This window comes from Martes martes (assembly GCF_963455335.1).
Source record: "Martes martes genome assembly, chromosome: 5".
Classification (NCBI taxonomy): Eukaryota; Metazoa; Chordata; class Mammalia; order Carnivora; family Mustelidae; genus Martes; species Martes martes.
Window position 1 is genome coordinate 133,845,087 of NC_137892.1, and position 72,089 is coordinate 133,917,175.

Sequence of the window (72,089 nt, forward strand, 5' to 3'; positions counted from 1 at the left end):
TCTGTATTAGTTACAAAAGGAGGGTTGGTTGTTCATAAGTAGTAGACATTTAACTCCTTACTAGCTTAAGACAAGAGGAGAAATTATTGGAAGGATACTAATCTCATCCTCCCAAAGAAATTATTTGTTCAGCTCTGTTTTGGGATCTGCCTCTTGGGCCTGGCATTTTCAAATCTATCCCCCTACCTAGGGTAGAAATTAACTCCCTAATAACCTCTAACAAGTGCTGTTGGCCTCAATTAAACATTTCTGGACATTATTGTTTTCAATCTATATAAACCTGCCTCCTTGTATTTATTTTATTTTACTTATTGATTTGTGTGTGAGAGCGAGCGAGAATGAGAGAAAAAACACAAGCAGGGAAAGGGAGAAACAAACCCTGAGCCAAAGACAGACACTTAACCAACTGAGCCACCCAGGCATCCCTAAAACTGTATCCTTGTAATTCAATATATTCTCTGAATCTTCACTCAAGGGACAATATGGTAAATGAATCTGGACGTGAATCAGACCTGGGTTTCAGGTAAGAACACACTGGCACAGCCACTGTGGAAAATAGTATGGCAGTTCCTCAAAAAACTATAAATAAAATTACCATATGATCCAGTAATTCCATTTCTAGCAAATATCCAAAGGAACTGAATTCAGGATCCTGAAGAGGTATTCATCACACCCAAGATAGAGAAACAATCTCAGTGTTCATCCATGGACGGATAAATGAAGAAAATGTGGTATACACATACAGCGAAAAATTACCCAGCCTTAGAGAAAAGAAGGAAATTCTGCCATTTGTGACAATATGGATGGATCCAGTGGACACTATGCTAAATTAAATAAAGCAAACAATGAAAGAATACTATAATAATCTCACTTAGGTGTATAACCTAAAATAGTCAAATTCATAAAAAAGAGAGGGAGGACTTGGGAATGTGATGCTCAAAGAGTAACAAAGTTTAGTTATGCAAGATGAGCGAGTTCTGAAGATCCACTCTACAGCATTGCTGTAGCTACATGTTAGCTAAAATGCCTAGAGCTAACAATACTGTGATATATAGTTATAATTTTCTAAGAAGGGGGGGGAGTACCTGCATGGCTTAGTCCGCTGAGTACCTCACTATTGGTTTTGGCTCAAGTCATCATCCTCGGGGCTGGGATGGACCCCCATATCACGCTCTCCACTCAGGCAGTACTCAGCATGAAAAGTCTCCTGGAGGTTACCTCCTCTCCCTTCCCCTCTGCTCCTCTCCCTGTTCCCATGGGGGCTTGCTCTCTCTTTAAAACAAATAAATTCTTGGGGTGCCTGGGTGGCTCAGTGGGTTAAGCTTCTGCCTTCGGCTTAGGTCATGATCTCAGGGTCCTGGGATCAAGCCCCACATCTGCATCTGGCTCCCTTCTCAGCGGGGAGCCTGCTCCCACCTACCCCTCAATCTCCCTCTTTGCCTACTTGTGATCTCTGCCTGTCAAATAAATAAGTAAATAAATTCTTTTAAAAATTTTTTCTAAGAAGGAAGATCTTATGTTGTGTTCTTACCACAAAAATAAATAAATAAATAAGAACAACAACGATAACAAAAGAGGTGGGGAAAAACTCTAGGAGATGATGGATATGTTTATGGTCTTGATTGATGTATAGTTATCCCCAAACTCATTGGAGTTGTATACATGAAATATGTACAGCTTTTTCTGTGTCAATCATATCTCACTAAAGTAGTTTAAAAAACAAAAATATACTTAAAAAGAACACATTATTCTTTGTGGAGTCTTTAAAATTAAACATAATAAAAAAAATTCCAAAGAACAGTATCTTTAATGAGATTTTAATCATCGTCATTTTAACTAAGGTTTTGTTGAAATGTATTTATCAGTACCAGAAAAGTACACAGATATTATTTGTATATGAAAGCATATTTTAAATTCCATTTAAGCCCACTCATTTCATCTCCCACAGCTGCTTTTTTGTTTTGATGAAAGATGAATAAGGAATAAATAGAAGGCCAGTGTCTCAAACTGATGTACCTGTATGGCCCCCTGAAAAATCCAAGCATGTATTCATATTCGAGAAAATTGTGCTGTCAAATTCACAGTCTCTCAATAGCTCAGGCATGAACTCATGCTTCCTACAAAAGAAAAAGGGGGAAAGGGGGCGAATTGCATTTCATGTGTTTGACACACACTAGAGAAAAGCCCCAGAGAGAAGAAGGGATTGTATTTATGCTCAGACAAGAAGGCAGAAGGTGTCAGTGATGATAGCACAGTGGTTCTGACATTTCAGGGGTTCCATGTCCGGGTGAGATGTAAGGATCCCTACATGTGGTGCTGGAGTCCACCAGCGGAAGCACAAGATCGCAGCTTGGGATGGAAAAGTGTATCTGTCTTCTTCCACTCAAGGTCCCCTTCTCATTCATCGTCCCAGAGGGAAGCCAACCTCTCTCATCTTACTGTTCTCCTAATCCATCTGTACAGGGTGTTTGGGCCCATAGGTGATCAGTGATCAGTCAGTCATACGTTGACGAATCCTAGAGTTGAAGGGAGTATTCGAGCTTCTCTGGTCTAAACCTCTAATTTTCAGATTGAAACAGTCAAGCTCCAGACAAGTGAGCAGTTTGTCCAAAAACACACAGCTCGTGCACAGGTTCGAGGGCGCTGCTCATCCTGTCTGACATTTTAACTAAGGAGAGGAGTGTTGTCCGGATTCGGGTTTGGCCGAACAGGGGGCTATGCTGGTGCCCGCGGCTGGGAGTTGAGGAGAGACAGTGCAGAGGCGAGAGGAGGGAGAAGGAGGTTCCTCCTTGAGCCGCCTCAAGTGCTTGGTTAAATGTGTTTGAGCTCAGTCACAGCGGCTGCAGGATTCCGGCTGAGAGGCCCGGGAGCCTACGGGGTCCCCCCAGCGCAGGGCTGCGTGCTGGTGACAGTGACGTCCTGTCCTCGGCACCTGAGCGTGCCGGCCGCGCACTCGCTCATCGTCTGCTCCACGCCATCCACTTCCACGCAGACGTGAAAGCCGCCGTCCTCGCACTCTGATGCTTCCCTGCAGACACATTTGCTGCTCTGGTCTGGAAACACAAATGACGACAGAGGCTCAGTGGCACGTGGTGGAGGGGGAAGAGTCAAGGCACAGGACCCCCAAAAGCACGATGCTCTCCAGAGAGCTCTAGAAGCTCCTGCCTCGGGGATCGCAACAACCAACCCCCCGCCCCCGCCCTGGGAAAGCAGTAGGACCCGGAAAACGAGGCATTTCGCTCCACTCAGAATAAACAGGGTTTGAGACTGGCCACCCAACTGGCCGGACCCACGTGGGCCAGCTCTCTCCAAGTCCGGGGCTCCCCAGTGCTCCACTCCTCTGCGCTGCTGTCTAGCGAAGCCAGAAATTGAGTAATCCCCCAACCCCTGACAGATAAGGAGACCTCAGTAAAGACCAAGATGCTGCAAGGCTCTAACAAGGACAAAGAAAAGAATTCAATTCACTTTGAGATGAGGGGCATAAAAGGCAAACGGCCACATATCCCATAAAAACAAGCTAGAAATGAGGAGGAATTCACTGTGTGTGCTGCAGGTGCCAGCCAGCTGGTTCCCAAAGAAGTGACAAGGTCAGCCAGCCCACTGGTGACTGACAATCCTAATGGGACCCAGTAGTTGGAGTTCAGTACTTCCTGGCTTGCGCCACAAACTACCCAGGATCCAGGGGAAAGGGGCGACGGGGAGAGCCTGAGTTGCTGGCAGAGATCACACAGTCCAGCTCCCAAATTTGCAGGTGAGGAAACTGAGGGCAATGACTTGGCTCCACGCACCCGAGCTTTCCCCATTATTAACATAGCCAGAACCATGGAAGGCCAGGCAAGGGTGTTATTCAAGTTCATCATAAGGGCTACTTGGACCTAGTGCTGGCAAATCTCAAACCACAACTTGAAAAAGTAACTCTTTTTTCTATTCTCTTCATATTCTTCTGATTACTTCTAGGAGAAAGTGTCACCTTGGCACTGATAGGCTTTTAACACTCCCCTAGCTCTTGCTAAACTCCCTTTATCCCACAGAAGCAGCAAGCCCCAAGCTGCCGGCAGCATCTGGCTAGAATCTACAGCCTTATTTTGTTTCATTATGTGTGTGTTTTTATAGTTACCTGGTATTTGTGGCAAGTGATATTTCCTTTTAAGAAAGTGATAAGAAAATTTCATTTTTTAAAAAATAGGTATTTTTATGAATCTATCTTTTAAAATAAGTACATAATATGGATAACACAAGGACAGAGCAAAAACCATGAAGGGGGTATGGGTAGCACCAGTGTTTGGGAGGACCTTCAGACCATTGAGGAAGGGGTTTTGTCCTCTTAGGTACTTGATCCCTGCCCCGACCCCCCAGGGAAGGCTGTGGGCAAGGACAGGTCACTCAGACCAGCCTGAGACTTTCACATCCTCAGGGATCCGCTTGGATTTGCTGCTAACCCAGAACCTACAGTTTTAAAAACCTCAGTCCTACCACCTTAACATTGTTATAGTTACAAATATGAAATGCCCCTTACCATCACATTTTCCCCAGAGTGGACAGGCGCCACAGGCCTTCTCAGTGGGGGCAGGCAGAGTGCAACTGTCCCCCGCAGCAAGGGTATAATTTCTACCCTGACACTGGAGAACATGCATCTTGCAAACTGTCAGAGGCAGTATCCTCTTGCTTCTCTCGTCTCGGGCACATACATCCAAGGAGGATCTGAAACAAAAATTTTTTTAATTACACGATGTAGAAGATCTTCAGTCTTCAAAATGGAGCGTAAAAGGAGAGGCTCTGAGCTCAGGGAGTCTGACTGATGCTATGAGCCACAGATGGAGCAGAAACTCAAGTCTCCTTCGTGCCTGGGGCTCACCCTCCTCAGATCTTCAAAATGAACATACTTTGCTCTTTATCTGCTCACAATTTTTACAAGCTTAGATACCTCATGTTGATCTAGTTTCTTCTAGAGCTGATCAGATAGAGCAAATTAAAAGAAAACAGGAGGTGTGCTTGGGACACTGGTGGGTCGACAAGCAGGCAGGAGGCAGAAAATCAGCAAAGATCACCTACTCCGAGACTGTAGTCCCGTGGGACCGTGGGCTGCAGGAGAAATTAGGTCCTCCCAACCCAGCAGGCCTGAGAATTCATGTCCATAATACGGCATGCCCAATACTTGATGACCAAATCCTCAAGGGAAGATGAAATCGTATTTTTCAACGGGATTTTTTTTTAAAGTATTGATGTTTACAAAGTAGTTTAGAAATATTTCTATAAAAATGTATTACTTTTTTTTCTTAAGCATGGGTGCTAAAATGGTGAGATTTGCCTTTTTAGAAATGTCACTAATAAAAACAAGCACCTTTCTGAATGCTGATGGACAAGGAAGGCATTACTGTAGTGAACCCTTTCACTTTCACTATTTTTGTATGGTAGATGGAGTTTATATTTATTCTTATACATTTCTAGCTCTAATATTTTCTTCAGTGACCAAGAGCTAAATTTACTTGGAGTTATTTACATCACAAAAACAAATCCTCGTATCTTTCTTTTATCTGCTTACTTAAGCTTTAAATCAAACTACTCAGAACTGCTCAAAAGGCAGAGACCTTGCAAAGCCATTGTTATCAGTCTCTGATGAAGGCTCACACTGTGTCTATAAACAGCAGGCTGCAGATAAACTAAATGAATCAGAGAAGTTGGAAAAAGGATGAAAGTGAATCAAAGTCAACAATGATTCACAAAAAAACAATACCACAGTCAGAACATTCCGGGCTGACGACCACTGTCATTTACACTGTTTAGCTGTATTTTTCTCTCAAGAAGTTACTTCTTGTAAGATACGGCCACAATCACCATTACCCACTATAGGTGTTCAAGAAGTTGGATATGTGTTTGGGGGACAATATAATTGAAAGCCAAGTACAGTCGACCCCCCAGGAACACTGGTTTGAACTGCACCATGGGTCCACTAATAGAGAATAGTTTTGATACAGACAATAGTATAAATGTATTTTCTCTTCCTTATGATTGTCTCATAGTATTTTCTTCTCTCTAGATTACTTTATTATAAGAATACAATATAGGCGGGCACCTGGGTGGTTCGGTCGGTTAGGCGCCTGCCTTCAGCTAGGATTATGATCCCAGGCTCCTGGGATCGAATCCAGCATTGGGCTACCTGCTCAGCAGGGAGCCTGCTTTTCCCTCTCACTCTTCCCCTCCCCCTGCTTGTGCTTTCTCTGTCTGTCTTCTCTCTCTCTCTCTCTCTCTCTCTCAAATAAATAAATAAAAATCTTTTTAAAAAATAATTTACATCACTGGTAAGGCTTCCAGTCAAAAATAATCTATCATTAGTTAAGTTTTGGGGGAGTCAAAAGTTATACGTGAATTTTTTACTGTGAGGGAGGGTCAGCACCCCAGTCCCTCATGTTGTTTAAGGGTCACCTATAAGTGGGCAGTAAAGTATGTTTTGATTCAGTCTTAAAGATGACCAATAAATCTGGGGGCCTAGATACCTCCCATTTGTCTCTCCAGATTCACTCTCCACAGCCCCACACCCCCACACTCCACCCCCCCACCCTCAACCCCACCCCCCCGACCCCTACAAGGAAGGCTGACCTCGGAACCACTTCCTTGTCCTCTAGCTTCACGTGCATTTGATCAGTGGCAAGAAATTAGAGCATGTTTAATGCCCTGGCTCACTCTAGGGTGGGGGTCTCTGAGATCCCTAAAATGAGGGACTCCGCTCTGCCTCAGCTGCCATCTGCACAGTCTACTCTGTCTCCAGCTTTGCAGAAAAGCCTGTCTGGTCACTGCTTCAGGCCCGGGCACAGATATGTACCCTGGCAACTGGCAGTGCCGCAGTACCGCCTCCTGGCATGCAGTTTCCTTCCCTTCCTTTATAAATAGTGCCACTGGGAAACCTCCTCTTGCGCTAAGGCAATCACACCTCCTGTATCCAACCAGGACCACAACACAGACATCGAGTACCTACTTCAGCTATCCACCTACAGCAGAGTGATTGCAAGATGGGTGGCATTCTCATAATGCACATCTGGAAACACAGCCATTTCCAGAATCGGAAAAGCAGCTACTTGTATCTCTGTTGGTACACTGCATAAGAGTTTATATGTCAAGGGAATTTCAACCCTCATCTCCTCAAGCTCTAAATCCTCATGTGACAGTGTTTTCATTTCTCCGCATTTCATGTATACAACAAACAGTGCCCGAGTCATTCAGCCTTTCTCTAGACAGCAGAGCACTGCTTAATGCCGCTGGGTGTCAGCCCTGGTGACCCAGGCAAGTAACAGGCAGCAGACGGGCCAGGGTCAAAGGCAAACAAAGATCCTAACCCTTGGTTCAGTAACACTTTTGATCTAACAGAGAGACTATCACCTACTGACACTTTTTTTTTTTCATCTTAAATAAAATAAAACGGAGAGAGGTGAGCGAAGACAGAGCTTACCCACATTCATAGGGCATTTTACAAACACATCTTGAATTCTTCAGTTTCTCCCAGCGCTGACATTCAGGCACTGCTGGTGGCAAGGGGGCATCTGAAAGAGAAGGATAAGGGAGAGCTAGTCATTCGAAGCGCTGCTTTGTGGTAAGCAAAATGTTATCTTAATTGTTGAACCAGATTCTGTAATAGTCTCAGCTGCCACAAATTTGCACAGTCAAAAAAGAAAGCTGTAAAGCATTTTACAGAAGGCAGAGCATTCCGAGGAGAACCCTGCAAATAATTTCATTGTTAGCATTTCTTGAGCAGTCCCTATTGTGTGAGCATTGACTATTGTGATATTTAATCTTCCTTAACAAATGTTTACTTCAGAGTTAAAGAAACTAAGGATCAGGGACACCTGGGTGGTTCAGTCGGTTAAGCCTCTGCCTTCAGCTCAGGTCATGATTCCAGGGTCCTGGGATCGAGCCCCGCATCAGGCTCCCTGCTTGGTGGGCAGTGTTCTTCTCCCTCTCCCTCTGCCTGCTGCTCCCCCTGCTTGTGCTCTCACTCTCTCTCTCTCTCTCTGTCGAATAAAAAAAAATCTTGGAAAAAAAGAAAGAAAGAAACTAAGAGTCAAAAAAGTGAAGAAACTGGTGCTAGTTCACATGTTTAACAGATTGGCCAAGCCAGGATTTAAGTTCATGTTTGTCTGAATTCAAGGCCCGTGGAGCAGGCTCCCTTTCATTAAGAAGTTGCTCTTTATAAACTGCTGTCTGGACTGCATTTTACCTACTCTGTCTATAGTGGGACAGAAAGCAACATAATGTGACCCATACATGGAGAAATTCCTGGTGCCCCAAGATGTATAATAACCTCTCACGTGTAAATGTCTAGTTGGTTTCCCTTCATGATGAGTAAATATCTCAAGGTATTTACACTTAATAAAATCTTATCCACTGCTTTGTGTTTTTTACAAACCGATCAAAAGTCAATCATCATTCCAATTTTGGCAGGAGAACACCTTGGTGCAGCTTACAAGAGCTTAATTTGCCTGCCATCTCCTCAGCTATCCCTGATTACAAGATGAATAGCCTAAGATCTGCTATTTCCACCGCCTGCTGGCTTCATGACAAGGGAATTCAGTGGCATAAACTTTCCTAGCATAAAACTAGTTCTATGTTGGGTATATCTATAAAGGTAATTTATCTGAAGAGCATATTTTTATGGATGCACAAACTGTGAAATACTCCCTCACTTTGGAAAACTTAAGAGCTTTAGACGTGATGGTAAAATCTTGTGAACAATTTGTTACTTGTAAAAAATGGGAGCAATGTGAAGCTTAGCCTTCCATGCCCACTCACGTTTGTAATGAGGATTCATTCTTTAACATTTCCTTTTAAAGGACCATTATCCTCAATGCAATGTCATATTGTGAATTGGATCCTAGAAAATTAAATGGACATAGTGAAAAAATGAAATCTGTAGTTTAGTCAATAGTATTACACTAATATTAAATGTCTTAGTTAACCAACTAAGTTATGTCAAGTTATATGAGATGTTAATATCATGAGAACATGGTAAGGGGTATATGAAAACTGTATTTGCAACTTTTCTGAAATCTAATATTATTCCAAAAAAAAAAATTTTTTTTTAAGATGGTGTTACCCAGGGGGCAACTGGGTGGCTCAGTTGGCTAAGCGTCCAACTCTTGATTTTGGTCATGATCTCAGGGTCGTGAGATCCAGCCCTGCCTGGGATCACCACACTTCGTGAATTCTGTCCCTCTTTCTCTCCCTCTCCCACTGCCCCTCCCCCCTGAACAAGAAGAAAAACAACAACAACCACCAAAAGATGGTGTTATCTAGATCAGTTCTTCTCAGCCAGCAGCAATTAGGCAATGTCTAGAGACACTTTTGGTTATCATAAGCAGGGGTGAGGCAGTGCCACAGGCATTGAGGAATGCAGCTAAATAGCTTACAAAGCACAGGACTGGCCCCCGCAACAAAGAATTACCAGGTCCAAAATTCCAATAGAGTTGGGGTTGAGAAAGTCTGATCTAATTGTACCAAAGTTCAATGATAAAGTCATGTCAATGAGCTCTGCATTACACTTAGAAGTTTATTTTCTAGACGCAGGGGAAGAGGGAAGCGGGAATGCAAAGAATGTGGTCAAAGGGTACAAAATTCCAGATATAAGGTAAATGGGTGCTGGGGATGTAATGTGCAACACAAAGACTATGGTTAACACTGCTCTATGATACACAGGTAGCTTGTTGGGAGACTGGATCCTGTGAGTTCTTATCATGAGGAGAAATTTTTTTTATTGTATTTTAATGAGATGATGGATGTTAACTAGACCTCTTGTGGTAATCATTTCACAATAGATATAAATCAAACCATCATGATCTACACCTTGAACTTCTACTGTGATGTATGTCAACTATTTCTCAACAAAACAAGAAAAAATATTTTTTAAAACTTTATTTACTAATCATTCCTAAGAATGAAATTTTAGATTTTAAATGTTTTATAGAAGTTACTATAATTTCTTTATTAAAAAAAAAAAAAACCACTGGTAGAATTAGCTAGACAGAAGACCTTTGCCTTTAAGAACATATATAGCTTTGTTATCGTCATATGTCTTTATGACAAGACTAAATATTGATGGAGGGAGGGAGAAATGAGTGGCTAGTGTTTAATGAGCACAGAGTGTCAGTGTGGGAAAATGAGAAAGCTCTGGAAATGGATGGTGTGATGGACTGGATGATGGCTCTGCAATAATGAGAATGCACTTAGTGCACTGAACCGTACATTTACAAATGGCTAAAATGGTACAAGTTACGTTATGTCTGTTTTACCACAATAAAAATAAAAAGACTAAATACCAATAGGAGGTATTTTAAAACATCAGCCTTGGAGGCTGACAAACCTGGAGTTTTCTATTTGTGATAGGCTTATTTTAAGAGAAGTCCCTGTTCTTATTCATCAGGGTCTTCCGAAAAACATGCAGGCCTTGAAAAATATCTTTAATTAAAACTTTAATAGGGGCGCCTGGGTGGCTCAGTGGGTTAAAGCCTCTGTCTTCGGCTCAGGTCATGATCCCAGGGTCCTGGGATCGAGCCCTGCATCGGGCTCTCTGCTCAGCGGGGAGCCTGCTTCCTCTTCTCTCTCTGCCTGCCTCTCTGCCTACTTGTGATCTCTGTCTGTCAAATAAATAAATAAAATCTTTAAAAAAAAAATTTAATAGAATTTGCTACTGAGAAGGAGAAAATTCACACCGAATAGTGCTACAAAATGATTGGAGCACATTTTAGAAAGACAAGTATATAATATCTCTTTTGGAATAAAAGAGAAACCTCATCAAGTGTACATTGATGAGGTACATTCTAAAATCTTTAATTTTAGAATTCCTGGTACAGGTCTATCACTTCAAATATCCCGATAAATTCATGTTTATTGTTCAGTGCAGTAGAAAGCAAAGCACTTGTCTCTGCTGTGGACCACTGACAGCTAACAAGCATGTGGGAACCAATATGGCGGGCACCTGGCTGGCCCTGATAGCCTCCTGTGCTGTCATCTGTGTCTATATTTAACACCACAGCCTATGTCCACCGTCAGCCACAGAGGACTTTGTGCAGCCGGCCGTCTCTTTAGTTGTGACCATCTAATTCACCTGACAGTATCACTCAGGGAATCTGGTACTTCACCCTTGTTATTAAAAGCAAATTTTAGCATTGAATTAAAAGTCATTCACCAGAAAAATAAGAAGACTGTATAAAATGGAATGTAAATGCGCTTTCCTTCCTTCCTATTTTTTGTCTCAAACATATGTTTTCCATTTATTTTTAAAAATGTAAACAAAAAAGAAACAGGAGGCGATTTTAAAAATGAATCCATCCTACCTTAAATACCTCCAAAAACAAATGGTTTGGCTTTCTAATTCTCTTCTTAGCATAGCTTCTTGAAAGGCCATCTTAATTTGCTTGGTGTTCAAAATACTAGGTTTTTGGGTTTCCACTATTCAGAACAACTTCACAAACCACAACATTTTGCTTTCAATAATTTCTGCTTTGCAGTGTTAAATGTAAATGCTTTTAAATGTTCTTTTTCAATAATGCTAATAAACTCTCTGAAAGCCCAGGAATGAAACATACAGAATTTTTTATAAATTTTCAACTCAACTCTGTACTTAATAAAAGTATATTTCAAAAATCAGGAAAAAAACAGAAATTGTGTTTTAAAAATCCTTTATTTTCGGGGTGCCTGGGTGGCTCAGTGGGTTAAAGCCTCTGCCTTCAGCTCAGGTCATGATCCCAGGGTCCTGGGATCGAGCCCTGCATCGGGCTCTCTGCTCAGCAGGGAGCCTGCTTCTCCCTCTCTCCCTGCCTGCCTCTCTGCCTACTTGTGATCTCTGTCTGTCAAATAAATAAATAAAATCTTAAAAAAAAAAATCCTTTATTTTCTTGGCACCAAGACAGATAAAAAAATAATCATTGATAAGAAGGATTTAAATTAGTTTCAGAATCTCAGGGCTCTCCTTGCCTTTCCTTGCATTTCACGAGTCTCTCCGTGAATGTGAGCAAAAGTCTATTATCCACTCTATCAACCAACCTTCTTGTAGAAGGGCAGGGGTGGAAGGAATGACTCACAGTTATGTCCATCCGTGCTACAAAGGACTGTCACAAGGACCCTCGCTCACCTGAGCACAGGTGTCCTTGGACAGACCTATATGCTACTCACCTTTTTTCACACACTGAACCCCCTTCATATCAGGACTCCACTTAAGGCTGGATCCACAGAGAAATGCTGAAGGACCTTCTAAGGACATGCCACCTGAACAGGAAATGGTCACCTTCTCACCAACTCCATAGAACGGTTTGTGGGGATGACTCTGAACGCCATCCATCAATGTAGGTAGAACACAGGCAATTTCTAAAGATAAAAGAAAACAGAATACAAGGGTCATTGCTTTCCTGTGCCATCTTTTTTTTAAAATGATAACTTCAAATAGTGTTAATACACATGCTTTGTTTTTTTCACATTAGAGGACAAAGAGGAAGAGGTAAGTAAGTTCACTGCTAGGATGCCCTGAAAGACAAGTCCCACAGTGCTTGGCACGTAATTGACCAAAGAAAGACTGAAGACCAAAACAGTTCCCATCCCTCACCCCTGCCCTCAAAGCAACATGCCAACTTAAAATGAATCAGCCTTATAAACAGAGTTCTAAAGGCCAGGCTGCTGTCAAAACCACACTTTTCCCACCTGCTGCTTATCTCTTTGGTCTGGTGAAGTCCCACCAGAGTTTTCCGAAGAGCTCTATTCATCCGTATATCATTAACATATATCCAATTAGATACTCTTACTATCTGAAAGTTTTAAAGAACCACCTTTAACCTTTCAACCAAACAAGTATTAAATAGCCTTTGGTTTTCCATCTCTAGTCTTTCCCACTTGATTACATTCATTAGCTCAAATCTTCTACTTGAGAAAACAGCAAAGAGAAAAATGAGAAACATGCATAACTCTGAAAAGCAAGTCAGAATTTATGATTAAAAAAAAAATCTTGGCCATCTCTATCATGGGCTTTGGACAATATTTTACAAAACCTGCTCTGATTCTGTACCACTTCCATCAGAAACTCCATTCATTCATTAATTCAAAAAGCATCTATTGAGTGCCTGTATTAGCCAAGTATGTTGTGTGCTGCTGGAGATGTAACAGGTCCAAGTCTACAACATTTGGTAATGTCGTTCTCCTTGAGTTATTTGTAGTTCAAAAAAGAAAAAAAAAATCAGAAAATCTGATGAACTAAGGAGGAACTGCAGCTCAGAGACTGAAAATCTGGTAGTTTTTAACAGCCTTGTATAGGGTTAGGCAATCAAGAGTAAGAGTCTAGTCCCATCACAAAGGAGGAACCTAGGGAGAAATCCCAGACTTTCTGTTGGGATCCCTTAATGGCTACATCCTAGGAATAAAGGTAAACAGGACATAAAACAGTCTCACTGCTTGCCAGAAACAAAATCAAATCTTTTCTAGAGGAAGAGAAGAACATCACCCTAAACCTCAAATGATTCCTTTATTTTTTTACACACAAAGTCTGGCATTTAATCAAAACTAATCTAACATTCAAAAGGACAAGAATTAACCAAACTCCCCAAAAAAGACAATAGAAACAGACCCACGGCAGGTCCAGATAATGGGATTAACAACAGCGGACCTTGAAATAACTGTGATTAACATGTTGGGAAAAAATTAAATGGCAAGGCATGGTATTTCAACAGAGAATAAGAAAGTATAGAAAAGTGAACAAATGAAATATCTATAATTGGAAAATGAAATTAAGAACACAAAAGAGTTCTTAAAAGCAAATTATATACAACTTACAGAGAATTAATAAACTGGAAGGTAGCTCAATAGAAAGTATTTAGAATGAAACAGAGAGGGCGCCTGACTGGCTCAGTCCGTTAAGTGTCTGCCTTCAGCTCAGTTCACAATCCCAGGGTCCTGGGATCAAGACCCACATCAGACTTCCTGCTCAGGAGGGAGCCTGCTTCTCCCTCTCCTTCTGCCTTTCCCACTGCTTGTACTCTCTCTCTCTCTCTCTAAAATACATACATACATACATACATACAATCTAAACAAAATCATTTAGAATGAAACAAAGAGAGGGGAAAATGATGCAAAACCAAAGAAAAGAACATATATAATATATGCAATCTAAAAAACACATCATTTGTGTCTCACGAGGAGAAATGACCAAGAATGGGACAGAGACAATGAGACACAATAGTGAAGAATTTCCTAAAATTGACAAAAGATTCAGATTCAGGAAGTGTTTCGAATACCAACCAGGGTTAAGACAAAGAAAATCACACCTAGGTGCATCACAGTGGGAATGCTTCTGAAACACAAGCACTGGGGAAAAAAGGAAATTCTCAAAAGTAGCTGGACATAAGATTTTCAAACCAGAAATAGTAAGACTCATAGTGAACATCTCATTAGAAAACAGTGAAGTCAAAAGGCAAGGATAAAATCTTTAAAGGCTTTAAGTATAATAACTGCTAACCGAAATTCCTTACCTAGTAAAAATATCCTTCTAAAACAAAGATAAAATAAAGACATTTTAAGATGAACAAAGACTGGGACAATTTCTTATCAGTAGATTCACAATAAAGGAAAAAAGATCTTCAAGCACAAGCATCTTATTAAACATTTTGAAGAACCAACTTTTGGCTTTATTACTCCGAGGTAAGAAATGTTTATATTCTATTACAGTAGTTTCTGGTCAAGGACTCCAGGAGTGAGAGACAGAGAGACAGACAGAGACAAAGACAAAGAAGAAAGGTCCAAAGAAGAAGAAGAAGGAGGAGGAGGAGGAGGAGGAGGAGGAGGAAAAAGGCCCTACAGATCAAAAAGATGAAGACCAACAAACAGAAAATAGGGCCCAAAGGTTGAACAGTCCCTTCATCAAAAAAGATAGGCAAATGGCCAATAAACATGAAAACAGGCATGACATCATAGTCACCAGAAAAAAATACAAATTAAAAAATAAGATATTGCTACTCACTCACCAGTACAGCTAAAGTTTTTAAAAGATTGATGATGTCAATTGTTGGTGAGGATACAGAGCCATCTTGGATTCTCAGATTTTGATAGGGATGTAAGCTGGTTCAACCATTTGGAAGACTGGTAACATCTACTAAGTCTAAGTGGATATATACCCTATGGTTCAAAATTTCATTAACAGATATATACCCAAGAGAAAAAAAATGTGCATGTGTGCACAAGGGGTTTTTTCACATTGCATAGATAACTGATAGAGGAAAAATACATCTCTACAGCTCTATCCATCCACTGTACCAACTTACGTTGCAGTACAAGCGAGATGGAAGGCTGACAGTAGTGTTAGCGTGGTTAGCAGAAGCACTACTCAGATGCCGCATCTGAACAGAACAGGACGCAAATTCAAGGACATACATTCAAGGAAGTACACTGATGATGGTACATCCCTAGAAACTGAACTATAGAGGATGTTCTGAAGGTCTGACCCAGACCTGAGCTCCTTAGCCTATTCTAATTTGCACCAGGAACTTTAAAATTGCAGTAAAATATGCCTCCCCTAAAGGAGCACTATCAACTAGAGACTGTGGAGGGCTTTTTCAAGACACAACCGAAACTGGACAGGATCCTAAGAGCCTCTCAGGAAAGGGAGGTCAAAACACGGGACACACAGTGAACACTGTTTCATCTTGAATCATCCTCTTCTCCATGATTCTCTCATCTTAAGTTACATGCTACAACCAAGGCCACTCACTTTGACAATGCATTTCTCCAACAAGCCACCGTAAATCGTCTCCACATCTGGCTACAGGGTCTCCGATAAGAGAGTATCCTTCATTGCAAGTATATACTATGTTTTTCCCAACAGGAAACTTCGTACCTTCATCCTAAACAGAAATAAGAGGGAGACAGAGAAAAAAGTATGTCTATTGTGCATTAATAGAATGTTTCTTTAGAGATATTTGACCTATAAATCTTTTTTTTCAAGATTTTATTTATTTATTTGACAGACAGAGATCACAAGTAGGCAGAGAGGCAAACAGAGAGTGGGGGAGGAAGCAGGCTCCCTGTGGAGAAGAGAGCCCGATGTAGGACTCAATCCCAGGGCCCTGAGACCACGAACTGGCCAAAGGCAGAGGCCCAACCCACTGAGCCACGCAAGTGCCCCTTCACCTATAAATCTTGTCTTCTTTTAATCATCAGGCAAACTAAGTTCAAATAACGAATTTAGAAAATTGTCTGTAAAAACATTCTTCCTTGTACGTTCCTAGCCAACAACATTTGCACTACCATTGATTGAAATAAAGCCCGTAACGCCACTGTACTATAATTTATTGATTGTCCCGCAAATACCAGGCACTGTCGTAAGCATTTTACTAAAATTACTTTCGTGGGCACTCCCCAAGTCACCTTTCTCTCCTATGTTTAGGAAAAGACAGCTTGTTATGAGATTTTGGAAAGGTACTTGTCAGTCAGTTCTTTACCTTAAGATGTTACGGGCTGTTCGTTGGCAATACTGCCTAACAAAAGCCAGGAGGAACAGACAGAAATGTTCAAATCCTATCAGCGTATTCATGAAAGTTTAAGTTTCTCACTGATGACTTTTAGAGGAAGCAGAATGCTGATCTTCTCCCATCCCTACCCTGTGAGGGAAGTGCTGCTTGGACTGGGTCACATTCAGGGACGTAGTGTCCGCCTGTGATCCCAGGAGGTGAGTTTTCACAGTGAAGCAAGGGAGAATTCAAAGTCTAAGACCTCAGGATGTAATCGTGCTCTTCTGGGGATTCTCTTAGTTCCTTTCCTCATCTTTCAAGTTCTCTGCCACCCCACAGGGAAGGTTGAGAGCTGGACCTGTTCTGCTCCAGGCATTAGAACAAAATCCCATGGTGCCTTTTTCCTCTCACTGTCGGTCCTTGCCCAGGCTGGCTCCATCATGGGAGTTGGTTGGAAACAGAGGGCCCAAGTTAACACTGGGGTTTGAAGAAAATGGGGATGGACACTTGATTTGCTTTGGTGCTAATCTTTAGGCCTTCCTTTGTCTTGCAAAGGGGATTGTTATATGGCGAAGTTGAACTCAACAGTGCCCAAACTTAACTCTGTATCAGAACTACTAGTTGCAATTAAAGGGGGGGGAGGTGCACCTGGGTGGCTCAGATGGTTAAGAGTCTGACTTTGGCTCAGGTCATGATCTCCGGGTCCTGGGATGGAGTCCCATTGTGTCAAGCGCCCTGCTCAGCAGGGAATCTGCTTCTCCCTGTCCCCGTGCCCCTCCCCATCACCCTGCTCACGTTCTCTCTCTCTCACTCTGTCTCTCAAATAAATAAATAAAAACTTTAAGAAAAAAAAAAAGACCCTACCCTAAACATACAGAATGAGGAAAAAATGGAAGATAAGGGGCAAGCAGCAATCTCTATTAAGTTCCTGGGTGATGTAGCCCATCTGTGGGGCAGTGTTCTGAACCCCCAGCTCCTTAGGACACACATGCACTGGAGTTTGGAACAACAGCTCATGATTTGCTGAACTACACAAATTTACTTGGCCTTGTTCTCCAAGCCTGTTTCCTTCAGGAATTCTATGGATTATGATGGTAAATATACTGGGACTTATGAGTGCTAGAGATGCTGGGTTCATTCTCCTCCCTCTCTCTACACACACACACACACACACACACACATACCTCTTCCCTTTCCATTACCTACATTTGAGGAAACTTCAAGGAATTTGAGAGGCAAATCCTTCATGGAGAAAGCAAGGCTGGGAGCACTGAGAGGGCCCTGATGGACAGTATCTCCTATGTGAGCCAGACAAACACTTCACTGGGGCTTGGGGGCCAAAGCTTCATCATAACAAGCAGTGAGAAGAACATGAATTAATATGGTGCCAAAGCCAAAAAATTCCCTAGAACAAGTGGCAGATGACTTGTGTTCCTTCCTGAACGAGAAAATTGCTCAAAGTATAATGACCCATATCTCACCAACACTGGCCAAATGTCTTACTGGCTTCTGGAATAGACCCAGTATTTCATCCCAAACCCCATATTTGTGAAAAGAAATATTTAAAGACATTTTTCTGTGGAAAGAATAAAGTTCTCTTTGTTGAAGAACTTGCTTATGGATTCCTATTTTAGTGTTCAGAATGGAAACGTTCAGCCGCCCTCTGGCATGATTACATTTCTAATTTCATTGGGCAGCAATATTGATTCACCTTACCACAGAAGATAGACTGCCTTCTGCAGAATTCTAATCACCTTGGGCCAAAGAAGCAAAGTCACAAACTAAAACCCTCACCGCCAAACCTAAATCCTAAACACATGTAAACTATTTTTAGCACCATTTCATCATGGAAGAAGGAAATAAATTACGACATCAGTAGAGAGAGGGAACTTGGAGCAAAGGGTGTATATGTAAAGGAAAACAATATATCCTCCATAACCAACTTGAACATATCCATCTTTCAAGGCAGGAGGTGATGGACAGAATTCTTTTGGAGTCAAAGGCAAAGAAAAACAATGTGGTTCAAGCAACCTGAAAGGAAAAGGAAACAAAACATAATTAACATGCCGGAGCTCTACAGTATAATAAATATTTTGGAGCACAGTGAATTTTTTATTTACATTTGAAGGGAATCCATTTGCATAAATATGTTGATGTGATTGCCATTCTCAGAATCAATATCTGATCATATCCTATCATAGAAAACTCAAACATAAGCTCAAGCTTCCAAAAAAATAGCTAGTAAGTCAGCAGTACAAAGAACAAAGAGAAAGAGAAGGAAGTAAGTCACTGGACAACACACATATTTGATATCATTTCTAGAGGTCACCTGTCTCAGACCTACTTTTTCTCCTGCTGTCTGGCTCTGAGAGGCCACACAGAATTAATTCTGTGTCAAAAATAAGGTAATAACAGTGATCTGGCGAGAACAGTAACGCAAAAATAATAGCTAGTTTTGATTGAGCATTTACTATGTGCTAAGCACCTTGGCAGTCGCTCTACAAATGTGCATTATCTCAGTTCACATTCATGGTAATGCTAGCAGGTATGTGAAGAAAACAAAGGCTCAGAAAGCTTGAATGACTTGTACAAGGTTATAAAGTCATAAATATCAAGGCTGCATTCACATTGTTGTCAGTCAGGCTCCTAAAGTCATGCTCGTTCTACCTCCCACAAGCCATCTCCAGAGGAAGCTCATAATAATAATAATCACAGTGATATCCATCATTAAACAACAGTTTTCCATAGTGCCCCTGAAGCCAGCATGCCACCAGTAGTACCCCCACTCCAGAGATTTGAAATCTGAGGGAAAGCATGACAAATAGCCTGTGAGTACTGCCTCCTTCTCACCTGTGAGTTCCTTACACTCTTGCCATATCCTGAGAAAACTCAGAAATGTGAAGTATTGATCATAAATTTTCATCTTTGTACCAAACAGGAGGAGGTCTCCCCTCTGAGCACCAAGAAGAGCAGGAATTCCTTCAATGCCTTCCTTAGGATGCTCCTTTCCCTCCAACAGAGACCTCCTCCAATAGAGACCCTCATCTTCTCAGAGAATGGCCCCAAAGGCAACTTCTCCTCCTACCATAATTCCATACGCTCACCAGCCTCCTGGTCATGAGATATTTATTATTGTTGGTTTATGAAGCACCAAACACCTAGAAAGAAAGGCATCCCACCTCCCTATGCTTCTACCAGATACCCAAATATCTTACAACTTTCTTCAACTCACATGACCTTCAAATTATCTTACTAGAATGCTTTGCCAATCCCTGATCAAAAGAAGTAAGTAAAGATGGTATAAAACAGTAAGGTGTGGCCTGAAGAATTCTGACCCAATGGGTATAATTCATCAACTAAGCATTTTGAGATTGCTTTTGCAAGGTCCTGGCAAATGAGAAGCTGGAGTCAGACAGCTGGGCTAATCTGTCTACATGTTAGCCATCTCGAACATCTGGCTTTATGCTTAATCATGAATGAATGAATGAATGAATGAATGAATAGGATTGGTAGATCTGAAAAGTAATACAACTATTAATGAATGCTTACTATGTGTCAGGCGCTGTGCTAATCACTTTCTGTGCTGAATATCATTGAATTCTGACAATATCCTACCACTGTTTTACCTTCTATGATTATACTTATTTTAGAGGTGTAGCAAGTAACTCGCCCAAGGTTACCCAGCAAGGATATGGCAGATCTTCTTGACGCCAGAGCTGCTCAGATCCCCTTGGCTAGATGGCCTCCAAGTTACCCAGACTTTTGTAATGTCTGTATAGGGAGAACTTGAAACACACAAATGCTAGTTGGCCACACATGGCTTCCTCCATCAAGTGACCCCACTGCTAAGGGCAAGATAGTCACTGATAAAAATTGGCATTTAACTTCTAAATCTTTTAATAGCGGCAGTCATGCATCCCAGGCTTACTGCAGAAAACACTGTATTCTTTGCAGTTGCCAGGAGATCTGGCCACCATTACCGTAAATGCTGCAGCTCCTCATCCTCGCAGGGGCCACTTTCCGAGGGTTCTCCAATACAGGATTTCCCGCCCTCACTGGGAGGTGGGTTATTGCATTCTCGGCTCCTTGTTTTCTTCCCCTGAACACAGGAGCTCCAAGAGGACCAACAACTCCAACCCCCGTCCACCCCTCCTGTAAGGTAAGAGAGAGGTTGTTCAGAAAGCAAGGGAGAGGAAGATTCCAGAGTTCAGTGCTGAGCTTCCTGCTCTGGCAGTGACTGGGGGAGGGGACAGTCTGGGCACTCGCTGCCTTCCCTTCATTCAGGTCTTCTACAAGGACCAGAATGTTCTCCGCACACCGACAAGGTTTGGCCAGGTAAGGCTGCATTAACAAACTTCTTGCAATAATACGTTAAATTTGTTTATTATTTCGCAACTGTCTCAGAGCACTTTTACGTCTATTCTACCATTCATTTACTTCTCATCAGAATGAATCCAAATGGGCAGGGGGGGTCTGTCACCATTCTCAGTTGATAGGTGTGGAATCTAAGACAAGGTGGTCAAATGCCACGCCCAGTGCTGTAATGGCTGCCAAGAGCCACATCCAGACAGCAGCATGGCCTTACGGCAGAGTCCAGGCTCCTCTCATTAAGGTAGTTCCTACTGGGAACTTTTCTATTGCAAAAGCAGCGACAAGGCATGAGAGGAACATAGTCCGCTGGGTATTCCCGACTGCCGCCCTCAGAGCTGGCCCTGTTCAATGAGGAAGTGTCTAAGCAGGAGAAACACATTTGCCTCCTGTCAACGTCCTTCAGTCTGAAGGCACTTGCTCAGCCCAAAGTGGTCACCCTCCAACTCAGGGCCGACTGACCACTAACAGTGGTTTTACAATTTTCCCCCATCATATTCCTCAGGGAAGGCAAGAGAGAACTTCCACTATATTCTAAGAACTTGGCTTTCCTAGGTAGAAACTGATCTCAGAAACCACACCCCGGAAGTATTACTTCCTGGTGATAGATGGATGTGTTTACTGCTCCTTAGGTATTTCTACTGGATAACCCATTCCTCAGTATCACCCACACCAAAACTAAATTAATTTTAATATAATATTTTATATTATATTATATTAATTTTAATATAATATTTTCCCATGAGCTTTCTTCCATAATTAGAAATTGAGTTAATAAAGTAGTCTGCTGAGCATATTAACAGGGGTAATTTATAGCTTAATATATTATGATTGCTACTCCAACCCTGACCATCAGGGGGAGCTTCCATTTTACCAAATAACGGGAAATCCAAGCGCCAAAGCAATGAAATCAAAGAGGTGGAATTTCAATTGACCAGACAGGCCACTTGGGAATAGAACTGGAGGCAAGGTTGCCTTCTTGATGCTTGTCTATAAGCAACCATAGTTTAGTCGTGTACTCATTCATTCGACAAACATGTATTAAGTGCCTTCTATGGATTAAGCCCTGGTTGGTCCCTGGGAATAAAAAAAGGAATCACAGTTCTGACCTTAAGAAATGAGCTTCCTGGAAGAGAAAGACATATAAATAAATGCAAAATTGTCTCATACTTTGTCTACTCATAAAGTCAACCTCACATAGTTTTATACTAAAATACTTAAAGTACCATTCAGTTGGGCGCATTCAGCGGATGTTCAAAAGTATTTGTGAATAATTGATTGATGGAACATAAAACAAAATAAAAAGAGATATTTCAAAGAGCTTGCCATCAGATAGGTTAAGCTATGCATACACCAGCTCCACAGACCTATGTTATGACAAAACCTTAATGAGATGACTATGGAAGGAGAGAGGTGTTTTAGGCATTAGTCTATTCCAATGGAGAATGAAGAATGGAGGGCATGGTGGATCTATTAATTAAGACAGAAAAACAGAGGGGCACCTGGGTGGCTCACTTGTTGAGGGTCCAACTCTTAAGTTCAGCTAAAGTCATGATCACATGGTCGTAAGATCGAGCCCCGCATCGGGCTCCATGCTCAGCAGGGAGTCTGCTTAAGATGTTCTCTCTCTCCCTCTCCCACCCCTTCCCCCATTGTGTGCACACTTTCTTGCTCTCTCTCTCAAATAAATAAATAAATCTTTAAAAAAAAAAAAAGGAAAACAAAATCAACAGGGAGCCTTGACCCAGTAGCTAGAACCCAGAAGTGGCATAGGAACGGAGACACTAATTAAAATGCCCATGCACAAAGAAGCACAATGTCAAGAGCCAAACGGAAAGAGTGGTGCCCTTTTCACTGTGTCCAGCATAACCAGCAAAAATCCAGCACACTGACCTGCTTCATTCCCTACAAGGACTCCTTGCTCACAAGCCACACCAAATGTATATGGTTTGCAATGGCACTGACACTGGGTTCCCTCAACGGTGGCAATGCCACCATTTTGACAAGGTCGGCAATGGCAGGGGTCAAATTCATCCAGATATTCCTCAAGAGCTCTCTTCAGGTATAGTCTTTTCACCGAGGCACAGGGTACTTCCTTTACCAGCTCATACAAAGGTGTCAGCTAAACAGATAAAGACATCATGGTCAGTAATGAGGTTTTTAGGCAAGGATGTTTTTCTTCTGGCATTCAGGCTCAATCTCCATTAAAATAAACTGAAAAGCCACTCATGTTAATTCCAATTATTTCTTCTTCAAATAAAGAGAAAGCACTTCACTTTCTTTGTAAGGCAGAAAGAAAAACAGGAGCGAATAGAGAAGGAGTATTTTTTATATCCTGCATAAAATTTTTCAAAATCAACAGGACATTCATTTTCTAGTTATTGAAAGATTATTTTGAAGGCAGTACATTTCCACCCTTGCAGAGGACAGAAGAAAATGAAATACTATTAAATTACAGTGAAGAAGCAAGTGCAAATAAATTTACAATTAAATACCCTGACTCTAAGAGACTTAACATGTCTCTTAATGGAGACTGTGACTATTCTTCCCTGAAGAAGTTTAAAACAGATAGACAAGGCAACCCTTACAGGTCCCCTTCCTCTTCGGGAGCATTGCACTCTATCATTCAGTAAAATTTACTATCTCTCAATAAACCTTGCTTGCTGCACCCCCAAAACTAAAATAAAAATAATAAAACAGACAGACATTGTTCTGTGCTGAGTATGTCTAATGAAACGTAACTTGGAGACCATACATGTGCTGGCTAAGCTTTAACAATCTGCTGTCCTAAGAACAAAAATGCTCTGATTTGCCAGTTTCTGCAGTATAAGAATTCTTGCCATGGCCAGTCTCATGTTGCCATTGGAATGCCAATGACCGTGGAGTTGGAAAGATACATGTACCACTGGCTCTTGTGAAGGTCCATCCAAGCTTCCTGCAGCACATCCCTGCAAGTGTGAGGATAATGTGAGAATAACTCAAAGACTCAGCCACATCTCCTTCCATCTCTGCCCAAGCTCTCTTACACTGCATTATGGCAGAATGGACTGCATGGCATTGCGTGGACATACACCTGTAGTAAATTAGCACAGCCTATGATAATCACAGTCCATCATGGAGAAGAGCAGAGTTGAGAATGGGAAGGAAGGTCTATTTCTCCCTAATCAACAATTTCTAATTTTTCAAGATTTGTTCTGGGGCACCGGCATTGAAAATAGGCCATTGTGAATATTGATGGTGGCACTTTAGGGTAAGGCCTCCTGGGAAAACCACCCTCCCCCCTTCACCCTTGTTCAGAGGCAAGTGGATACATGTGGTCTTGGGAGGGTGCTCAAGGAGTTATTGCGATTTGGGGGTTTATAAAATGTATCCAAGTCAAGTTTCACCTAGGATGTTGCTTGATTCCCATGACAGAGAACAGATCAGAGAATCAGTTCTGCCACAGCATGTTTTGAAAGTGTGACTTTGTTCCACTGGAGACGGATGTATTGGCAAACACTCTAAGCCTACGGTATATTTTTGTGTATTCTTACATACAATTTCATCCACAAGAAAAACCAGGTGAACTCAGAAAAGTGGACACAAAAAGGGAACACAACCCAAGACAGGAACGCACAAAATATGCACACACAAACACAGACATCAGACCTCCATGCGGGTCACTGCCTGTACTAAGCTCCATCCATCCACCTCTGGTGCTACCACTGTCTGTCATCTGGCCCCTCCCCTTCCGACGCTTCACAGTTAATTCAGGGCTCCAACCTTCCTGTCACCCAACCAGCTTCAAGTCTTTCTTTAGGAATTGTGTCACCATAATGTAGTAGACGCATTCCTTAACAATTTAACACCTGTAAAACTGTGCTATTGTTTTTACTGATGTCTTCCTTCCTTTCTTTCCTTCTTCCTTTCTTCCTTCCTTCCTTCCGTTCTTTCTTCTTTCATTCTTTCTTTCTTTCTTCCTTTTAATGAGTATCACAAATCAAGTTTTTGAGTTTTGTGTCCTTAACCCCAATTTCCCCATAAGCCAGGGGGTCTTCACTGTACAATTCCGCCTAGCTCTCCGGTTTTTAAGAGCACATATGTTGCATTATCAAAGAACTGACTGCATCAATAAAACATCCTAAAATTGTGGCAGCCGAATTTGTTCTAACTTAATGGACATGTCTCCAAGAGCCTATATGCTGTGGCCAGAGGAAGAAAGGTAATCTGATGGGACAGTAGACAAGCCTAAATGCTTTCCTCATGCAAGAATCTATAATTCTTCTGAATTAGAGACCAAGGAAAACATAATCAAATTTAGGTCAAAAGCTTAATATGCAAATTTTGTTATAATTTTTCTTGGGATTTATGAGGTATTTAACCTTTACAATTGAAATATGGACATACAAGATAATGAAGCTTCTGTTTCTTATTATTATGTATGCATTCATTTTACTATACAAAACATAACTGGGATACAGAAAATGCTAATTACAGCTCTCTCTGTTTAACCACCTTGATTTAATCTCGTTTTCCTAGTGTGAAGAAACATGCCTGCTTTGTGCTGCTTTCAACAGAGCAGGACATACCTTTTGTTTTATGACTTGAGGAAGATCAGTAACAGATTCCGCCCAGGAAGAATATCGGTCTTTGTTTCCAGCAGGATTGTTTAGATCCAGTGAACTGAGGCCAGACACAAAACCTAAACCTCCCCCCCTGACAAACGGGTCCCCTTTCAGCACATTGCTCTGAGTTCCTGTGCAAGGAGAAATCCAAACAAATCAGTCAGAATGCACAAATGAAACAAAAAGGAGAATATAAAAATGAAAACTGTATCAAGCACTAAAACACAACCCATCCAAGTTGATGACATTCTTGGAAAGAGAGAACTATGGAGACAGTAAAAAAAATCAGTGATTGTCAACAGTGGTGGGTGGGAAGAATAAATGGGTGAAGCATGGAGGGTTTTTAGAGCAGTGAAATTTCTCTGTGTGATATGACTTGGTGGATAAGCGGCATTAAACATCCGTCCACACCCGTAGAACGTACAACACCAAGGCTGAATGCTAACATAAGCTATGGTCTGCAGGGTATTACAAGAACAAATGTTCCACTGTGGTGGGGAATGCTGATGGTGGGGAGGCCTTAGTTTCCAACTGAAGTAAATGGAAACTCTCTGTTCTTTTTGCTCAATTGTTCTGTAAACCTAAAACTACTCTAAAGAAAAAAATGTCTATTAAAAGGAAAAAGAAGGGGCACCTGGCTGGCTCAGTCGGTGGAGTATCCAACTCTTGGTTTCAGCTGAGATCACAATCTCAGCATTGTGGAATCAACCCCTGCATCAGGCTCTGTGTTCAGTGTGGAGTCAGCTTGGGATTCTCTCACTCTCTCTGCCCCTCCCCCTGCTTGCACACACAGGAGCATACATGCTGGCTCATTCTCTCTCTCTCTTTCAAATAAAAAAATAAACAAAATCTTTTAAAAAATAAAATAAAAATGTTTTATGGAAGCAACATGAAATTTACTTCCAAATGGTTCAAATAAGATTATAAATATTTTGAATATATAATATTTATATATTGTTAAATAATCCACATTATAAATATTATATGTACATTATATACAGCCAAATGTCATAATTATCACTACATAGAGGAGGTAGGTATATGGGTATTTATTACGATGTTCTTTACGTATGTTTGAAAGTTTTCATAATAAGATGAAGAGGACTTCATTGCATCTGGAATACTAACAATAAGCAAAAAAACCTATTCATTAACAGACATACATTAACACATGAAAAGTATTCTAAGCAGTGAATATTAATTGAATTTTTTTCTGTATTTATGTGCCCTATAATTTCAGGATTATTTTTGTCTCCATTTGTCATTGATTTTTACACTGGTCATGACTGGATATTCCTACCTTGCAGACCAGATTTGGGTGATTTTCAGTTCACTTCTTTTAACTACATTTTGCAATTTCATAAAATTTTTCGAATTCAAAAACTATACATTTATCAGAAATTAAAGCCTGATGTTTTTAATAAATTACCGAGTACTTCCTCATCTTCATTGTTAGCTCCATTTTTAATATGCCAATAGTTGTCCTTGGAAGGCAACATCTACTCCCTGCAGGACCTGACTCAGAACCACCTGGAGTGACTACACATTTCTCCAGCATTTATGAGAGGACAACTGGGAGGAAAGCCCTGGAATCAGCCTTTTAACAAGCTTCTTCAGATAATCTCGGTGTATACTAAAGTTGGAGAAATCACGGCCTTAACAGGCAGACCTTTTTACAAATTACAGAGTATAAAAAATCCATTTTAATTTTATTTTTAAGCCTGTAGCCTCCCTCTCCACACCTCAGTGAGTTCCCTGCGCCAGCTGGCCCTCTTTTCCCTAGAGAGTCAGCTTGGTGTGACAATGAGGAGTCCAGAATGTGAAGCCAAAGTCATGTCTTTGAATCTCGTGTCTGATGCTTACCAACTGCGATCTTGGGCAACCTTTCTGTGACTCAGTGTCCCTGTCTGTGTAATGGGAATATGAATAATACCTAATTCAGATAGGAAGAATATTTGGGCTAATTTTTGTAAATCACTTAAAATTGTGCCGGGCACATAGTAAATGCTATGTGTTTGTTAAACACAAAATAAAATAAAATCAGTGAGCAGCTTCCAGTTGCCCAGCTGATAATGGATGTCTACATCTTCCCAAACCTCCCATTCTCATTTCTATTTCCAGATCACTATATTTCCATTTCTTTCAAAAACCTGTTTTCCTCCTTTGTCATGCCCGCTCCATGAAGATAGATATTCTCTTGGGCATGTCACTGCTTGTACCCCAATGCCTTGAACAAATCCCATCGTATACCACAGTATCCATACACAGTTGATGAATGAAGGAGTTGAATGAGTAAATAAACCTGATTTCACTCCTCTGTCTCCCTCCTTTCTGCAGTCATCTACCAACATCCCAAGAATCCCCACTTCCTCGGTAAGAACCCTGACACCTGGGTCAATCTTCACCTTTGCCCCAATTTCTGCCATCACCCTGGGAGAATTTAAGCTCTAGTACCAATCCATCGCTACCACACTAAGAATCCCTTCATTGTAAGGCAAGTAAATTGTAATCACCAAATTCAATGAAGTGTCTTCAGTCCTTTGCTTACTTAATTTCTCTCCAGATTTTCTCTCTGTTGACCACTCCTTTTCCTTTATTTTTAATGTTACTTATCATTTCAGGTTCCTTTTTTTCCCCCTATTTTTCTTGATTTTTTCCTTTTTTTTTTTTTTTTTTAAGTAGGCTCTATGCCCAATGTGGGGCTCAAACTCAATGACCCTGAAATCAAGAGCTGCATGCTCTATGACTGAGCTGGCCAGTCACCTCTTTTCTGGTTCTTATCCTATCATATTATCCTTTCTCAGTCCCTCTTCTTTCTCTACAACTTTCTTTGTAATCTTTCATTTAATCATTCTCTGTATTAAATCCTATAATGGCACCCCTTGTCATCAGAATGAAATCCCAGTTCCTTGCCATGGCATCTAGACATAATCTAAATCAGTTTATTTTTCCAGTTCCTATTTCAATCACTTAAAGAATAGCACACCACTTTCTCCACTCCCTCTCCCAGCAGCAGCAGCAGCAGCAGCAGCAGCAGCAGCAGCAGGCACCAAAAGTGCACTGGGCATCCACGTCAAAGTGGAACTGATTCTTCTCCCACTGGTGTCCTTTTTCTAGGTTTGATTGCCAACTGTCATTGTAGGGGAGAAAGGTAGTATACATGGAGGACTTATTTACAGCACACAGGAGATACCCAGTGAACTTTTCACTCTGCATGATGTCTCACTGCCATGACACGTGAAAGAAAGATCAGAGGCAAACATAATCAAATACATAAAAAACATAAAATAGAACACCTGTTAAAATCTCAAAGGCCCTTGGAGGCCAGGAATTAGCCATGAGAAAGAGGGATAGAGATTAAGCTCATAATGCAAATTGCCCCCTTTCTTATTTACCTGAATCTGATTTTAAGGCGTTTTTCAGGGTTTCGCATTCGTGCGATGATGATGATGCAAAGAAAATGTTAAAACTTGAGGAAGTACATCTCTTCATATCTTCTGAATGAAGACCTGAAGGAAAAGTTTTAAAGGTGTTTAATTTCTGTATTTGTTAAAAACTCCTTTTAAGATGCAGCCAGGTGTGAGGAAGGGGATAAGAGGTTATGTCCTACTATGGTGGCCATCTACTCAAGAGCTGCAGAAGGATCAAGGTCAGAAAAAGGAATATTTTATTTTTGTTATTAAACAAAATAATAGATAAATGCATATATCTAGGAATGAAGCATCATGTGTCTGAAACTTATTTTCAAATGCCATTTTTGGCTCCTATTAACTTTGACCGGAGAGAGGAGAAGATTGGGATGATTTCTACATGAAACAGTGGAAGGAACAGAAACGGAACACCCCAAAGAGTGATATCTTTGCCCATCCAGAGTCAGCTGCTCAGGCACGAAGTAAATCAATAAAAGTAGGCGTGTAATGGTCCCCATCCACCTACTGGAAACCCCAAATGCTGGGTTCTGGTTCTACAGTAATTAATTCCCAAAATCCTAGGTCTACTGCCTTAATCTCTCCATTTTAGTATCTTTACCATCTCTGGTTTCCAACATTTCCTTCCCCTGGCTCATAACCATACCATGTAACAATTTCTACTCATTATCAAATGGAGTTTTGCCAAGCGTTTTTTAAGAAGGATAGAAATTAATAAAGTGTGGAAATATATTTTTCTCATATAATTTTGCTAACTCTACTATAATAACTTTAGTATCTCTCACAGAACAATTGAGGGGGCATATATTATTATAACTCAGCAGTTTTGATTATATTTCAATTAGAACTTTCAGAAAGAACAGAAACTGCTCAAGAGTAAAATTTTTACTCAAAATGGTACTTTGACCAACTTGGAAATTCTTTAAAAGTTCTTGCCATTTCTTTTAAGTACTAAGGGAAAAAGTGGGGGAGCAGTGAAACTGAGTTTAGATCAAGCCACTTGCTGGATTAATTTTCCAAAGAAATATTGCCTTTGTTGTTGCTAAAACAAAACAAAACAAAAACAAACAAACAAACAAACAAAAACCTGTGCTTGTACATTCATTTCCAAGCAGGGAAGATAGAAAATTTCAAATTCTGGCTAAATCTTAATTGGTAAAAATTAAGCTTAATGAAAAAAAATAAGCCAATAGAAACAGAAAAATACTGTAGTTCATCCACAAGGGAAGGTTACAAGACCTTTAAATTCATGTAGTAAGTCTCACTCTTGTCCACAATTGTAAAAAGGCTTGACTGAAAAGAAAGACCCTGAAGAGGTGATTTGGAATGGAGAAGGAATTGTAGGTATCAGCTTAACAAAGTTGGGAAGGGACAGGTTTGATTTGGAATATTAGTAAACCAGAGCCAAAAGGTCTTTGCAAAGAAGGAATGGACACTGAGACACCAACCCCCCCCCCACATTGGGACACCTGGTGAGGACTCTCCTCTAATTATGAAGTCAAAAAATCACAAACTCAGTGGTGTGCACTGATTCTAACAAAAATCAGGCAATTCTAACAACACCATAGCATAAGGAAAAAGCTCAGCTGACCTTGGAGCCAGTAGACCACCTTACATTCTATATGCCCTTGGATGAGTCTTACCATAGCCCTGAGTCGCCATTTCTCAGTCTGTAAGACAGGAATTGTAGCGTCCACCTCACCAGATAGTAGTGAGGAGCATGGCTAACCTATGTAACTTGCCTATCATAAGAAAGGCTCTGATTTAAAAAAAAAAAAAAAAGGCTCTGATAAGTTTAAGCTATTGTTACAAGAATTATGTAGTAAGCAAACTTGTGATATCTGGAACAGATTACTTTTAAAGGAATGTGAGTTGTAATGAACAGAGGTAAACAAAATACTTCTTTAAAACATTTTGATTTCTGAAATATAATTCCTCATTAGCTTTTCCTTGAAGAATATTACTTAAGCTGAGAAATGGAAAAGGTTAAGGAGTATTCCAAAAACCCACTCAGCACCCTCTGAGGATAGCCAATAATCATTAATGACTATCTCACATTTCAGGGTACTCTCCAAAAGAGTAGGCAGGCTTTTTCTCAAAGCCTAAAGATTTTGAGTAGAATATAATGGATTCTTGCCATTTTGGATTCCTTTGCAATTTAATCTCTATTTGTCATATTTTAAAGCTCTAAAAGTTTAAGCTAACTACATGTCGTTACCCCCATTAAAATTCTTGCAATGTTTATATTTAATAATTTTTTAATACTTTACCACTTCCTTTGATTTTTTCTGAGTTCACATAAAACAGAACTTTATACTCTCCTCCTAGGGACCCGGACTGCAGATAATGTGTCCCATACTGGTCGATTAATCTTCGGTAGGCACTGTAGTCATACAGAGAGGGAAGGAAGGAGAGTTCCTTCCAGAATGGCTCAGCAAGTTGTAAAAATTCCGGATTGTTATTGATAAACTGAGCCACTTCCACAGAGTTCTGGACAACCAACAACTGATAACTCTATGGGAAGAAGAGAGAGTAAAAAGAGTTTTAGGTTGGAGATAAAAAGACAGTGGAATTAGTTAGCTATCCAATGTCTCCATCAGCTGCCACCTCCAACCCAAACTATAGGAATTTCTATTTTTGATGCATGATGAGGTCTTCTCTGGGCCTGCTCCCTTGAAGCAATCTATGGAACTTTTGGAATACCAAATAGGAGTAATATCTGAGTGATAACATGGTAATTTCTTGCATATATGACCTTTAAGATCTCAAAACCAAGTTGTTATGCCCTCCTCAACTAGAAAAAAGAATCAGCTTCATGAACTACCAAACAATCTCACAAATAAGTATATAAAACAGTGTGTCCCTGGGGAGTACACAATGACTTATACGTAAGGTGACCATGTAATTTATATTCCATACTGGGGTCCCTCACTTCATAATGAGGGGGTTTTCTATTTTAATGTAATGAACATACAGTCCTCTATTAGTTGCTGATGTACAATATAGTGACCCAACAATTCCATACATCACCCAGTCCTCATCACAACAAGTGCACTTGATCCCCATCACCTGTTTCGCCCGTCTCCCCACTAACCCCCTCTCTGATAATCATCAGTTTGTTCTCTATAATTAAGAGTCTGCTTTTTGGTTTGTCTCTTTTTTGTTGTTGTTCATTCACTTTCTTAAATTCCCCATATGAATAAAATCATGTGACATTTGTCTTTCTCTGACTGACTTATTTCACTGAACATTATACTCTCTGAATCTATCCATGTTTTTGCAAATGCCAAGATTGCATTCTTCTTTCTGGCTGAGTAATATTCCATTGTATAAATATACCACATCTTCTTTATCAATTTGCCTATCAATAGACACTTGGGCTGTTTCCATAATTCAGCTATTATAAATAATGTTGCAATAAACATAGGGGTGCCTCTCCCTTTTTGGATTAGTGTTTGTATTCTTTGGGTAAGTACCCAGTAGTGGATACAATGAGGTCTTTAAGGACTTCCTAAGCATCTTGTAATGATATACAGGACAGACCTACCTTATATCAAATCCTCACTTCTGTGAACAATGTAATATAAAGATGATAAATGTTTATCCAGCTCATACCTCTATAGTCAGCTTCTTAGTCATAAAACAAATAAAACCACTATTCCTTCATACCTCCCTGTGATTTATTAATCAAGTTACTGACTTCAAGAATGAGATGAAATATGCAAATTTGGAATGACAGTCAGCCTGAAAACTTCTTCAGCACTAAGTGTCTATCAACTAGTGCAATCTATCTCAACTGTTCAGGTTGCCCAAGATAAAACTTTTAGTATCTCAAAACAACAAAGTATCTAAAAATAAGGCTTTTAACTTTTCAGATAAAAATTTGGGTATTTCAGGGCGCCTGGGTGGCTCAGTGGGTTAAGCCTCTGCCTTTGGCCCAGGTCATGATCTCAGGGTCCTGGGATCGAGCCTCACATTGGGCTCTCTGCTCAGCGGGGAGCCTGCTTCCCCCTCTCTCTCTGCCTGCCTTTCTGCCTACTTGTCATCTCTCTCTCTCAAATAAATAAATAAAATTTTTTTAAAAATTGGGTATTTCAAAAGTAATAATGTGTTCCAAAATCTTTTAGTTTTATGTTCCTTCTAAGTGTTAGTGTTTAGGAAGCACATATTAATTGGATTTTTTTCAAATATATATAACATTTATATAACCATGTATAGTAATCATGAATTAGAAATTAAAGAAAATTTTAACTAGTGGATTTGAAAGTAATGCTTTTTCAAGATTTTCAAATAAGAACAAATACTTTAATAAGAAAATAAAAAGTAGAGAGGTGCCTGGCTGGCTTAGTCAGCAGAGCATGCCACTCACTCTTAATCTCAGGGTCCTGAGTTCAAGCTCCACATTGGGTATGGAGTCTACTTTAAAAAAAAAGAAAAAGAAGAAGAAGAAGAAGAAGAAAAAAGAAAAAGAAAACAAAAAGTATAAATAAATATATCATCCAAGAGAAGTAACAAAACGCAATCTTACCTTTTAAAGAAATATATTACATTGTCTCCTTGAAGAAGATAGTACTACCCTAATTTAAAAAAGAAATCTGATCTGTTTGGTAAACACACTTTTAATTAATGTTAATGTTAGAAATATTTAAACAGTAAAATATGAAAAAGTCAACTAATATTTCATACTGACCTTTTTCTTCTGGCTTTCATTGGAACGTGGTATTGTATGACAAGATGAAGAAGATGAAGATCCAAAAAGGGACCTTTTGCTACTAGATGATGTATAGTCTGTCAAGGTATTCTTTACATAAGACCAGGTACTGTTATAAAATTCATAATTAAAATCGTTATTTATTTTCACCTGTCAAGAAAATGAAAAAGTTTGCTATGACCAAATTAAGGCCTTGGATATAACCAAAAATCTTCTGCCATGGATCCTTTAACACATATACTTTCTTCAAACAATCTTCTCCAAAAAGACAAATATCTCCATTGACACAAAATGACTGTGGCTCTCATTACAACCAGGCCCATATGAGTATAAGGAATAGAGTCCATTCCACAATTACTCTATGCTAAGAAGGAGACATGGTGTCAATAATGGCAATTCCAAGTGATTCACAGAACACATTTGTGTACAAACATCTCCCACTTCCTTTTAATGTCAATAGTTAACCCAGAAGTCAGCAAATCAACCAAATTATGCTAACAGAGAACTGAAAAGCCTTTGGTTCTTGATTTTTCCTCTAATCAAGGGGAACAGAGATGCAATTTTTTTTTTCCCTATGACAGAGAGTGGAAGAAAAGTCCATCCCAAAAGAATTTTGAAGCAGACAACAGGAGAGTCACATGTGGCTAACAGAGAAGTGAGAGCTCCAAGACAATCATTTATTTATCCTTTATTTTATCCTAGATCAAGTGTCAAAATAAAATACCCATGGGGGCTGGCAAGTCATGTAAATGTTGGAGGCATTCCACGGGGGGCAGGGTGATGAAGTGAATACCAACACTGTAGAAAAAGGACACTAACACTCAAATTCATCATACAGTTACTATACGTAACTAATAAGTTCTAGCATTGTCAGATTAGCTGTTTTCAAGAAAAGAGAAAAATCCAAAATCTTGACATAAAAATCTCCAGACTTTTTTAAGTTGTTGGCAATTAATTCACTCAAAACTGTCAAACACCATGAAAATAAAACAAGACATACAAGATGACTCCCTCTCACAGTGTCTGCTCTGTACAAATAGTCAAATCAGTAACTGTCCTTCCACAAGCATTTGTGTTCTTAGCATACCCACATCTGTGTTTGAGATCAAAGGATAAATAAGCACAGGAACCATTAAAATGATGGATATGGTACACTTTAAACTCAAACCTAAAAGGAATGAAAATGATAGAATACCATGTAGCCATTTTAAATGATGTCTATGAAGAAAAATACTTATGTTAAATGAGAAAGTGGGTATACATGTGATAATCCTGTTCATTATAACCATACAAACATAGTCCCCTGTCAAAAAAAGACTAGAAAGAAATTCAGGGGCTCCTGGGTGGCTCAGTCAGTTGAGTGTCTGACTCTTGATCTCAGCCCAGGTCATGGTCTCAGGGTTGTGAGTTCAAGACCTGCACTGAGCTCTGGGGATGGAGCCTACTTTAAAAAAGAAGAATCAGAAAAGAAAAACTAGAAAAAATGAGGAAAATGCCAGAAAATGTTGTATTACTTTTATCACTGCCCACATTCAAAATTATACATGCACGCTAAGAACATGCCAGCAGATAAGAAAAGGTAGATTTTTTCCTATCTTTTCTTAGAGCATTATTTTTGTTACATTATGAAATTGGTTTGTTTAAAAGTCAAAGGCAAAAATTCAGTACAAACTGAGATGGAGAATATATGTATTATTATTGACTATGAAGAAGACATTAATAAGAGTGCCATCAGAGATATCTGCAACCACTAGATAGTGTTTCAGTCCTATTTGGTTTTAGAAAGACACAGAATTTACTTTTTATGTCTCTTAAGGAAGAGAAGTTATCTATCTTCTTTTAAATGCAAGAAAAAAAAAAGCCTGTTTTCCCTCCCCTTCGAATCTGCAATTCAAATATTGATTAATGCAAATAAGCTTCTTTGGCTGCTTCAGTTCACCATCTCCTACTCTCATCTACTCTACACAGAGCTGCAAGTCACTTTTTCAAGGTAACATGATCTTCTTCAATGACCCTTAATTAATACTCTCTCCAACCAACTTAGAAGAGCCCAAACTGATCCTTCCTCTGAAATCACAGATTCAAACATCCTACATTCTGCCACCTCTTACCCTTTTAACTCTCATTCTATTAACACCAGAGCCATTATTCAACTTTATAGACACAAGTTCTTCTCCTTGGTTTCCCTTCTCTCTCTCTATCACCACCTTCATATTTTTACTTCCTTCTTTTTCAGATAGACCTCATGGTTCATGACTTGAACCACTCTCTCTCGCCGATGACTTAACTCTCTTCCCTAGAGATGCTCTGCCATCATGTTTTCCTGGCAGAATTCCAACCCTGTCTCAATGCTTGCAGCCAATCTGCTTAACACTATGATAGGAAAATCACACAGCTAATCGATCAGTACCACCGTAAGTCTGCTCATGATTTCCAGTCTCAGGGCAACCCTCAATGCAGTGCAGCATCCCTATATTTCCATTCTCTTTCTCTCCCATTCTCTACAGTATCTATTTCAAAAATTCTACCTACCTCAGTCCCCCAATCTTAGAACCACTTCCCTCACTCTCAGAAAATGACTCTAACCTCTTTCTTTACAAACATTCCCATTATCAGACATGAGCTCCCCGAAACTCTGGCTAATAAGTCCACAAGCATATTTACATCTCCTCACTTCCTTTCTTCCGCAGGTGTCCTTCCTCCACCTAAAGCTAATTTCTGTCTCATCTCTATCGCGTTCCTTCCCACCACTTCTAAGGATGTATTAAATTGGTTGCTTATTCCCTCTCCCATAGCTTCAATTTTTCTCTACTGGCTTAGTCCTATCAAATGTATATATATTCTAACTCTGCTTAAGTAGACTGTGCTGCAAAGCTTCTGCAGACATACTTCTTGAGTTCACATTCCATTTTGTTATCTATAACTCTATGATTGTGGGTAAATTCTTCAATATTTTTTGTCTCAACTCTCCTCAATTGTAAAAGAGAAACGACAGTACCCACATTTTTAGAGTATTACAAAGAAAAGAAGGGGGCACCTGGGTGGCTCAGTTGGTTAAGCAGCTGCCTTTGACTCGGGTCATGATCCAGGGGTCCTGATCCAGGGGTCCTGGGATTAAGCCCTGCATTAGGCTCCCTGCTCAGCAGGGATTCTGCTTCTCCCTCGCCCTCTGCTCCTCCCCTCTCTGTACTGTCTTTCTCTCTCTCTCTCTCTCTCTCTCTCTCTGTCAAATAAATAAATAAAATCTTTAAAAAAGGAAAAGAAAGAAAAGAAGAGCCAGGCACCTGGATAGCTCAGTCGGCTAAGCATCAGACTCTTGATTTCAGCTCAGGTCATGATCTCAGGGTGGTGAGATCAAGCCCCACACTGGGCTCTGTGCTCAGCAGCGAGTCTGTTTGAGATTCTCTCCCTCTCCTGCTGTCCCTCCCCACTGCTCATGCACTCCTTCTCTTTCTCCAAAATAAATAAGTTTTTTTTAAAAAGAATACGATTTTGTTATTTACTTGATATGTACACAGGATCTCTTTTCCAAAAATTTAATGAAGTACATTCAAGACTAAATACAGGAGAAGCCAGGAAGTAATTAATTTTCTCCACCTTCATCTTTACTCCCCTCTGCACTCATTATAAGCTTACAATGAATACAACAGTCTTTCAACAGTCTCCAGGCTGAACTAGCAAAGTGGTCCTTCCCAAAACAACCACGGAGGAGGAATGTGTTTATGTATCCAAGGCTTCCTTGCAGTGTGAGAAATATGAGCTAACAGAGACAGTGCATGGCATCAAAGATAGTGGCTTAGTCAACATGAAACCAGGTTTCCTCTGGACAAACCACAATGGTTATAACTGAAACAGGGTATAAAATGGACTGACCAATTCTGTTTCCTGTTTATTTACTAATGTTTACGTGCCAATGAGCCAAAAGCCATCTTCCACTCAGAGGTAGCTGAATACCCAGTGGCCTCAGGTCTGTCTGAGTTGTGGAGAGCATTTCCCATCCCAGTCTCCACACTGGGTTAGCTCTTCAATGACTGACTCACGGCCTAGTGCTTCTACTTCACTTCCCTCAGGCTAGATCCTCAAAACATCTCCATTCTTCACTCAATAACAGGTTATAATTTCCCTCTACCTCTGACAAACACCTTCAAATTCAGGGACTGGAAAGACATTTCAGATGTCAATGCAAAATCCAAGCCATGCTGAAATGAATGTCAGGGGTATGCTGTTATTAAATTATTTCTCTTCTTCAGAAGCTGCAGACTTCCAGTATGTCTGTCTTCCAACAATGTCAGAAATTCTTTTGTGATTTTCTCTGCTCTGTAACTCTCTAAATTTGACCCCCCCAAAATATATATGCAATTATTTCTCTTATAATTATGAAAGAATTATCAACACATCCTCCTAGGAAGAGAAGAAAAAATATTTCTACATATGCCTATGTTATATTATCCCTTCTGGCCAATGGTTACCTTACAGTACATATTATTCACTGCGTAGAATTTAGAGATGGGAAAGCAATTAAATACAAGATATTGGGAGAGTAAAATAAACTAGAAAAAGAAAGCGCTGTGAAATCTGACATACTGGATCCAAACTCTACTACTTGTTAATTTGGTGATTTAAAGCAAGTCAGCTAAAGTACTCTGAGCCTCAATTTCTACCTATATAAAATAGTAAAATATTACTCACCTTCCAAAGATATTATAAGGATAAAACCTACACAAACTGCCTAAAACAGTACAGATGCCACAGGAGATATTAAAAAATTGACAGCTACCATTATTTTTCAGATCAATTTCACTTCTCATTTCCATGATACAGTATTTTTTTAAGATTTATTTATTTAAGAGACAGTGAGAGCAAGAGGGAGCAGAGAGAGAGAGACAGAATCTCAAGCAGACTCCTTGCTGAGCACAAAGCCCAACACAAGTCTCCATCTTATGACTCATGAGATCATGACCTGAGCCAAAATCAAGAATCAGATGCTCAACAAACTGAGCCTCCCAAGCGCCCCCATGACAAAGTAGTTCTTAAATATAACTTATTCTATTGTAGTGCTGTTTGCTATTTATAATGAAAACTGCATTCTGAAGAGGGTTAAGTTTGGTAAACAAAAACCCTTCTGTCTGAACATCCTAATAGTTTTTGGCTTACACATTTGGGAGTAATAGGTAAGAAGCACTGAGCTGGAAATTTTCAGAATTCTGGGAAGAAGGGAGGAAAGGAGTGAAAGAAGAAGAGGTCTTAGAACAAGAGAAGCTGAAATGGGATGGGACCAGAAACTTTGATTTATTGAGGTTCCAAAAGGACAGATGTTTTATGATGTAGGACATCAACCATTGTTGTTGACTGCGTTGGCATGACTGCAACAGAAAATCTCTCCTCTATATTCCCTTCAGATGTTCAGAATTCTCTCCCTAATTCCATAACTGTTGCTGTGTGAGTGGATTTTGTGTGGAAATCCTGGTACAGAAGGAGGTTAGGTGTGTATGACAGAAACAGCTTATAAGAAGCAGGAGCCTGGAACAAAGACCCTGAGACCCTAAGCTGACACTGTGGCAGTGGTAAGGAGATCATCATGACCAGTCATGACCAGGGCCTTGAGTTCTGACACCCATACAGAGACAGACCATCAAGTTTAGGGCCTATATGGTCTAGGGACTTGAAAATGAGAAAAAAGAATAGTTCAGCTTAAATGAGACAAATTGAAAGTATCATTGCCCTGTACCCCAGAGTTAAAGAATACGTATCTTTTTAAGCCCATATAAAACATTTGTAATAATTGACCAAATATTAAGCCATAAATAAATTCTCAACAAATACCAAAAAATCAATATCATATAAGTAACAATCTCTGGCAATAATTCACAGATTAAAAATAAATTAAATCAATGAAATTAAGTACCTGGAATGTATAGGAAAGGATATTTCCACTCAGTCTATAGAACTTTTTTCCATCCCCACTAAATACTTTTCTGCATTGACCACCGAAACTTTTAGTGTTGATGACTGTCTTCCTAAACTGGCCAGTGAGTTCATTGTAACTGTTAAAAAAGGGGGCGGGGAGGAAGAAAAGATTATTAAAAACCAGAAACAGCACTTGCTGAAAAAGAATTTAGAAAATCTTGAAATACATTACAGTTAAGTAGCTCTTCGAGAGAGTTCAAATAATGAGAACAGTTTCCTAATGCACACCATACATTATCCAACCTTCCCTGGGTGTATAATGGCTGAAACTAAAAGCTGGAAGACTCCAACATCCCTTCAGTCTAAGAACATGTTTGGGAAACACACAGTCCTTTTGTATCTACAGCAACAGCTGGTTTTGTGTTGAGTCTATAGATAAAACCAGTACAACTAAGATTACTCTAGAGGAGAAGGAATTCTTCTTTTCTTTTCTTTTTTTTTTTTTAAGATTTTATTTATTTGAAGAGAGGGAGAGAGAAAGAACACAAACAGGGAGGAGGGGCAGGGAGGGAGGGGGAAGCAGGCTTCCCGCTGAGCAGGGAGCCCCATGTGGGGCTTGATCCCAGGACCCCAGGAACATGATCTGAGCTGAAGGCAGATACTTAACCGACTGAGCCACCCAAGTGCCCCAGGAGGGAACTTTCTACAATAAATTTCACCTAAATTGCCTCTTAGCATACTGAATGGTACACTCTTTAGACTAATTTTACCATTTCTATGTTAATGAATTTAAAATATTACAGAAAAACCACCTCTGACTCTAAAATAAACTATTTTAAAGCCTTAAAATCTCAACTTGGATCTGACCCTTAGAAGTCCTTCAGAATTCCTTTTGAAAAGACAACATAGGATTGTCCCAACTTCACTTGAAAATGAAAGTTTCCAGCTGGTTAAGACAATTCTTTTTCAAGCTTAAATATCCCAACACAGCACTTTCTCCATTCTTTCTCTGTTCTTATTTTAATATCTCTTTGTTCTCTTGAGTAGCTCCCCATAATTGTCACTGAACCAGTTCTCTCTCTGTCTCTCTCTCTCTATTTCTACCTTTCTCCCAGAAGGTGACCAACCATCTGGGTTTTCCCAGGTCTGAGGGGTTTCACTGGACATAGGACCTCCAGTGCTAAAAGCGGGATAGTCCTGGGACAAGTGGACACTGTACATTTACCACATATATTTTCAGGTATACAGGTAAGACGCCTGGATGGCTCAGTCGGGGAGTATGAGACTCTTGATCTCAGGGTTGTGAGTTTGAGCCCTACACTGGGGGTAGAAATTACTTATATAAATAAAACTTCAAAAAAATTTTTTTGGTGTTTCAGAATGTGACAAAGATCTCTGAGCCAAAGGCTTAGCTATTATGACTTGTTATTAGACCTACCAAACCATAAAACAAAAACAAAATGAAAAGGTACAGCCCATCCATATACACAGGAAGCTAGCTGCCCAGTACCTTACCCATTTCCAGTAAGTTCTATGTTGGGAGGAGGTTTATCAAGGTCACAGGAAGGTCTGCTTTGTGAGTCCTCACATCTGTCTTCATCAGCACCGTCCTCTTCACAGTCAGAATCCCCATTGCAAACCAAAGATTTGCTTATGCACTGGCCTGTAGACAAGATAAGCCCCCAACAAAAATAAAAGAAGGAAGAAGACAAAAACTACCTAGGATCGAAAAGGTTTTGCCTCTGGGGTGCCTGGATGGCTCAGTGAATTGAGCTTCAACTCTTGGCTTCAGCTCAGGTCATGATCTCAGGGTCATGATATCAATAGCCCTGTGTGGGGTTCCATGCTCAGCAGATTCTCTCCCTCTCCCTCTCCCCCTCCCCCCGTTTGTGGTTGCTTTTTCTAAATTATATTAATAAATCTTTAAAAAAAAAAAAAAAAAAAGAAAAGTTTTGTCCCTGGACCCCAACTCTGCACTAATATTCTACTGTGAATTTGAGATCAATCTTCAAGGTGTCCAGGGAAGGACTGGTGATTATTTTGGCCCTCATATTCTATTTTTTTCCAAAGACTTTATTTATTTATTGACCGAGAGAGATCACAAGTAGGCAGAGAGGCAGGCGGAGAGAGAGGGGGAAGCAGGCTCCCCACTGAGCAGAGAGCCCGATGCGGGGCTTGATCCCAGGACCCTGAGATCATGACCTGAGCCAAAGGCAGAGGCTTTAACCCACTGAGCCACACAGGCACCCCATGGCCCTCATAATCTAACACACAAAATAGATCCTGACCTCAGCTGGAAACAAAATTAAAAATAAAAACCAAATTCAAATTCCAGGCTCTCAGCCATAATCAAGCCATTTGTCTGAAGGTACAGATAAAAATAAAAATGGTATGCTGGGCTTTTCATATGCTTTATGATCTAGTAGGAAGGACTATGAAGACACAGATCATTATAGTCCCGCAATGTAATTGTTACAGTAGATGGGCATGGAGGAGGCACTGAAGGGTACCAGATGACCTAACCCTCGCCTACCTCCCCAGCATTATTTCCAGCCATTCTTCGACTTGCTTCCTATACCCTCATCACACCTATGTGAATTAAAGGTCAGGCTTTCTCTCATCTCCTTGCTCTAATACATCTCTCAGCCTCAAAGGGTTTCTCTACCTGTCATGTGCATGTCCTTCAAAAATCAAAGTATATTTGCTCCTCTCAGAAACCATCCCTATACCACGGGCTGTAGTACAAGTCCTTCATTTATGTTCTCATACTATGCATTGCACACACCTGTTCTGATGGTGTCCCATGCACCCCACTGTTGTCTCACGCAATCCCATGCACCAAACATTTGTTGAGAGTCTACTATGTACCAGGTACTTCAGATGCAAAAATTAAAGGAATATCATCCATATCCTCAAGGAGTTCACAAGAGAGATAACCAGACCAACGAACACCCCAGATTACAGATGGTACAACGTACATATGTACAACATACATAGGGAGCACAGAGAAAGGATGTGTCAGTTGAGGAGTTAAGGAATGCTTCCTAAAAGAGGAGCCATCTGATTTGGGTTTTGGAAGTAAAAAAGGAGTTAGAGATGTATAACTGAGGAGCACTTCTTTTTTTTTTTTTTAAAGATTTTATTTATTTATTTGACAGAGAGAGATCACAAGTAGGCAGAGAGGCAGGCAGAGAGAGAGAGAGGGAAGCAGGCTCCCCGCTGAGCAGAGAGCCCGATGCGGGACTCGATCCCAGGACCCTGAGATCATGACCTTAGCCGAAGGCAGTGACTCAACCCACTGAGCCACCCAGGCGCCCGAGGAGCACTTCTAATACAGGGATTATTTATGTGCTATTCTGCCCATGAACTTTAATATTCATGAAGGAAGAAGCTATGTGTTTCATTTACATATCCACAACCCTCACCACTATATCTGGAGCATAATAACAATAATAAATATTTGCTAAAAGTTGTTGAATTAACCTGACTGCACCAATGCTACCTAAACAATAGGTCAAATAGCCCTCAGTGCCCAAACCTGAAATTATGTTTCAATCACCCTGTGCATAGGAGTGACCTATATTGCTTCTCGATTAGCTAATCAGAGTTGCTTTTCTTGTAAGCGTAATAATAACTTGGGCAGTAACCTTGTTTTTGCCCAATCTTGATGTACCAGACTCACTCTGCATCTTCACCAAAAATGCAATGTCAAGAGCAGTCTGGGTCTGTCAATTGCCATATTTCTTTTCAAAGAAGCAAGGAGTATGTCCACCTTTGTTACCAGATGAAATAATGATGTTACATTTGAAATAATGATAGGTGAGTGTATAATTAATATGCCAACAAAATTAATTTTCAGGCCAATATAAATTCAGTAAAATTGAACAAATACATACTGAGCAAGTTGATCAAATAACATTTGAATTTACACTCGGCATAGCCTATGAAAAAAGATACCTGAGAAACACCTGAACCGCTCTCCACATCCCTCTTCCACCGGACATCCTAGTGTAGGTTCACACGATTGTGTTTCAAATGCACTTCCGACGCAAGGATGACCACCATACTGCCCATAAACAGCAACTGGCCGCCTGCGAGTCTAAACACAAAACAAGTAGGCTTTTGGACATCTCCTTTCCTTTGTCTGAGAGACAAAATTGGAAAGAAATGAATACAATTGAAGAAACAGTGTTCAGGAAACTGTTCTGGTGGGCAGATATAAAACCTCCAAAATCAATAAACCCACAGACCCACTTGACCTTGAGTCCAGTGACACTTGGATTACTACTTAGGAAGGACTCCCAGCTACTTATTTGTTCTCAGGATTGAGGGTAAAAAAAAAAAAAAAAAAAAAAAAAAAATTAGTGGATCTTTAAGAAAGTAACTTGAAAGAGCTGGGTAGACACATAAGCAAACCGGTTGCATTACAGATGATTAATGCTTTTGCTCAAGCTGTGTGCCAGGAGCTAACTCGAAAGGTGAAACCAGAGTGGCCAGAGGTGGGGGAAGGATCTTAGGAACCAGGGTTAAGGAGAAATTAAGTCAGAAAAGCCTTCGGAAAAGTGGTGGTAATTGATTTGTGTTGAATGTTAAGCCTTCTTCAGGAAGACAAGGCAAGGCAAAGCAATCTGGAGAACCTTATATGTCAGTACGGAAGACAAATTGACAGTGCAGAAGCCTCGGTAGTCCAAAGACGAAGCTACTTCTGCAACAGGATTCTACCAAACAAAATCACTGGCCTCTGAAATGGGAAACATGTCAAAGGCAAATCTCTGGGAGAGAAAGTATGGGAAAAATAGAGGAAATCATCAAGCCACAGAGAAACAAATAATTTGTCCTAAAATTCAGTTAGTCAATATGAAGCCATGCATCTAACACTTAAACACACAGAGGTCCACAAAATCCTGTGCATCCCAACAGCCGTCGGATGAATCATGTGAGCCTCTTTCCGTACTCACCTTTTCCCTATCTAAAAAAATAAACAAAATCTGACATTCCAGAGAATTTAAGCCTTGAGCAAAGACCAACAGGGAAGACAGGATATACAGACTGATGTGGGGCCAGGAGTGGAATGGTCAAGAAAGAATTCTTGAGATGTTTTTGGTGCAAAAAGGTGTTTTGATTATAGCAGGGGACAAGGGCCCATGGGGAGAAAGAGCAGCACTTTTGTTCTATGAAGCTGGTGGTTACGTCCTTCGTGTTCAAGGGGGAGGGGATGTGCAGGGAGTAGCAGATCATAAATGTCTTCTTCGAATTTCTACTCATGAAAATACTTTTGCAGGATTTCTCTGGTGCTTGTCATTGGGCTCAATATTGACCATCAGTGAGATGAATAGGCAGTCATGAGACCCTCATGTATCTGTTCCTTATGGGAACTATGTAGGCCATAGGTCAGCCTTCTGGGCTAAATGTGAACACATTTCTGCTTCTGTTCCTCATCACAAACCTCATCCCTCCTAAGCTGGGTTAGAAGTGGGGATTCTTTCAGAAAAAGGGTCGCAGGAATGTAATTTGCTCTTAGAGCGGCTTTGTCAGCCTGGGACTGACCCTGGCAACTTCTGTTGGGTCCAAGCAGAGGAGTCTTGGAGGAATAGGAGTGGGGAATGGAGCTCAGCACAGTTCCTTGATAAGTTTTTAATTTCCGTGTTTAATTGATGAAGACACCTCTCATACGTGTCTTATTAAATTGTCCTTTTCCAAAGTTCCAAAGCACAGATTGTATAGTGTGTCTAAAGAATGCTTCCCTCTCCCTCAATATGAGCATGACCTTGACGGCTGCCCACTGAGAACAGTCTCATTCTCACCTGACAAATTCTGGTCTTATGACCCTATTTTCATTTTCACTTGTCTCTTACTGGATGAAAATTTTGTCATTATAATCTAGAGATATAATCATTGCATGATGAACTTTATGCAAAGAAAAAAATACTAATATGAAAAATAACTTCCATCTCTTTCTATTTAACATTCTTTCTTAACTTGTTGTTAAATTATAAAAATGTTTTCTGTAGTTGGTGTCTGACTTTTGCCTTGTTATTCATGTACCCATTTTCCTGTAATCAGAGTAGTCATCTACTCGCCCAAAGCCAAATTCTGCATTTGTGTAACTTGTTTTATAAATACCACTCATGTAGGTACCAAATGCTTGCTGAAAGTGATGATTGTGATGATGCTCCAAAACAGAAATTATCTTCTATAATATGGTTCTGTTATTTTAATAATTAAAAAGTGATTTCTGAATACACATTTTTATTCAAACTGAACCACCTTTAAAATATTTTGCAAATATAGAATCATGTTGTATATCTGAAACTAACACAATGTCATGTGTTAATTATATTTCAATAAAAACATCTTTAATCATTCAAATGTTTAAAACCTTTAAAATAGGGACGCCTGGGTGGCTCAGTTGTTTAAGCGGCTGCCTTTGGCTCAGGTCATGATCCCAGCATCCTGGGATCGAGTCCCACATCGGGCTCCTTGCTCCGCAGGGAGCCTGCTTCTCCCTCTGCCACTCTGTCTGCCTGTGCTTGCTCGCTCTGTCTCTCTCTCTCTCTCTCTCTGACAAATAAATTAATAAAATCTTTAAAAAAAATAAAAAATAAAAAATAAAACCTTTAAAATAAGCATTATATTTTTGGAATTTATCCTAGGAAAATTATCAGAACAGAGGACTGATTTCTATGTACAAAAATGTTCACTGAAGTTTTATTTATAATAACAAAAATGTAAAAATCCTAAATCTCAAACAATAGGAAAATAGATAAATAAGATCGGTATACTCATATAGTGGAAAATAATCCAGCTGTTAAAATTCCAGCCGAAAGTATAATTTTAAAATAGTAGAGGGGTAACTTGGTGGCTCAGTTGGTTAAGGGCCCAACTCTTGATCTCAGCTCGGGACTTGATTTAACAGTCCTGAGTTCAAGCCCCATGTTGGGCTCCATACTGGGCACAGAGCCTACTTTAAAAAAAAACAAAAACAAACAGGGTGGAGGAGTCAAGATGGCGGAGAAGTAGCAGGCTGAGATGACATCGGGTAGCAGGAGATCAGCTAGATAGCTTATCTAACCATTGTGAACACCTACAAATCCAACGGGAAATCGAAGAGAAGAAGAGCAACAATTCTAGAAACAGAAAATCAATGACTTCCTGAAAGGTAGGACCTGCGGAGAAGTGAATCCAAAGCGACGGGAAGATAGACCCCGGGGGGAGGGGCTGGCTCCCGGCAAGTGGCGGAGCAACAGAGCACAAAATTGGGACTTTTAAAAGTCGGCTCCACTGGGAGACATCGCTCCAGAGGCTAAACCGGGGGGAAACCCAGGCGGGGTCAGCATAACCCCAGGTCCCGCGGGGTCACAGAAGGACTGGGGGTGTCTGAGTGCCGCAGAGCTGGCAGGTATTAGAGCGGGGAAGCCGGCTACAGCTACAAAGCCGAGGAGTGAGCTCTCAGCCCGGGGTTACCTTGTGCTGGTCACAGGCTGGGTGGGCGCGGAGCGCGGCCGGAGGCCACGGAGACGGAAGCGACCGGGCGCTTTTCTCCAGGTTCCAGCAATTGACTGCTTTCCTCAAGGCGCGACCGCAGGCCAGGGAGGCGGGCGCTTGGACGCTTTTCTCTAAGGGCGCACTGAGGAGCGGAACCCCAAGCTCTCGGCTCCTCCGGGCCGAAGATTGGGCAGCCGCCATCTTCATTCCCGTCCTCCGGAACTCTACGGAAAGCGCTCAGGGAACAAAAGCTCCCGAAAGCGAACCCGAGCGGATTACTTAGCCTGGCCCCTGGCAAAGGCGGTGCAATTCCGCCTGCGGCACAGACACTTGAGAATCACCACAACAGGCCCCTCCCCCAGAAGATCAACAAGAAACCCAGCCAAGACCAACTTCACTCACCAAGAACAGCGAAATTCCACAGTAGGAGAAAGCAAATCTTATCTGGACAAAATGACAAGGCAGAAAAACTCACTTCAAAAAAAAGAACAAGAGGCCGTACGGAAGGCTGGAGACCTAATCAATACGGACATTGGTAACATGACAGATCTAGAGTTCAGAATGACAATTCTCAAGGTTCTAGCCAGGCTCGAAAAAGGCATAGAAGATATTAGAGAAACCATCTCCGGAGAGATAAAAGCCCTTTCTGGAGAAATAAAAGAACTAAAATCTAACCAAGTTGAAATCAAAAAAGCTATTCATGAGGTGCAATCAAAAATGGAAGCTCTCACTGCTAGGATAAATGAGGCAGAAGAAAGAATTAGTGACATAGAAGACCAAATGACAGAGAATAAAGAAGCTGAGCAAAAGAGAGACAAACAAATACTGGACCACGAGGAGAGAATTTGAGAGATAAGCGACACCGTAAGACGACACAACATTAGAATAATTGGGATTCCAGAAGAAGAAGAAAGAGAGAGGGGAGCAGAAGGTATATTGGAGACAATTATTGGAGAGAATTTCCCTAATATGGCAAAGGGAACAAACATCAAAATCCAGGAGATGCTAAGAACGCCCCTCAAAATCAATAAAAATAGGTCCACACCTCGTCACCTGATAGTAAAATGTACAAGTCTTAGTGACAAAGAGAAAATCCTGAAAGCAGCCCAGGAAAAGAAGTCTGTAACATACAAGGGTAGAAAACATTAGATTGGCAGCGGACCTATCCACAGAGACCTGGCAGGCCAGAAAGAACTGGCGTGATATATTCAGAGCACTAAACGAGAAAAACATGCAGCCAAGAATACTATATCCGGCTAGGCTATCATTGAAAATAGAAGGAGAGATAAAGAGCTTCCAGGACAAACAAAAGCTGAAAGAATTTGCAAACACCAAACCAGCTCTACAGGAAATATTGAAAGGGGTCCTCTAAGCAAAGAGAGACCCTAAAAGTAGTAGATCAGAAAGAAAGAGAGACAATATACAATAACAGTCACCTTACAGGCAATACAATGGCACTAAATTCATATCTCTCAATAGTTACCCTGAATGTTAATGGGCTCAATGCCCCAATCAAAAGACACAGGGTATCAGAATGGATAAAAAAACAAAACCCATCAATATGCTGCCTACAAGAAACTCATTTTAGACCTGAAGACACCTCCAGATTTAAAGTGAGAGGGTGGAAAACAATGTACCATGCTAATGGACATCAGAAGAAAGCTGGGGTGGCAATCCTTATATCAGATCAATTAGATTTTAAGCCAAAGACTATAATAAGAGATGAGGAAGGACACTATATCCTACTCAAAGGGTCTGTCCAACAAGAAGACCTAACAATCTTAAATATCTATGCCCCTAACATGGGAGCAGCCAACTATATAAACCAATTAATAACAAAATCAAAGAAATACATTGACAGTAATACAATAATAGCAGGGGACTTTAACACTCCCCTCACTGAAATGGACAGATCATCTAAGCAAAAGATCAACAAGAAAATAAAGGCCTTAAATGACACACTGGACCAGATGGACATCACAGATTTATTCAGAACATTCCATCCCAAAGCAACAGAATATACATTCTTCTCTAGTGCACATGGAACATTCTCCAGAATAGACCACATCCTGGGTCATAAATCAGGTCTCAATTGGTACCAAAAGATTGAGATCATTCCCTGCATATTTTCAGACCACAATGCTCTGAAGCTAGAACTCAATCACAAGGGGAAATTTGGAAAGAACGCAAATACATGGAGACTAAACAGCATCCTTTTAAAAAATGAATGGGTCAACCAGGAAATTAAAGAAGAATTGAAAAAAATCATGGAAACAAATGATAATGAAAACACAACGGTTCAAAATCTGTGGGACACAACAAAGGCAGTCCTGAGAGGAAAATATATAGCGGTGCAAGCCTTTCTCAAGAAACAAGAAAGGTCTCAAATACACAACCTAACCCTACACCTAAAGGAGCTGGAGAGAGAACAACAAAGAAAGCCTAAACCCAGCAGGAGAAGAGAAATCATAAAGATCAGAGCAGAAATCAATGAAATAGAAACTAAAAAAACAGTAGAACAAATCAACGAAACTAGGAGCTGGTTCTTTGAAAGAATTAATAAGATTGACAAACCCCTGGCCAGACTTATCAAAAAGAAAAGAGAAAGGACCCAAATAAATAAAATCATGAATGAAAGAGGAGAGATCACAACCAACACCAAAGAAATACAAACAATTATAAGAACATACTACGAGCAACTCTACGCCAACAAATTTGACAATCTGGAAGAAATGGATACATTTCTAGAGACATATAAACTACCACAACTGAACCAGGAAGAAATAGATAACCTGAACAGACCCATAACCAGTAAGGAGATTGAAACAGTCATCAAAAATCTCCAAACAAACAAAAGTCCAGGACCAGACGGCTTCCCAGGGGAATTCTACCAAACATTTAAAGAAGAATTAATTCCTATTCTCCTGAAACTGTTCCAAAAAATAGAAATGGAAGGAAAACTTCCAAACTCATTTTATGAGGCCAGCATCACCTTGATCCCAAAACCAGACAAGGATCCCACCAAAAAAGAGAATTACAGACCAATATCCCTGATGAACACAGATGCGAAAATTCTCACCAAAATACTGGCCAATAGGATCCAACAGTACATTAAAAGGATTATTCACCATGACCAAGCGGGATTTATTCCAGGGCTGCAAGGCTGGTTCAACATCCACAAATCCATCAATGTGATACAATACATTAATAAAAGAAAGAGTAAGAACCATATGATACTCTCAATAGATGCCGAAAAAGCATTTGACAAAGTGCAGCATCCCTTCCTGATTAAAACTCTTCAAAGTGTAGGGATAAAAGGCACATACCTCAATATTATCAAAGCCATCTATGAAAAACCCACCGCAAATATCATTCTCAATGGAGAAAAACTGAAAGCTTTTCCGCTAAGGTCAGGAACACGGCAGGGATGTCTGTTATCAACACTGCTGTTCAACATAGTACTAGAAGTCCTAGCCTCAGCAATCAGACAACAAAAAGAAATCAAAGGCATCCAAATTGGCAAAGAAGTCAAACTATCACTCTTTGCAGATGATATGATACTATATGTGGAAAACCCAAAAGGCTCCACTCCAAAACTGCTAGAACTTATACAGGAATTCAGTAAAGTGTCAGGATATAAAGTCAATGCACAGAAATCAGTCGCATTTCTTTACACTAACAACAAGACAGAAGAAAGAGAAATTGAGGAGCCAGTCCCATTTACAATTGCACCCAAAACCATAAGATACCAAGGAATAAATCTAACCAAAGAGGCAAAGAATCTATACTCAGAAAACTATAAAGTACTCATGAAAGAAATTGAGGAAGACACAAAGAAATGGAAAAATATTCCATGCTCATGGATTGGAAGAACAAATATTGTGAAAATGTCTATTCTACCTAAAGCAATCTACACATTTAATGCAATCCCTATCAAAATCCCATCCATTTTTTTTAAAGAAATAGAACAAATAATCCTAAAATTTATATGGAACCAGAAAAGACCTCGAATAGCCAAAGGAATATTGAAAAAGAAATCCAAAATCGGTGGCATCACAATTCCAGACTTCAAGCTCTATTACAAAGCTGTCATCATCAAGTCAGTATGGTACTGGCACAAAAACAGACACATAGATCAATGGCACAGAATAGAGAGCCCAGAAATAGACCCTCAACTCTATGGTCAACTAATCTTCGACAAAGCAGGAAAGAATATCCAATGGAAAAAAGACAGCCTCTTCAACAAATGGTGCTGGGAAAATTGGACAGCCACATGTAGAAAAATGAAATTGGACTATTTTCTTACACCACACACGAAAATAGACTCAAAATGGATTGAAGGACCTCAATGTGAGAAAGGAATCCATCAAAATCCTTGAGGAGAATGCAGGCAGCAACCTCTTTGACCTCAACCGCAGCAACTTCTTCCTAGGAACATCACCAAAGGCAACAGAAGCAAGGGCAAAAATGAACTATTGGGATTTCATCAAGATCAAAAGCTTTTGCACAGCAAAGGAAACAGTTAACAAAACCAAAAGACAACTGACAGAATGGGAGAAGATATTTGCAAACGACATATCAGATAAAGGGCTGGTATCCAAAATCTATAAAGAACTTATCAAACTCAACACCCAAAGAACAAATAATCCAGTCAAGAAATGGGCAGAGGACATGAACAGACATTTCTGCAAAGAAGACATCCAGATGGCCAACAGACACATGAAAAAATGCTCCACATCACTCGGCATCAGGGAAATACAAATCAAAACCACAATGAGATACCACCTCACACCAGTCAGAATGGCTAAAATTAACAAGTCAAGAAATGACAGATGCTGGCGAGGATGCGGAGAGAGGGGAACCCTCCTACACTGTTGGTGGGAATGCAAGCTGGTGCAACCACTCTGGAAAACAGTGTGGAGGGTCCTCAAAAAACTGAAAATAGAGCTACCCTACGACCCAGCAATTGCACTACTGGGTATATATCCTAAAGATACAAACGTGGTGCTCCGAAGGGGCACGTGCACCCGAATGTTTATAGCAGCAATGTCCACAATAGCCAAACTGTGGAAAGAGCCTAGATGTCCATCAACAGATGAATGGATAAAGAAGATGTGGTATATATACACAATGGAATACTATGCATCCATCAAAAGACATGAAATCTTGCCATTTGCGATGACGTGGATGGAACTAGAGGGTATTATGCTTAGCGAAATAAGTCAGTCGGAGAAAGACAACTATCATATGATCTCTTTGATATGAGGTAGTGGAGATGCAATGTGGGGGGGTTGGGGGGAGGTAGGAAAAGAAAAAATGAAAAGATGGGATTGTGAGGGAGACAAACCATAAAAGACTCAATCTCAAAAAACAGACCCAGGGTTGCTGGGGGGAGGGGGGATGGGAGAGGGTGGTGGGGAAATGGACATTGGGGAGGGTATGGGCTATGATGAGTGCTGTGAAATGTGTAAACCTGGCGATTCACAGACCTGTACCCCTGGGGATAAAAATACATTATATGTTTATTAAAATTTAAAAAATTACAAAAAAATATTAATTAATTAATTAATTAATTAATTAAAATAAAAATACTTGTGACTTTGGGGGAAAAAAAAAAAACAGTAGGATAGAGGGGCACCTGGCTGGGTCAGTCAGTGGAGCACGCTACTCCTAATCTTAGGGTCATGAGTTCAAGCCACACGTGGCATGGAGTTTATTTTTTTTTTAAATTTTAGGGGGGCCTGGGTGGCTCAGTCATTAAGTGTCTACTTTTGGCTCAGGTCATGACCCCAGGGTCCTGGATCCAGCCCCCCTGTTGGGCTCCCTGCTCAGTGGGGAGCCTGCTTCTCCCTCTGCCCCTTACCCTGCTTGTGCTCTCTCTCTCTCTCTCTCTCTCTCTAGTAAATTAATGAAATCTTTTTAAAAATTAAAAAAAAATTTTTAAGCAAAAAAATTTTTTTAATCGTGGAATATAAAACTATAATCAAACAATTCTATTTTTAAAGATTACAAACACCCAGAGAAGATAAATTGAAAGAATAGCAAAATGATGTTATATTCATGTCTTTTAAATGGTGAAAGTATAAGTAGAGTTTTCTTTATATAGACTTTCCCATGTTTTCTCAAATAAGTAACTTATAATAAGGGGGGGGGGGAAACAGGCACTTTTAGAAGTCCTCTTTTATCTCCAGATCAAGTCCAGAATTTTATTTGTATTACTTAGAAATTAAACTTTAAAAGGTTTAAAAATGCAGGGGCTCCTGGCTGGCTCAGTCAGTGGAGCACAAGACTCTTATCTTCGGGTTGTGGGTTGGAAGCCCACGTTGGGTGTAGACATTACTTAAAACTAAAATCTTAAAAAAAAAAAAAAAAAGTGTAAAATGTTTCACTCTTCATGGTCATTCACTATTACTTAGGTAAAACAAAGCAACCATTTTGTACTTGTCAGTGTTTGTTTTAAATACGAAGAAAAGGTGAACCCAGTAAATATGAAACGGATTTTGAATTACGTACTAACTTCATTTCACACTCTTCTGTTTCTCTACTAGTTAAAGAGTTAGTGAATTGCTTTATCCTACGTACAATTCTAGGCTCAAATGTAAGATTTAGAAAAGTCCTGCAAGAAAAATAAGAATGCAGAAATTACTTTATTACATTATTAATTATTAAAGCATTACTTTTCTCCCTTTAAAATTACTAATTGTGTTAAAAATGCAAAAAATAACATGTCACAAGCTAATGTCTTTTGTCCATAAATCAGCTATATCAGTATAAACAATATAGACAATAAAGAAACAATAAACACAAAGTTTTAGTATGGTCCTACCTGAGTCTTGGTACAACCATTGCATTCTGACCATGAAGCATAGGAATCCCACTGGCAATTGACTGGAGAGGCAGCTCTGTCAAATTGTTATAAGTCAGGTAGAAAGATAAGGAGAGGGGAAACACAAAGAATGGTCAAAAATAGTAAAAAAAAAAAAAATTGCTTCACAATTTTTTAAGAGGCACCAAAAGCATCCCAAGATATATCCCAAGATATATAAAAATGTGGAAGGGAGCAACTTTTTTAGAGATTAATATTTATTAAACATCTATTATGTACCAGACATTTAATTCAGACACCTGAGCTGTAGAAGCAATAAGAGATAGGTCACTGCCTATGGGTAGAGGAGAGGACAAAGATGCAGATGTATAAACAAATAATCATAATATGATCATATAAACATGATCTATAATACAATATACGTCATTTGATCAATTTCATACCAGAAATATGTACAGTATAATGTATTGTGGAAATATAGATAAGAGACTGTTCACATGTGAGAGGGTAGGTGAGAACATATAAGAGGAAGGTATTCTGGCCTTTGAAAGGATTCTGAATGACAAATTGAAGAGTTATACAGAAACTCTTCACTGGAAGACAAAAAGCTCTAAAAAGACCCTATGAGAAGTGAGAAACTGAAACCCGGCCAAGACTAAAGGGACAGAAAATTATTTTTAAATATTCCCCCTGTTCATTTAGGCTACTTCTTTCTCAAGAACACACCCAAGAAGAGTCAATTTGACCTTAAGCAATTCTACTCCACTAAAATACATGAAAAAGGACAGTCAGTTCTCATGTGATGCTTAACTCCAGCTTTGCCAAGAAGATCACACGGCTTGGCCTAGCATAAAAGCACATTTTACAAGGGGCAGAGGAAATCAGACTCCTGATTTCTGGATTTTGAGCACATTACTAGCCTTGGAGACATCTGGAGTCAAGGTGATTTGCACTCGCCTTAAGCCTCTGAGGTGACCCTGAGTAAGTTGACCCCTTTGTAGTGTATGTGCCTCACATGCTTTTATGGAGACAATGTTGCTAATCTGTCATCTTGACATGGCCGTAATGATCCAAAGCCTCAGTGTCTGTGACCCTTAAACAATCGAACTTGGCATTTTTCTATGTTGGGTCCCAGGGACAGGCAGAGGACTTCCCCAAACACCAAGGCTTAGGAGGGAAAGCTAGCTTGCTCTTCTCTCCTCTGTAGGGCATGCAGGCCTCTCCCAGAGAAGGGAGCACATCTGCACTGCAATCAACTATTTCAAGATCTGAGTCACCTGGTGGACTCTCTGTACTGTGTTGGTTCTCTTTGCATCCCCATCATAGCCCAGCTCCTGAAACATATTCTGAGAGGCCGATGAAGGGAACTGACCTGGTCCTATCCCACCCAACTGATGAGAGCAAAACAAGGCCATGGGTAAATGAGGTTGGCTTTTCCCGGGTCTCAGGAGTCAATAAACCTAATTTCTCAAAAAAAAAATCTCTGATCCAGACTCGAGCTACACTTGAGATGAGCATAGCATAACGTATAGACTTGTCAAATCACTATGTTGTACACCTTAAACTAATGTAACATTGTGTGTCAACTATATTTCTGTTAAGGAAGAACACAAAGCAAAACAAAAAAAACTCTCAACCTTTAAAATCCAAAGAATGTTTTGCAACGACTTCATTTAAAAGTCAAATTCTGCTCTAAGTTGTGCCAATTCTAAGGTTGGTTCAATTCTCTGAATTGCAGGTAAAATCACGATACTGGGATAAGAAGAAAACCTTGAGGTATTTTTAGATTTCAGGTTTCTTTCTTACAGGAAAAAAATAAAGTAATATAAGGATAAGAATAAAACAAGCTTTTGCTATCATTGCCTTTTCTCAAAATGTGGAAATATAAAATATTAAGGGATAAAGATGTTTCAGGCTGCAATGTAAAAATCAGGCCATGTACTAAAGAACTTCCTAAAAATAAAAAACAATTTTTAATGATTTCCCAAAAAATTCTCACCTTGAAAAAACTTGGAACTCTCCCATAAATCCCACCAAGATGCATAAAATTATTACCTGGGGGTGAAGAGGGAGGAGGAAAAAAACATTACTTTAGTTTGCATTTTTTTAATGAGTTGAAAGTGTACACATTCCTACAAGTCAAGATCTGTGAGTTGGGAATATACAGAAGGAAAGAACCATGGACCAGGCTCAACGACTGTGCTTGTCCTTTAAATTTCCATTCTAAATCAAAGTTTTAGTACAGTTCTGTTGAGATCGCCCTCTACTGTTCATTTCTGTAAAGACAACTAGGGGCTGGGGAATGTCATGGCCAAACAAATGGAAAATTTAACTCATTAGAGCCTCTCTTTAGGGATCTTTCAATTCCTTTCTCCACTCATCTTCACTCTAATTTCAACACTCATAAGGACACCCGGAGAAAAAGACCAGAAAGACTAGAAGAAAGACCAGCCAAGAATAAGGAGTTAGAAGGGAAATAAGCATCATACATGAAGAATCAACCAAAGTTGAAGCACATCCCTAGTCAGAGGGCGGTGACGCTCGCCCTGACCCTTAGTTCTGGCTGGGTCAGATTTAAAACACCTCCGAGGCCTTTTGTAATCATCTTTCCTTGACAGCACCAGCCTAAATATTGAAGATTTAGTAGATCACAAAATTGTATATAAAATGGGGTTACATTTTGTTTGAAAAACCAAACATGGGGCACCTGGGTGGCCTAGTTAAACGACTGCCTTCCACTCAGGTCATGACCGCGGAGTCCCAGGATGGAGTCCTGCATCGGGCTCCCAGCTGCATGGGGAGTCTGCTTCTCCCTCTGACCTTCTCCTCTCTCATGCTCTCTCTCACTCGCTCTCTCTCTCAAATAAATAAATAAAATCTTTAAAAAAAAGTATTAAAAACAAATCTAGAAAGACATAATAAAAGGTAATCCTTTATTTCTGGTATGAAATTACAGGTGATTTCTATTATCTTTTTTTCTACTTTTCTGTAGTTCCCTACTTTGACCACTGAAGGCGTCCATGAATAGAATTCAAATCTTTACTGGAGACTCTCTGAAAGTATCAAATGTATTCAATTCATAACCCAGTGTAAAAGTCCTTAAGACCATCATACCCCACTTTTTTTTTTTTTAGATTATTTATTTATTTATTTATTTGACAGAGATCACAAGTAGGCAGAGAGGCAGGCAGAGACAGAGAGAGGGGGGAAGCAGATTTCCCGCTGAGCAGAGAGCCCAATGTGGGGCCTGATCCCAGGACCCTGGGATCATGACCTGAGCTGAAGGCAGAGGCTTTAACCCACTGAGCCACCCAGGCGCCCCCATACCCCACATTTTAACAGGCCAATATTCTTTCTCTTCTCCCTGATCTCCGACGTTTTTTCTCTCCATGTAGTTGAAGAGTGGCTTCCCAACATTTTTTCCAGACATTTCTACTTGCCTTCCTAGATCACCGAGGTCTTATTAGGTATCTTTCTTTCAGTTATAAAATCCTAGTTGCCTACTTCTGACTTTTATTGTTCTACAAAGCTTATTTTTCTGATAAACACAACCAAAACACTAATAGCTGTGGGCATCCTGGAAATGAGTGAACAATGGCAGGGGAAGCTGTGAATACTTTTCTGACTTTTCAATGAGCACATAAAGCACATAATCTAAACCAACACTTTTTTTAAGGTTTTTCTTTTTTTAATTAAAAACAAGGATTTCTTTTTTATTTTTTCAATAATGTCTTTACTCTGTGTTGTGTCAACTCATTTTTCCTTCCTCTGGGAAAACCTGTCTTATAGCTTTTTTAGTCACTCCCAAGCACTAACAAATTGTCACATTTTCAGAAAACAAAAATTCCAAAACAATCTAAATAGTCAAATTTCAATTCAGTATTCAATTTTGAATTTCTCTCTTACTTCCTGATCCCGGATGCTCCTAACAAGGGTGGAGTGTTGTTTGCTTCAGAATTCCCTCCCCTTGTTCCTATGCTTTTCTTCCCCATCTCTCTGAGCTGTCTCTGTCTTCTTCAAAGTCACGGCAGCAGGAAGGAAAGGGGCAAGAGCCAAAAAGGGGGTCCACATTGGGTCCATGAGAGATTTGCTCACATTCTCATCCTGTCAAGCTCTGGATGTCAGGATGTAACCAAAACTGTTGTATTGTTTTACTCTGCTGAATGCAGGCCAGTGAACCAGCCTGTGCCTTTAGATTTTCCCAGACATGACTAGAGTATCATTCCCTGATGTGGAAATGTTGAGGTTCAGAACAGTCAAGAAAGAATTCTTCAGATATCTTCAGTCCAAAAAGGTGGGTTTATTTAAGTACAGGGATAGGACCCATCAGCAGAAGGAGTACCCCTGGATTGTGATAGGTGACTGATTATATACTTTCAAGTTGGGAGAGGGATTGGGATAATGTATGTATCTAAGGAATTTTGGAAGCAAGATGTCCACAACCTTGAAGGGGCTAACTATTGTTAGGAAAAGATCATTTATTACTGTCTAATAATATCTTAGTCATGAGACCCTTCAGATGTGTATCAGTGGGCCATACGCTTGGAGGATGACTGCTAACATATATATATCTTGGAGGTGTGGGGGGGGGGGTGGGGTGGGGAATAGAGATAAAGGAAGTTTCCAAAGGAATCTGTATATGTTTGAGTAGACTTACAGGATCCGGGGGTGGGGGGAGGGGGTTGGTAGGATAACATTAGGTTAAGATTGCCTTTTGTTCTTAGCAAAGTGTCAACACTGAGGCAGCTGAGTTCCTAGAGGAAGGTCACTCTACCTGTTTCAAGGACTTGTCAATGGGCAGTAGGCAGTAAGGAAATAATGTTTTCTTTTGCCTTTGTTTCCCACATCATTTCCTATATCCCCCATACTCTAAGGGTCATGATCTTGCATACTCTTAAGGATGCAGATAGTCAAAGGGTCACCAGACAGACTTAGAGCTACTTTTTTTTTTTTTTTTTTTTTTGAGAGAGAGAGAGAGAGCACATGAGCAAGGGGGGAGTCAGGGAGAGGCTTAAGCAGAGTCTGCAGTGAGCATGGAACCTGTTGCAGGGCTCCATCCCAGGACCCTGAGATCATGACCTAAGCCGAAATCAAGTGTCTGCTGCTTAACCAACTGAGCCACCCAGGTGCCCTGAGCTGCCCTTTTCGTAGTACTGCATTGCCTGTCCAGCATCTCACTCTAAAGTGTCGGGATACTGAGCACTTACTGTTCTTGACCTTCAACTCTCAGCAAAAGCAGGCATCATGAAAAAATTCATTCTTAACATTCTACTGCATATGTTTTAAAAGAATTTCAACCAAGTTTTAGGGAACACACTTTTTTTTCATCAGGACTGCCTTTGCCAACACCTTCCCCATATATGTACTCTTATTATAGCCTGTGAAGATCTGCCTATTACAAGGCAGTTTTGTTCATGAGCTATATAAGCTGAATCTTTAACCAAGAGAATTCCTTGAAATTTGTTACCTGGGTCCCTGAAAAAGAAGTAGTTATCATTTCCCACCTTCAATAAGAGTATCTTTTTTTTAAGATTTTTATTTTATTTATTTGACAGAGAGAGCACAAGCAGGGGGAACAGGAGAGGAAGAGGGAGTCCAACATGGGGCTCAACCCCAGGAACCTGGGATCATGACTTGAGTTCAACACTGACGCTTAACCGACTAAGCCACTAGGTGCTCCCAAAAAGAGTATCTTAACAAATGAACAAGACAGAATAATCACAAATTAATAACAAACAATGCAAAAATAAGTTCAAGTTGCTGTCTTTGCTCCTATCTTTGGCTGAACTGTAATTTTTCTAACATTTGGCTACATTGCACTGGACCAACACGTGTACTTGGTAAATTTTTAATTGCCTTCCATCCACCGGTATCTTCCACTATCACATTCCCGACCCTTTCTTTCATCAAAGATTCCAAGTTATAAAATTCCAAGTCTTCAACTTCACTTATATAAAGCTCTTGGATGAGTCAAATCATGGGGTTTCATAGCATGACCCCAAATCAAACAAACAAACAAACCAAGTAGACTGGAGGGACATTTTCCCTAAGAAACAACAAAGGTACTATTGTATTTCTTAATGCCTTTCTCAGAATTTTCATAAACATTGTCTCCAGTCTCCGATTCCCAGACCTCTGAACCACTAATTTCACTGCAGAACAAGAAAAAGGAATTCACTTTGGCTGAATTATTAAATATATTTAAATAAGGATTTTTTTGTAAAAGTTACCCCCAGATCTTTCTCCTTCCTGTTTTCCCCCTTTTTTTTTTTTTTGAGTCATTTTGGTTAAGCCTCACTCCCTTTTGAGATGGCTTCGTTTACAAAAGTAATGAAATTATTATCTTACCTTCATGTTTGGGGAAACGTTCAGAGCAGAAGAAGGAAGAAAATTTCCACTGAGTGTCGGTGAATTTTCAACAGCAGGAAGAACCCAAAAGCCTGCTCCTTCCCCGTCTCTCACTGCTGGGGATTAACTTGGCACTCATAAACAGAGCAAGTGGTTCAGAGACTTAGCTCCTACCCCAACCAGATTCTCTGGGGACACAAAGAGCCTGCCTCCCTATTTAGTCCATGTCTTGAAGCCAGATGCGTCTTATCAACTTACACAGGCCTTAGCTTTAGCCAGCTGGAACTGTTTGGAAGTATAGTTCTAAGAAAACATCTGTAAATCAAGAAAGGCAGCAAATGTTCCCAGCTCGATGTTTAAGTGATTTTCAACCAAAGGAGACTCTATGTAAGGCAAGGGATAAGCCTCCTTCCTATTTCAATCTTCTAAACTAAGCAGATGTTTTCCAGGTTCCTTTAAGGGTGTTGTACACCAGACTTTGAGATTAAACACTGTGAGAAAGAAGATCTAAATGCAGTTCTGTCACTCAGAATAGAAATGGAACATTTGGGGGTGGAATTTCCACCACTTCCCCCAACAAAAAAGGAAAAAAAAAAAAAAACCACCACAACAACTATACCATATATATATTTATATTTATACACATACACACTAACACAATATTACCTCCATCCCCTCATGCTTGACCTCCACAGAATGGTTGGAAACAGCACCATGTTTTGCAAACATATTGAAGAGCATCATTAGTTTTCCCAAGTTCGTCCCCTAATCCTTTGATGTGGAGCTCACTGTTGAAAAGTTCTTATCATGGCCATCACCCTCCGTCCATTTTCTTCTCTTCTGCTATTGCCTTGGCTAATTCTGCCAGACCCTCGTTCTCCACAGGTTTGCATTGATCCTAGCAGTTCTCAGCATCACTTTCAAAGATTGCATGAAAGCTGCATTTTGGGGGCAAGAGTTCAGATTTTCTATTGAAGCTGAGCTATAACTTGATTCACATGGTTTGGCCAAATATTCTGACACTCGCTGCTAGGACATTAATAGGAGAGAAGTAAGTGTTAAGTGGGAAAGGATTTTTGCATTGAGAGTAATTTTATAACTAAACATTCCACTAGTGAATATTTTCCAGTTTTAATGATTTATTTCTTTCTTTATCCAAAGAACTTGAATAATAGAGACTAACCCCTACCCTCCCTTCATAAATTAAATGGGTTCCCAGAGACAAATCTTCTACATCCTTTGTTAAAACCATTAGTGATTTGTGTGGAAGAAATTTTGCCACAGAGAAAATGACCCCTAATTCCTGAAAGAGTTTGTTGTTGTTGTTGTTCAACTCCACTTGAATGATTTCCAAATGTTATGGACTCTTCTTTATTTTTTTTTTAAGATTTTATTTATTTATCTGACAGAGAGAGAGATCACAAGTGGGGGTAGGGGGGAAAGAAGCAAGCCTCCCGCTGAGCAGAGAGCCCAATGCGGGGCTCGATCCCAGGACCCTGAGATCATGACCTGAGCTGAAGGCAGAGGTTTAACCCACTGAGCCACCCAGGTGCCCCTGGACTCTTCTTAAGGACTCACTGTGCAGGGGAGCCTAGCTGCCTCAATCAGTGGAGCATGTGACTCTTGATCTTGGGGTTGTGAGTTCAAGCCCCATGTTGGGTGTGGAGATTACTGGAAAATGAAATCTTAAAAAAAAAAAAAAAAGTACTCAATATATGATTCCACATTAAAAGGGTTCCTTTGCATTCCCCTGAAAGCCCAGATTCTGAGATAGGAAATCAATTACAAGTACGCTTTTTGGAGGGTTTGAAGGGTTTGGGGTTTGTGTTTTGGCTGGGTTTTTTGTGGGGTTTTGTTTGGTTTTGTTTTGTCTTGTTTTGAGAAGTGCTCTAAGCAGATATATCAACCAACACCCTATCATTGATTGAGGGTGGCTCCTAGATTCAACTCTCCAACACTTCCAGTTTGCCTTGAGGGTAGGCCTGGCAGCACTGATAGCTGGTGGGGTGGAGGGGGTAAGGGCCTTCAAGTAGACCGTTGCAGATATCAGCAGTGTTTGCAGATATTTGCCTTTGTCATGTAGCAATGAGCGCTGAGGGGAAATAAGTAGATACCAACAGCACTGCTGGGGTAACTTGTCATTCGTACACGAATGCGTTCATTAATTTGTTTATTCTAATTCAACAAATGTTTACTGAAGATGCATGACATAATAGGCTAAAGATTTTGACAGATAGAAGCCTCGAGCAATATCTTTTATTATTTTTATTCCTTACATGCTATAAAGATCATGTGAACCCATGTATAGAGACCATGATCCCAGGGTCCTGGGATCGAGCCCCACCTCAGGCTCTCTGCTCAGCAGGGAGCCTGCTTCCCCCTCTCTCTCTGCCTGCCTCTCTGCCTACTTGTGATCTCTGTCTGTCAAATAAGTAAATAAAATCTTTAAAAAAACAAACAAACAAATAAAATCTATAAAAAAAAAAAAAAAAAAAAAAAAGGGGCGCCTGGGTGGCTCAGTGGTTAAAGCCGCTGCCTTCGGCTCAGGTCATGATCCCAGCGTCCTGGGATCGAGCCCCGCATCGGGCTCTCTGCTCAGCAGGGAGCCTGCTTCCTCCCTTCTCTCTCTGCCTGCCTCTCTGCCTACTTGTGATCTGTCTGTCAAATAAATAAATAAAATCTATAAAAAAAAAAAATAAAATAAAATAAAATAAAAATAAAAATAAAAAAACAAACAAACAAACAAAAAACCATAAGACAGGCCATTACTTAGGGAGCAGAAGGAAGGAGAAGAGTCAAAAAGGAGAGCGAGGTACAAAAGTAGAAGGAAAACAAAATCAATGCACTGTCAAACCAATTCAGGAGAATCACACAGAAAGGTCAGGCAACAATGGGCTAAGTGGAGATCAAAGAGAAGAAGTAGGGGCGCCTGGGTGGCTCAGTGGGTTGAAGCCTCTGCCTTCAGCTCAGGTCATGATCTCAGGGTCTGGGATCAAGACCCGCATCGAGCCCCGCATCTGGCTCTCTGCTCAGTGGGGAGCCTGTTTCCCCTTCTCTCTCTGCCTGCCTCTGCCTACTTGTGACCTCTCTCTGTCAAATAAATAAATAAAATCTTTTTTAAAAAATGATTAAAAAAAAAACAAAGAGAAGGAGTATTGAGGGAAAGCCACATTACTCGGTAACTGAAAAATAATTAAAACACTGTGGATAAACTGAGGGCAGAATTTCCCCACATATTTTCCTCTATGGTCCTACGAAATACCTCAAGAAAAAAATAATTAATTTTACATTTAAATAAGTGTAAGAAGCTGCATATAATAGAGAAGGGTCTCTCAACCCTTGAATTACTGGCCTTTAGGGCTTGATCACTCTTTGTTGATAGAGGGGGTAGGACACTCAGCAGTATCCTTGGTATCTACCCACTTGATGCCAGTCAAAAATGTCAGTCAAAAATGTCTCTGTCTGTCAGATAAGTAAATAAAAACTTTAAAAATAAAAAAATTAAAATTTAAAAAAAGTTTGAAAATAAAGGGGGGGTGCCTGAGTGGCTCAGTGAGTTAAGCCTGCCTCTCTGCCTACTTGTGATCTCTCTCTCTGTCAAATAAACAAATAAAATCTTTTAAAAAAAAATTTTTTTTAATGTCTCCAGATATTGCCAAATGGCCCCAAGAGGCAAAATCAGCCCTCCTCTATTGAGAACTACTGTTACCGTATCTCTCCCTAGCAAACGCTCAGCCTTAGAGTCACAAAGCCCACAGCACATGGCATTGTAAATTAAATGTTCTAAAAGTTGTACACCAAGTAAAATGTCTTAAAACTTTTCTCAAACCAGAATTTTCCAAATTCATGCGACCCCAGAACTCGCATTTCTGACAAGCTTGAAAACTGGTTCCGCAGACATGCTTTAGCAAATGGTGTCTGAACCAATACTGAATCTGCAGAAGAGGAAAGCAGATTTCTGCCAGACTGGGGAAGGGTCCAGAAGGGCTCAGTCCTCTCCCTATCTCCTGCGATGACACGTTCCCTATTCCCCGTTCGTCTTCACTTCCCTTGGTAGCACTTCGAAACCTTGAACATCCCCAGACCCTAATGAAACAGACCCCTGATGATATCAAGAAGCTGTTACGGTCCAACCTGGGGAGATTCTGGAAAACATTTTAACAAGCCTATTTCATTTGCTAGCCATTCGTTCTATCCTGAATTGTTCCACTGACTCTAGGCGCATAAGAGGAATAAACTTGGCCGAGGAAGAATAAAGCCTCCTTCCTAACTTCTTTTTTTTTTTTCTTTTTTTTTTTTTTTAATTTTTTATTTATTTTCAGCGTAACAGTATTCATTGTTTTTTCACCACACCCAGTGCTCCATGCAATCTGTGCCCTCCGTAATACCCACCACCTGGTTCCCCCACCCTCCCACCCCGCCCCTTCAAAACCCTCAGGTTGTTTTTCAGAGTCCATAGTCTCTCATGGTTCACCTCCCCTTCCAATTTCCCTCAACTCCCTTCTCCTCTCCATCTACCCTTGTCCTCTATATTATTTGTTATGCTCCACCAATAAGTGAAACCATATGATACTTGACTTTCTCTGTTTGACTTATTTCACTCAGCATAATCTCTTCCAGTCCTGTCCATGTTGCTACAAAAGTTGGGTATTCGTCCTTTCTGATGGAGGCATAATACTCCATAGTGTATATGGACCACATCTTCCTTATCCATTCATCCGTTGAAGGGCATCTTGGTTCTTTCCACAGTTTGGCGACCGTGGCCATTGCTGCTATAAACATTGGGGTACAGATGGCCCTTCTTTTCACTACATCTGTATCTTTGGGGTAAATACCCAGCAGTGCAATTGCAGGGTCATAGGGAAGATCTATTTTTAATTTCCTGAGGAATCTCCACACTGTTCTCCAAAGTGGCTGCACCAGTTTGCATTCCCACCAACAGTGTAAGAGGGTTCCCCTTTCTCCACATCCTCTCCAACACACGTTGTTTCCTGTCTTGCTAATTTTGGCCATTCTAACTGGTGTAAGGTGGTATCTCAATGTGGTTTTGATTTGAATCTCCCTGATGGCTAGTGATGATGAACATTTTTTCATGTGTCTGGTAGCCATTTGTATGTCTTCCTTGGAGAAGTGTCTGTTCATATCTTCTGCCCATTTTTTAATATGATTATCTGTTTTGTGTGTGTTGAGTTTGAGGAGTTCTTTATAGATCCTGGATATCAACCTTTTATCTGTACTGTCATTTGCAAATATCTTCTCCCATTCCGTGGGTTGCCTCTTTGTTTTGATGACTGTTTCTTTTGCTGTGCAGAAGCTTTTTATCTTGATGAAGTCCCAGAAGTTCATCTTTGCCTTTGTTTCCTTCGCCTTTGGAGACATATCTTGAAAGAAGTTGCTGTGGCTGATATCAAAGAGGTTACTCCCTATGTTCTCCTCGAGGATTCTGATGGATTCCTGTCTCACGTTGAGGTCTTTTATCCATTTCGAGTTTATCTTTGTGTACGGTGTAAGAGAATGGTCAAGTTTCATTCTTCTACATATAGCTGTCCAGTTTTCCCAGCACCATTTATTGAAGAGACTGTCTTTTTTCCACTGGATATTTTTTCCTGTTTTGTCAAAGATTATTTGACCATAGAGTTGAGGGTCCATATCTGGGCTCTCTACTCTGTTCCACTGGTCCATGTGTCTGTTTTTATGCCAGTACCATGCTGTCTTGGTGATCACAGCTTTGTAGTAAAGCTTGAAATCAGGTAACGTGATGCCACCAGTTTTATTTTTGTTTTTCAACATTTCCTTAGCAATTCGGGGTCTCTTCTGATTCCATACAAATTTTAGTATTATTTGCTCCAGCTCTTTGAAAAATACTGGTGGAATTTTGATTGGAATGGCATTAAAAGTATAGATTGCTCTGGGCAGTATAGACATTTTAACGATGTTTATTCTTCCGATCCAAGAGTATGGAATGGTCTTCCATCTTTTTGTGTCTTCTTCAATTTCTTTTAGGAGTGTTCTGTAGTTCCTCGAGTACAGATCTTTAACCTCTTTGGTTAGGTTTATTCCGAGGTATCTTATGGTTTTTGGTGCTATAGTAAATGGAATCGATTCTCTAATTTGCCTTTCTGTATTTTCATTGTTAGGGTATAAGAAAGCCACTGATTTCTGGACATTGACTTTGTATCCTGCTACATTACTGAATTGCTGTATGAGTTCTAGTAGTTTGGAGGTGGAGTCTTTCGGGTTTTCCATATAAAGAATCATGTCATCTGCGAAGAGAGAGAGTTTGACTTCTTCCTTGCCAATTTGGATACCTTTTATTTCTCTTTGTTGTCTGATTGCTGTTGCTAGGACTTCTAATACTATGTTGAACAAGAGTGGTGAGAGTGGGCATCCTTGTCGTGTTCCTGATCTCAAAAATCCAGCATCCGTTCCTGATTAAAACGCTTCAAAGTATAGGGATAGAGGGAACATTCCTGAACTTCATCAAATCTATCTATGAAAAACCCACAGCAAATATCCTTCCTAACTTCTGTTGAGTCTGTCAAGGTCAGAAATCAAACGGCCAGAAATTGGAGCAAAAGGCAACAGTGCCCCCTAGTGGCAGGTATGCTGCAATGCCTCAAGTAATAGATTAGCGTTAGGCTCTGGAGTTAAATCACTCAGGAGTGAGAAATGTTGAATCTTAGTCTCTCAGTCAAGTGCTTGTTAAGCTAATAAGGACTCCAGGTGGTATCTCTTTTTCCATTAAAGTGTCATGGTGTGAATAGTTTGAGAATGAAAAATGGCTGCTAGGCAATACTTACCTAAAGGAACTTTTCAGCAAAACGATTGTTAAATGGCTTTATCGTGTACCTAATCAGAAGCTGCCCATCTCTGCTGGGAGCACTGCATTCAATACTGTGATTTGTGCATTATTTAATTAGTTCATTTATTTACTTACTTATTTATTTTAAAGGAGATAGAAGTTTATTGAATACACCACAAGGGAGCTGCCGGTAAGGCAGCAAAGGAGAGATTGTTTGCCTGCATTAAAGTGAGGTCACCAAAAAATAGAAAAAAACAGTGAGGTCATTAGATTAGTACTGTCTGTTGGTACTCAGCCGCTAACAATGATGTTTAAGGTTTCAATAGATTAAGAAATATTTCCGGGGCATTGCACTTCCGTGTAGACAGTTGTTGTTGCCGTTTACAATACAGGACGAGCCTTTGCCTTGGGGGCTCTGATGGCTAAGGATGGCAAGGATCCAAATACAATCAGGAAGCCATATGAGGCTTTGTCGTTGTGGGTTTCAAGGTTCTCAACAGCGGCAGGCATCTGCTAAATTTAGGAGAGGGCCTGGCCTGGTTTGGGTTTCTGACATCTGGGTGTTTCAGTTTTCTGCAATGCCGTAGCCTACAAGGCCAAGATACATTTCATTTGGTTTAAATTTGAATTAAGTCAAAGAGCTCTGAGAAGGAAGGCACAAAATGCAAAGATTTTCGTGGTTCTATAACTGCCTTGTGTAAAGACCTGCAAAGGAAGGGTGAATAGCAAAGGACAAGGTCATTCATTTGATTTGCACAGTAAAGTTGGGGTGTCTATGCAGAAAGCTGGTTTGTTGTTGTCATTGTTCTTGTTGTTCTTGTTGTTTCTCCAGATCAAGAGTTCAGCATATTATAGCTCTAAAATAAAAAGTAATCACTCCTGGAAAATGTCAGTCTATGCCATAATTTTAAGCTTTATCTCCTTAAGCTGTCTCCACACAGATATAGTTTGATATCAGATTTATCATTCCATGTTCCGCAGGCCAAGAAAAAATAATGAGTGGTAGAAAGAAATAAAATTCTGAATTATACAACTCTTCCAATGTTTGTGAAAAAGTTTTAGAAAACAGTGAAGAACAGTCACAAATGCCTAAATAGAGATTTCTTTAAATGAAAAATTCTCCTGAAAGAAATAAGGCACTAATCTGTATACAAATATGTGTCCTAAAGGCAGAGTCTGGATTCAAATCCTAGGGAAGTTGCTCTGTCTCTTTAATCCTCTTGCTTCCTTACCTGAAAAGTAGAAATAATATTATCTAAATTATAGGGTTATTCTATTAAATAAATCCAGGTAAAGCAATTAGCACTGTGCCTGAAATGTAGGAAGCTGGGTCCAATAAATGTGAGCTAGAATAGAAAGGATTAGAAATAACACAGGGGTGCCTGGCTGGCTCGGTGAGTAGAGCAGGTGACTCTTGATCTCAGGGGTGTGAGTTCAAGCCCCATATAGGGCACAGAGCCTACTTTTTTTTTTTTTTAAGATTTTATTTGTTTATTTGACAGACAGAGATCACAAATAGGCAGAGAACCAGGCAGAGAGAGAGGAGGGGCAGCAGGCCCCCCACCGAGCAGAGAGCCCCATATGGGGCTCGATCCCAGCACCCTGAGATCATGACCTGAGCCTAAGGCAGAGGCTTTAACCCACTGAGCCACCCAGGCGCCCCCACGGAGCCTACTTTAAAAAAAGAAAAGAAAGAACGCAAACATGTGTCAATAGTGGCTTAGTTAAATAAATTATAGCATACACAATTAAATGGAGCGTTACACACCTATAAAAAACTGAAGAGGTTCTCTATGCATAGATATGGAAAGAGCTATAAAATACATTGTTAAGGAGAAAAAGGAAAAATACAGAGCGTAGTTACTTTGGGGCTAAAAGGAATATATATTCATATTGGTTTATACTTGCATGAAGAAAGTCTGGAAGAATACACGAGAAACTAATAAAAATTGTTATCTCGTGGTGCAAATATATGAGAAGGCCACCACGTGGAAAGATGGAAATAGGACAGAAAATGAAATGGGACTAAGGCCTTTTACCTCATCCTAGCTTATATTTTTAATACATTAATGAATGCATTACCTATTCCAAAAAAAAAAAAGAAAGAAAGTAAGTAAAAATTACTGAATTTTATTTTGTCAGCTGCCATTCTTTTATCTCAGAGTACTGTAGATTCTCCGTCTTTTCTCGGCTTGTTCGTTCATTCGTTTGCCTGAAGGAGCTGGGGTAGTTTGTGAGGACGCACATTGTAATAATAGAAACAAGCATCTTAATGAAACACTTCATGATTACCAGGGCCAAATGATTGGTCTGGAGGCCAGGTAGAGCTGGTGAGTCATAGGTCTCTACTTCAGAGCACCGTTGATGTACTTCCTCAATTTTTATGTGACCATGTTTACAAATGTATGCTACTTTATTTCACGGTGAGCGTATGAATAATGTACGCCGATCATACATATTTAAATGCGCATGAAGGGGGCACCTGGGTGGCTCAGTGGGTTAAAGACTCTGCCTTCGGCTCAGGTCATGATCTCAGGGTCCTGGGATCGAGCCCCACGTCGGGCTCTCTGCTCAGCAGGGAGCCTGCTTCTCCCTCTCTCTCTGCCTGCTGCTCTGCCTACTTGTGATCTCTCTCTCTGTCAAATAAATAAATAAATCTTTTTAAAAAAATGCGCATGAAGATGTAGTAAGGCATCCGCACCCATCAAGAAATTCATTTCACTTTCTTCTCCCTCCTTCTTCAGCTTCAGCTAGTGGGGCCTGCTTCTTGGGAAAATATGGTTTGCCAGGAAGGACATTGGACACATCTTGTCTCAAGTTTAAGTTTTATTGCTTGCTGTGTTATCCTCTTCACTCTTAATTTTCTTTCTTTCTTCCTTTCTTTTTTTTTTTTTTAAGATTTTATTTTTAAGTAATCTCTATGCCTGATGTGGGGCTCAGACTCATGACCCCAAGATCAAGAGCCGCATGATCTTCCAGCTGAGTCAGCCAGGTGCCCCTCAACCCTCCATTTTCTTTTCCTTTTTAAGATTTTATTTATTGGGACGCCTGGGTGGCTCAGTTGGTTGAGCCGCTGCCTTTGGCTCAGGTCATGATCCCAGGGTCCTGGGATCGAGTCCCACATCGGGCTCCTTGCTCGGCGGGGAGCCTGCTTCTCTCGCTGCCTCTGCCTGCCTCTCTGCCTACTTGTGTGTACTCTCTCTCTGACAAATAAATAAATAAAATCTTCAAAAAAAAAAAAAAAAGATTTTATTTATTTATTTGAGAGGGAGACAGAGTAAGCAAGAGAGAAAGAGAGCACAAGCTGGGGGGAGAGACAGAGGAAGGGGGAGAAGCAGACTCTCCCTAGCCCCCGCCGCCGCCCCAAGCAGGGAGCCAGAAACGGGCCTCAATCCCAGGACCCTAGGATCATGACCTGAGCCAAAGTCAGATGCTTAACCTCCTGAGCCACCCAGGAGCCCCCAACCCTCAATTTTCTTTAAAAAAAATAAATAAATAAAATAACAAAATCTTTGTAGGGCATATTTGAAATTCAGAAGAAAAAAGAATAACAAAATCTTTGTAGGGCATATTTGAAATTCAAAATATGTAAAATGTACACTGAAGTTTTTTGAGTACATATAGATCTCCACACCTTTCATACCGATGAATAAATGAATTTTTAAAATATATTCATAAGGGCGTCCGGCTCAGTCATTAAGCGTCTGTCTTCAGCTCAAGTCATGATCCCAGAGTCCTGGGATGGAGCCCCCATCTGGCTGCCTGCTCAGCGGGAAGACTGCTTCCCCTTCTACTGCTTCCCCTGCTTGTGCTCTCTCTTTCGCTGTGTCTCTCTCTGTCAAATAAATAAATAAAATCTTTAAAAATAATAATAATAAAATAAAATAAAGTATATCCATACAAATGTGAGCCAAAGAAAAATTTTAGCAAACCAGTTTATCCAGAGATATTCCTCCGATGATACACAGTTTGAGTGACTTCCTGAGAACAATCAACTTGCAGTTAATCAGAAGGAAACTGATTAATAATTACCAGAAGAATTACCAACCATGTGACATTACACTCTTATGGACCTGTGGAAGACAGTCACTAGGACCAAGAGCTATTTTTCTGATTGAAATTTACATGATCTAAAATGAGAATGCAAAATAATTAATAATTAATTAATTAAATTTAATGATAGTGTACAGACCTATCAAAGTATCAAGATCCTTTTCTTTAGATTGAAATTATATCAACTAGCATTGTGAGTGACAGTTCATACCAACGAGAAGGCCCAGTTGACAGTTGCATTATTACAACTTTGATTAAGCAGAAAGTGAAATCAGTTTATGTTAATAAATGTTTTTATCGTTAAAAAAAAAAAGTTTTCAGGGGCGCCTGGGTGACTCAGTCAGTTACGCATCTGCCTTCCACTCAGGTCATGGTCCCAGGGTCCTGGGATCGAGTCTCACCTTGGGCTCCCTGCTCAGCGGGGAGTCTGCTTCTCCCTCTGCCTGCCACTCCCCCTGCTTGTGCTCAAGCTCTCTCTGTCTCTCTCTCTCTCTTTCTCTCTCTGACAAGCAAATAAATAAAATCTTTAAAAAAATTTTTAAAAAGTCTTCCAAACCCCACGGCCAGGTGAACACATTCCGACTTTGGGAAAAAGAATATCCAACACTTAATGTGGAGTCAATGAAGGTTAGTGCTTCTCTCATCAAGACTAAAACGCGGAAACCTCAAAATTGTCCAAACACAGGAAGTAACCTCTCTCTTCCCAGGGGAAACTGAACAACACTCCTGAAGTGCAGAAAACAGACCCATGAAAATGGAAACCCTTGCTGATGTTTTTTACCTGAAGTGTATCTGAATTGCCACTTATTTCCCCTTCCCTGCAGAATGGACCCTATGTATTTAGCCAGGGTGGGTGGAGGAACATGTATTCTAATGGGATGGGCATGTACATAAATAAATCAATGAAATATGAGGTGATAAGGCACCTCTGAATCATTCCTGAATTTCTCCTACCTCTCAGTGCCTCCTACACCCAATCGGTCATCACATTCTATAGAATGTATTTCTGACTTACATACCCCTTCATTCATTCATTCTGTCAGTGTAGAGCCACACCCTCCATATCATTTGTTCCTTGTTGCCTG

At 40.3% G+C, this 72,089-nt stretch overlaps 1 protein-coding gene across 1 annotated transcript; it reads right to left on the reverse strand.

Moving 5' to 3' along the window:
* Positions 1-1,796: 1,796 nt before the first annotated feature.
* On the reverse strand, positions 1,797-60,320 carry C7 (complement C7). The gene is made up of 18 exons (XM_080804951.1): positions 60,150-60,320; positions 55,801-55,856; positions 53,802-53,877; positions 43,448-43,589; positions 41,006-41,153; positions 39,489-39,627; positions 33,563-33,733; positions 31,143-31,386; positions 28,840-28,953; positions 25,409-25,575; positions 22,734-22,962; positions 20,453-20,624; positions 18,416-18,503; positions 15,734-15,866; positions 12,160-12,351; positions 7,445-7,535; positions 4,517-4,701; positions 1,797-3,053 (listed from the first exon to the last, which is right to left on the reverse strand). Exons 1-18 carry the CDS (start codon positions 60,153-60,155, stop codon positions 2,872-2,874), a joined length of 2,535 nt encoding a protein of 844 aa, XP_080661077.1. The 5' UTR covers positions 60,156-60,320; the 3' UTR covers positions 1,797-2,871.
* Between the last annotated feature and the right edge of the window lie 11,769 nt (positions 60,321-72,089).

Coding starts and splice junctions, on each gene's coding strand:
- C7 (XM_080804951.1), bottom strand. Junction 25,576..28,839: donor CGCCTTAAAATCAGATTCAG/GTAAATAAGAAA, acceptor CTCCTTGCACAG/GAACTCAGAGCAATGTGCTG. Junction 15,867..18,415: donor TGAAAGATGGATATGTTCAA/GTTGGTTATGGA, acceptor ATTTCTGTTTAG/GATGAAGGTACGAAGTTTCC.